We start from the raw sequence: 51,282 nt of genomic DNA on the forward strand, positions 1-51,282 counted from the left end.
AATTAAACTGATTTCTTAATTTTAATTTCTTACTTCTATAAGAAATAAAATTTATTTTTAAAGTTTTTATTCAATTTATTTAAACTTGATTATGTATATGCAAACTTGGTGAACTTTTCATTAGTTCTAATAGTCCTGTAGTATATGCCATAGAATTTTTTATATACTAGATCTTATCAGTTTGAAAATACAGTTTTCCTTATTCATTTCAAATTCAGATTTTTTTAATTTTTTAAGATTTTATTTATTAATTCGTGAGAGACACAGAGAGAGGCAGAGACATAGGCAGAGAGAGGAGAAGCAGGCTCCATGCAAGGAGCCTGAGGTGGGACTTGATCCCAGAACTCCAGGATCATACCCTTAGCTGAAAGCAGACACTCAACCACTGAGCCACCCAGGCATCCCTCAAATTCAGATTTTTTAAAACTTAATTTTTTGCCTAATTGCTCTGGTTGGAACATTTGATACAATGTTGAATAAAATGGTGAGAAGACAGGTCAGAATGGCTAAAATTAACAGGGCAGGAAATAGCAAAGGCTGGCAAGGATGCAGAGAAAGGGGAACTCTCTTATACTGTTAGTGGGAATACAAGCTGGTACCAGCCACTCTGGAAAATGGTATGGACGTTCCTCAAGAAATTAAAAATAGAACTACCTTATGACCCAGCAGTTGCACTACTAGGTATTTACCTCCAAGATACAAATGTAATAATCAGAAGAGGCACCTGCATCCCAATATTCATAGCAGCAATGTCCACAATAGCCAAACTGTAGGAAGAGCCAAGATGTGCATCAACAGATGAATGGATAAAGAAGATGTGGTATATGTATATATGCAATGGAAATCAGCCATCAGAAAAGATGAGTAGTTACCATTTACATCAGCATGGATGAAACTGAAGGGTATTAGGCTGAACAAAATAACTCAATGAGAGAAAGAGAATTATATGGTTTTACTCATGTGGAATATAAGAAACAGCACAGAAGATCATAGGGGGAACGTATGAAAAACTGAATGGGAAGTCATCAGAGAGGGAGAAAAACCACAAACTGAGGGTTAGTGGAGGGTAGATGGGTGAGGGGATGGGGTAATTGGGTGATGTGCATTAGGAGGGCACATGATGTGATGAGCACTGGGTGTTATATGCAACTGATAATATTGAACATTACATCTGAAAATAATGATGCACTATATATTGGGTAATTGAATTTAATTAAAAAAGAAAAAAAAAGAAATGGTGAGAAGAGTTATCATTGTCTTGTCTCTGAACTTAGGAAAGCTTTCAGTCTTTGCCATTAAGTTTAACAGTAGATGTGGATTTTCTGTATACACCCTTTAGCAGGTTGAGAAAGTTCCCTTCGATTCTTTGCTTGATGAAGGGTTTTATCATGAAAGAGTTGTATTTTGTCAAATGCTTTTTCTGTGACTATTTAATCATGTGGGTTCTATCCTTTATTCTATTAATATGGTTTATCACATGAAATAATTTTCATGTTGAACTAACCTTGAATTCCTGGGATAAATTTCACATGCTATGGTTCATATTTTTTTACATGTTGCTGGAGTTGGTTTGTTAGCACTTTGCTGAAAATGTTTGCATTTATATTCATAAGGGATGTTCGGCTATAGTTTTCTTATTATGTCTTTATTTGGTTTTAGTGTCAAAGTAATACTGGCCTCATGATGCTCTCCCCTTTATCTTTTGGAAGAGTTTGTGAAGGATTATTGTCAATTCTTCTTTATACATTTGGCAGAATTCAATAGCATGGCCATATAGGACTGGGATTTTTCTTGGGGGAAGTTTTAAAATAATTAATCAATACCTTGTACTTGTTATAGGTCTATTCAGATATCCGATTTTTCTTTAGTCATTTTTAATTTGTGTCTTTCTAGGAATTTGTCCATTTCATTTAGGTTTTCTAATTTGTTGCCATAAAATTGTTTAGTATTACCATTATTATGTTGTTTTTATTTCTATAAGGGAGGTAGCAATGTCCTTTCTTGCATTCCTTGTTCTGGTAATTTGTCTTGTCTCTGTGTTGCTTGATCAGCCTAGCTACAGATACATCATTTTGTTGATTTTTTAAAAATATTTTATTTTTGGGGGGCAGCCCCGGTGGCGCAGCGGTTTAGCGCTGCCTGCAGCCCAGGGCGTGATCCTGGAGACCCTGGATCGAGTCCCGTCCCGCGTCAGGCTCTCTGTTTGATGCCTGCTTCTCCCTCTGCCTGTGTCTCTGCCTCTGTCTCTATGAATAAATAAATAAAATCTTTTAAAAAAAGATTTTATTTAGTTGAGAAAGAAAGAAAGAGAGAGAACAAGTGAGAGAGAGAATGAGCGAGTACATGAGTGGCAGGGAGGGGCAGAGGGAGAGGGAGAAGCAGACTCCCCACTGATCAGGGAACCAGATACATGGCTAAGATCCAAGACCCTGAGATCATGACCTGAGCCAAAGGTAGATGCTTAACCAACTGAGCCACCCAGGTGCCTGAATTTTGTTGAACTTTCTAAAGAACTAACTTTTGAGTTGGTTGATATTGCCTATGTTTTTTCTATTTGCCATTTCACTTATTTACTCTCTGGTCTTTATTTTTCCTCTTTCTGTTTGTTTTGAGTTTAGTTTGCTTTTTTTTTTTTTTCTGAAGTTCTTAAAGTAGTTTGGGTTACTAATTGAGATATTTCTTCTTTTTAAAGTAGATATTTATAGCTATATATTTCTTTGTAGCACTGCTTTAGCTGCATCCCATATGTATTTTGTTTTTTCAATTTTATTCATTTGAAAGTATTTTCTAACTTATTTTGTGATTTCTTCTTTCATCCATTGGTTATTTGGGAGTATGATACTTGATGTCCACATAGTTGTGAATTTCCCAAATTTCCTTCTATTATTGATTTATAATTTCATTGTGTTGTGGTCAGAGAATATATTATGTATGCTTGATGCCTTTAAATGTATTGTTTGATGTCTAAAATATTATCTCCATTGGACAATGCTCCCTGTGCGCTTGAGAAGATTAAGTATTCTGCTATGGCCAGATGGAATGTGTAAGTGTCTGTTAGGTCTAGTTGATTAATAGTGTTAATCAAGTTTTCTAGATCCTTGATTTTCTGAATACTTGTTCTATTATTGAAAATAGATTATTGAAGGTTTAACTATTATTGTTAATTGTGTATTTCTCCTTTCATTTTGACAATTTTTGCTTCATGAATTTTGTGCTTCCTTTGTTAAATGCATATATATTTATTATTATTATTATATCTTCTTGATGGACTACCCAGTTTATCATTATGAAATTTCCCTCTTTGTATCTAGAGACAAATTTTTTAAAGTCTATTTTGTCTGATATTAGTATATCCACTCAGCTCTCTTTTGGTTACTGTTTCCATGATATATCTTTTTTTGCATTCTTATCTTAATGTATGTATTCCTTTAAATCTAAAGGTATTTCTTGTAAACAGTATATCATACCCTAGACTATACTGATTTCGTCAATTTTTCCCTTCTATTTATTATGTCTACCATTTCACTATTTATTTTCTAAATGTTTTATGTCTTTTATGTTCTATTCCTCCATTACTGCCTTTGTTTATGCTAAATATTTTTCAGTGTATCATTTCTATTTCATTTTTGTTTCTTTCATTATATTTTTAGGGTTTTTTTCAACAAAAAGATTACCCTGTGGATTACAATTAACAGAATCTCAGAAAATAGTCTTCGCAGATGCAATTAGTTAAGTTAAGATGTTAAGTTAAGATGACATCAGACTAGATTGGGATGGGCTGTAAATTCAGTGACTGGTGTCTTTTTAAGAAGAGAGGACCCACAGAGACAGACATAGGGAAGAAGACCATGCAATGACAGAGACAGGGATTGAAGTGACCATGCAATGACAGAGACAGGGATTGAAGTGATGCAGCCAGAGCCAAGAAATTCCAAGGATTGTCAGAAGTCACCAAAAGCTATAATGAAGCAAAGGAAGCATTCTCTAGAGCCTCCAAGAAAGGCTGGAATCCCTGCCACTTTGATTTTAGACTTTTAGACTGAAGAACTAGGAGAGAATAAATTCCTACGTTCTTCAGCTACTAAATTAGTGGTAATTTGATGTGAAAACCCTAGGAAACTAATACATCATAATTTATAACAATATAGTTCACGTTAATACCATCTTAGTATCAAAAGCATCAACAATTATGCTCCTATATATCTCTTTTCCTTCCCCTTCTATTGTGCTGTTATTTTATATAAATTATATATTTATATGTTATATGCCCATGTATACAGATTTATAATTATTATAGAACTATCTTTTAAGATGAAAAAACTTACAAGTAAGAACTGCATTTATATTGACTTTTATATTTACCTGCACAGTTACTTTTACTAGCGCTCTTTATTTCCTCATGTGGTTTTGATCTACTGTCTAGGTTCTTTCTCAGAAGTCCACTCTTTCCCAAAGGTCTCCACATGGGGGTGGGACATGATTTCAATTTTCAGCCTTCTACGTAAAGCCTCGAAGTCAGTCACAGGTAGGGGCTTATGGCCTTCTTAGGTCTTTATGGAATATGCATACAGCCCTACGTGTGCTCATAGACTTAGAGATTACCAACAAAACCCTCCATGAACATGGCATTCCTCAGCCTTTCCTTTTAAATGTTTTCATTAAACTATGTTTGCCCCAGCTATTATCACCACCTCACATAGCTACAGAGTTTAACTATCACTGGTTATTTCCAATAAATGCCCCTAGATAAAGGCTGTTCACATTGGGTGATCTCTCATTCAGGTCAAATAAAGATATGCATTACAAGTGGAATTTGCAAAGAAACTTCCAGATAGTTTAAATAATTACATTTCTCTAAAAATGGGACTTTGAAATACCTCCAAACCCATTCTGACTCCTCCCGTTGCTGCTAGGCTGCCAGTCTTCACCATAATTATAAGTTGTTGGTTGTCAAGATTTCCGTGGAGCTTAGGAGAGGAAGATGGGATTGGCGTAGGTCAAAATGCCACAAAGCTTGTTGTTCTTACTGAGATTCAGCCATTTTCCTTGAATAAATGTTCCCTGGATTGTTGCAAATCTTTGGTTAATTTCCTAAATTCTGAAAAAAGTTTATTTTCACTATATTTGCCAGTATTTTCATTACTCTTATGTAGAAGAGGACATTTGAGGTCCATACTCTGATATTCTCAATAATGTCACTCTCATATTTTGAAATTTTAAATAATGAAATAAATTTATGACCTAATAGTACATATTACATAATTTATAAATGAAAAGTTCCCTTGTTTTTCTTCTGCTCGTCAATTGTACATTTCATTTCTCATGTGTACCTCCCCTAGAAAGAGGGAAAAGAAAAGCAAAGGATATAAAACTTTATCTTTCACTTTCCCTGTGTTGCTGTGGCAAAGAATTTCATAAAGATAGAGTTGAGTCTGATGACTAAATGAGAGATTTGAATTATCTTTATGTGTAATTTTTATGTTAATTATATCCTTTGTCATATTTTTAAAGTATTAGAGGTATCACACATATAATATCTGCTAAGATATAGGTTAGTCAAAAATGGTTAACTCAACTTTCAATTTTCAAGTAATACAAGGAATGCAGGAAAAAGCTAAATGAGGAAGTAATCAGGCAAAGGCATGAAATGATTCTCACAGAAATCTGGTCCATATTTTTCAATAAGTCAGTGTCATTAAAAAAGGGATTGTGCCAGTTTAAAAAGACATTTAAAATATATAGCAACCAGATGTAATATGTGGGTTTAGATTAGATACTGCATTGGACAAACCAACTATAAAGAACATTTTGTAGAATTAGGTATTATTGAATATAACATGGGTATAGGTAGGACAAAAATTTACTGAAAAAGAAAATAGAAATCACTAATTGGGAAAAATAACTCACAAAATGATATTTACAGTATAGTATCAATTAAGTAAAAAATATGCTTAAAAAATCTAGAAATATAAAAACTAAAGTAGTTAAGTATGATTATTGTTGGGTGATAGAAATTTGATGTTAGGGGCAGCCCAGGTGGCTCAGCGGTTTAGTGCCGCCTTCAGCCCAGGGCCTGATCCTGGAGACCCGGGATCGAGTCCCACATCGGGCTCCCTGCATGGAGCCTGCTTCTCCCTCTGCCTATGTCTGTGCCTCTCTCTCTCTCTCTCTCTCTCTCTCTCTCCTCTCTGTGCTTCTCATGAATAAATAAATAAAATCTTCTAAAAAAAGAAATTTGATGTTAATAGTTCTCATTTTTACCTATATAACCTACATCCCTATATTTTACATGTACTATTTTTAACACTTTAAAACATCTTTCTTAGAATAGCAGATTTATCTCATGTTCTCACATGAACAACATGCATTTTACGATGTTCACTTCCAAAAATTCCCACAAATATACCTACATTATGCAAGACATACCTTCTCCACATGAGTGAGACTCTTCATAAATCCCATTATGCTTTTGGTAGTATAATCTGTATGGATTTTAAGGCAATATTACAAATAACATCAGGCATCTTTGTTACTAGCTAAAGAATTCACTTAATTTGTGGGGTGCCTGGGTGTCTCTGTCAGTTAAGTCTCTGCCTTATGCTCAGGTCATGATCCTGGGGTCCCGAGGTCCTGGGATCCAGCCAGGTCTCAGCAAGACATCTGGTCTGCTTCTCCTTTACCCTCTGCCTCTCTCCTTGGCTTTTGCTTGCTTTTTCTCTCTCTGAAATAAATAGATAAATAAAAATCTTTTTTTAAAAAAAGAATTCACTTAATTTGTAAGAAGTTTTGGCCTCCTTTGCCCACATCACAAAATATTTCATTTAAAGGATGCCCCTCAAAAAAAAAAAGGATGCCCCTCAAGTGTTTCTATCACATTCAACCAAAGATGCACACAGTGTCCTTTACTTGAGAGCCATAGACACAACTATCAAAACAGCTATTTTTTTTTCTTCAAGTTTTTATTTAAATTCCAGTAATTTAACCAACAGTGTGATATCAGTTTCAGGAGTAGAATTTAGTGCTCATCACAAGTGCCCTCCTAACACCCAGCACCCATCTAGCCCATCCCCTAGGCCACCTCCCCTCCAGCAGCCCTCAGTGTGTTCTCTATAGTTAAGAGTCTGTTTTCTGGTTTTCCTCTCTTTTTTTTTCTCCCTATGTTCATCTGTTTTGCTTCTTAAATTTCACATATGAGCAAAGTCATATGGTATTTGTCCTTCTCTGACTGACTTACTTCACTTAGCATCATACATTCTAGCTATATGAGCAGCTGGGCGGCTCAGTTAGTTAAGCATCTAACTCTTGATTTTGGCTCAGGTCATGATCTCAGGGTTGTGAGATCGAGCCCCAAATCGGTCTCTGCACTTTCCCTTTCCCTTTGCCCTTCCTCCTACTCTTTCTCTCTCAAATAAATCCATCCATCCATCCATCCATCCATCCATTTATCTTTAAAAAAAAAATACACTCTAGCTCCATCCACACAACAGCTGTTCTTAACAAAAGCCTCATTAAATGTTAATGCCCTGTTACCCATCTTCTGAGGAGTTACTAATGAATTGAGTTATAGATTAGTTTCCTACTTGGACAATGGGGATGATAGTTTCACTTATTCAGTACAAAACACTTGAAGTTATCCTTGATCTCTCCTTTTCTCTTATACTTCATTAAAGCCACTGCTAACATCCTGGCCCAAATCATCCCCTTCCTTTGCCTGGATTACAATAGGCTGCAAACAGGTTTCCAGCTTCTATTCCTTGCTCCACCATAACCTAGACTCAGTACAGCAGCCAGGATGATCCCTTTAAGAGGACCTCAGCATGGAGTAAGTCAGACTCAAAGCCTCATAATGACTCCTCACTTCACATAAAAGGCAAAGGCTCACAAAAACCTTCAAGCCTCTTGATCTCGTGTCCCATTACCTCTTCCTCTGTCTCTCCTGCTATTTCCCCCAGCACCTCCTCAGCCACACTGATTTTTCTTGCCATTCCTTGAAAATATTTAGCACACTGCTCTCAGGGGCATCTGTACGTGCCACTGCAGCCTGGCTGGAATGCTCTTCCTCTAGATAGCCACTCTAACTTTTGCAAGTCTTTGCTCAAATGTCTTCTTAAGGAGGCTTACTCCGATCACTTTTTTAAATTGCAAGCTGCCTCTCACCCCCTCCTTCCTGATTCCTCTTTCTCCTATTTTTATTTATTTTCCATAGTGTTTCCTTTCCATGGCCTTTTACCAGAGATCAGTCATAATGTTTCACAAAGACAAAGGGGTCAATTTATCAAGAAGGAATAATAATAATAATAATAATAATAATAATAATAATAATAATAAAGTATACGCTGTTACAAGCTTCCAAATTCCTGAAGCAAAAACTGACAGAACTGAAAACATATAAATCCACGATCACAGTTGGAGATTTAAACACCTCTCTCTCAATCATTGACAGAGCAAGTGCAAAGAAATCAGTAAAAGAAAATAGAACATCTGCATGATGCTTACCCAATGCTACAGCCCAAGCTGCAGAATTCATATTCTGTCCCATCTGGTGCACATGGGTTGCCATCAACATTGGCCGTGTGCTGGGTAGTAAAATGAAAGTCACAATTGGGGCAGCCCGGGTGGCTCAGTGGTTTAGCACCATCTTCGGCCCAGGACATGATCCTGGAGTCCTGGGATGGAGTCCCATGTCGGGGTCCCTGCATGGTCCCTGCATGGAGCCTGCTTCTCTCTCTGCCTGTGTCTCATCCTCTGTGTGTCTCTCATGACTAAATAAATAAAATCTTTAAAAATTTTTTAAAAATAAATAAGTCACAATAAATTTCGAAAGTTTGAAAAATCTGAACACAATGGAATTAGAAATCATTAACTGCTATCTATAAAATTCCTCCCATTTGGAAAGTTAATAGCATACTTCTAAATAAATAAAAGAAGGAATCGTAGAAGTCAAAAAGTATTTTTGAAATAAATAATGAAATAATATCAAAATTTGTGGGATGAAAATGAAGCAGTGGTTTAAGGGAATTTTTATCTTTTGATGCATATATTAGAAAAGAAAAAAAGGCTTAAAATCATTTATCTAAATTTCCACCAATAAGAAGCTGGTAAATAAAGAGCAAATTGGGGGCACCCAGGAGGCTCAGTGGTTGAGCGCCTGCCTTTGGCTCAGGGCTGATTCCCAGGTTCTAGGATGGGGTCCTGCATCAGGCTCCCCACGGAAGCCTGCTTCTCCCGCTGCCTATGTCTCTGCTTCTCTGTGTGTCTCTCCTAAATAAATAAATAAAATCTTTTAAAAAATAAAATAAAATAAAGAGCAAATTAGGGGCACCTTGGGTGGCTCAGTCAGATAAGAGACGGACTCTCAGTTTTGGCTCAGGTTATAATATCAGGTTCCTGGGGGCCAGTAAGTCCCAAATCAGGCTCCACATTCAGCAGGGAGTCTGCTTGAAGATTCTTTCCTGCTGCCCCACCCACTACTCGCATGTTCACGCACGTGCTCTCTCAAATAAATAAAAAAACTTTGTTTTAAAAGAGCAAAAAGAGCAAATTACACACAAGGTAGAAACAAAGAAAATAAAGAGAAGAGGCAAGAGTCAGTGTCATGTAACAAACAAGGGAGAAAGGCAAAGTTGGTTCTTGGAAAAATTTAATAAATTCATAATCCCCTATCATAAGTGATAAAGAAAAACAAACAAAAAAAAGGGTTACACAAATTACTAATATTAGTCATGAGAGATAGGCCATGAATACAGATCCTGTAAACCCAAGTATAAGGAGTCCCTTTCCTGGCACCATGCTCCCTCTGCTGCTGCTCCTCTGCCCTGGGCAGTTTGCCCCTGCTCCTAAAACAATGTTCGCCTACCATTGGCAGCTGTGAATGCAACCCTCAGGAATGTCCCCCGAGCCCCAGACTGCACTGCTACTCAGAATTAGCTCCACACATGAATTTTGGTCATAAAATTTCTCCGCTCATATTTCTGAAGCCTACTAATTTATCAACATTATATCTTCAGGGCTATTATTCTAATTTTGTGAACTGAACGTAATTGGTGTCCTATGTGGCTCAGTCATTACACTGAGTTACATTCAAGGAAGCATGATTCATAAGTCAAAGAGGTTTTAGAATAAGAATTCCAAGCTTTATTTGTCTCTGCCAAAGAACATCAAAAAAAATATTCCACAACATAAGCTGTATTAATATTTTTCAAAACAACCTTTTCTCTCTGGTACCCTGGATCCCAAAGTTTCCCAAACTTTTCTCCATGTTCCAGCTCTGGTACCTTTGCTCCATAACTTGTATGTTTACCCTGTACTACCCCAGCATCCTTGATAGAAAATCTTGCCACTAATTGAATTTAAATTCACAAAAAAATAAAAAATAAAAAGTCTTGCTATTTCTGCATCACACTGGACCAGTAAGAGTAAACAATAGGATTTGATAACTTCCTGGTCCTCCCTTGAGCAGAAAGGAGTGAAACATGGAGGACTTTCAAGAATGTGATTCTTTTATTCTGACTCCATCTCAAGAAATACTGAAGATTTTCTGAAGAACAAAATTCAATACTTTCTTATCCTCTCCAGTTGGCAAAAAACAAAGAAGATAATTTTGATTTTTTAATTGTCCCTAATTTAAAATATTCAAAGGTTTTTATAAGAAAAATCTAAAGAGGGAAGGAGGGACTTCCAGATTTGGGAGTTCCCTAAGCATTTGTAGTAGACTTAAGTGGGCACGATTCTCCCCATTCCCATATAGATACACACTCATTTGCAATAGGACTTTGCTGCTTCTCCCATTGAAGTAGTCTGTCCCTATCCTTTGAATCTGGGCTTGGATATGTAACTGCTTTGGAAAATGGGACATTAACAAATATGGCAAACCATGACTTAGAGTGGGTTTGCACATTGGGACTTTCTCTCTTGCTGTTCTTGCTACTCTCACGTAAATAAGCTTGGGCTAGCCTGATGGATGATGATGAGGGACATATAGCCTAATCATTCCCATGACCCCTGCCAAAGACTGCCAACTGCCAGACATGTCAGAAAGGCTGTTTTAGATCATCTAACCTCCAGCTGACCCATCAGCTGACCATGGATGTGTGAGCCAACCAGACAGAGATCAGCCAAGTTAAGCCACATCAGAATAGCCCAACCAACTAATCATGAGCTAATTAAACATGTTTCAAGCCATGAAGTTTTGGGGTGGCATGTTATGCAGCAAAAGCTAACTGAAACAGCACTGAAAATTATTCACTCATTTTTCATGATTAGTTCAACAGGTATCTATGTGTGTAAAGCCCTCTGCTAAGCTCAGGAATCCAAAGTCAAGTAAGACATGGTTTCTTTTTTTTTTTTTTTTTTAATATTTTTTAATTTATGATAGTCACAGAGAGAGAGGCAGAGACACAGGCAGAGGAAGAAGCAGGCTCCATGCACCGGGAGCCCGACATGGGATTTGATCCCGGGTCTCCAGGATCGCGCCCTGGGCCAAAGGCAGGCGCTAAACCGCTGCGCCACCCAGGGATCCCAAGACATGGTTTCTACCTAGAGTGACCCACAAGTGTACAGATACCAGCAAATAGATAAGAGCAGTACAGTGTGATAAATACTGAAAAGAGGTACAAGTGAAAAAGGGGGGGGGGAGGCGGAGATTATAGACAAGAGTGATTCAAGGGCTTGGGAGGATCTAGAAAAAAACAAGTGACATCAGAAATGGATCCTCACCAATGAACCAAGGTTTTACCAAACAAAGAAGTTGGGGGAGGGCATTCTAGACAAAGGAAAGGTATAAGTAAAGGCTGAGAGACCCGAAAGCATATTCTGTGTTTGGGAAATGGTGCAGGAATGTAGCCTACAAGGAGATGGAATAAGAAGTGATGATTAAGGAAATATGGTCAAATGATGTATTTGGTAATTATAATATCATAAAATTAACAAGAAACCATTAAGTGAAAAATCACAACAAAGCTATTACAGTAGAAGTTATTGCAATTATTTTCCTTCTTCTGATTCTCTTTGACTTCAGACCCTGTTGCAGTGGGTAAAGCTACTGCACTGCAAGTCTCCTCATCTACTGTTTATTCTGATCCTTTAGTTCACACCATCAACCTCATTCAGTTAATTGATAAAGTTGGGGTTTTTTTTAAGATTTATTTATTATTTGAGAGAGAATCTCTGCCTAAAGCATTTCCTTCTCTGGAACTTCTCCATTTGTCCATGTGTCTGGCATAGTTACTAGATTTTATGAGAAGGGCAGGAGGAGAAGGAGGGGAAGTAGGCATTCCCTGTGTAGCCTCAGTCACAACCTTCCAGAATCAAGCCTCCACTATGCCTGGCATGAGTGCTCAATAAATGCTTGTTGAATGAACAAAGTGACAAATTCAGCTTTCATTTCTCCAAATATCAAATGAGACCCTAAACAATCATTAAAGTATCAATCCCAAGATTCAAATGTTTCTCCCACAAGATAATACAAAAGAATACAAAATGTATACAATGGTTCAATTTATTAATTTAAGTCTTATGTAATACATCACTGTATTTGCTCTTTAAAAGAAACACAAAGTATAAAACTATAAAAAATGATCCTGAAAATTATACAAATTGTTTTCAAAGCATGATTTTAAAAACAGACCTTTAAAAAATGTGATTGAAATGTTCCCCAAAGAATCATAAGAAAAGGTAAAAGGTGAAAGATGAACATTGACACTGAAGCCAATTGCTCAGTTCAAATTGTATTAATTAATTGTGATGAATTACAACTTTATTTCTGCTGCCGTTAGCAGTATTTCTGTGATGGGATTCATGAATTTCATTAGGACTTTAAACTGAATAAATTTGTCACATTACTAATGCTGTAAATTAATTCATAACTTGAGCATTTCCCAAAACTTGAGAGCAAGGTGCTTTTTGGCTTTGGTAATAACTGCAAATTACTCGCGCTTTGTAATTGTGGTTAAATACATACAACATAAAACTTACCATTTTAAGGTGTACAATTCAGCGGCATATTTAGTCATTCACAATGTTGTATAATCAACACTATCTTGTTCTAAAATATTTTCATCACTAAAACAAAAGCAGTTCCCATTAGCAATCACCTCCCACTATCCCCACTCCTCCCCGCCTGCCCTTAGCAACCATTAATCTGATTCCTGTCTCAATGGATTTACTTATTCTGGATATTTCACATAAATGGAATCACAATTTGTAGCCTTTTATATTTAGTTTCTTTTACTTCGCAAATTTTTCAAGAACTACCATACCCTTTAGCATTTCAGGAAAAACCAACCATAAATGTAAATCATGGGAAGAAAAGATATATTGGAATCTAAATGACATCTGAGGGAAGTGAATGAGTCAGTACAATTACCTTTCAGAATGCATTCAAGTTTTTAGAACTGATTGGTGCTTGAACACTGATCAAATGAACAACATTTTATATGCAGCACAAAAATCTTAAGAATTCATTTCCGCTGAATTAGTAACAATTCAAAACAATTTATTTCATATGCCAGAGTTTTTATCACAAAGCTTTTGGAATGTTGTAGGAAATCAATACCATTCTCTATTTCAAATCTCTTCCTAAAATAAGTCATAGTTTTTTTAAGTTATCAATTGATACAAAAGACACCCATGTGACGTAATTAAATATTCACTGGGTAATTCTACTCTTGGACAGATGTTATACTTAAATCATTTCCATTTCCATGGTTTGACTTCTTATAATCAAATAATGTAGTTAAATCTGAATGCTGACTTGTTTTTTATAGCTACAAATTTGTAAGCTGAGACTTTAAAAGAAGCTGAATGTGTTAATCAAATCTAAACTTACCAAAACTACTAGACATAATGCTGATTAGAACAAGTTTTTAAAAACTCTACGTACTTCATCTCGGTTATTTTGATCAACAGGTCAGAAAGCTGAAGTTGTAGCATAAAAAAAGCAGTAATGACAATTAACATGGAAAAAAAGGATTTCACTGAAAAGAGAATTCCAGGAGGACAGCAAAGAGCAGGATCTCCTATCTTCAACTTCAATCTTTTAAGCAATAACACATTATCGCTACTGTTTTTATATTATTAGATCAATGAATAGTGTAACAATTAATGTTACTCTTTGACTGAAAAGGGGTGTGGAAAGCTATCATGTGTCAGTTTCTTTGCCATAGAATGAACCAAGGCTTACATCAATCTATTTATCTGTTTCAGGATCTTGTCTGAGAAAAAAAGAATTCTAGCACCTTATATTAGAAGAACATAAAAATTAAACCTGATGAACTTGCTTTTCCTGGGAAAGGATAATTTGACTTGATGAGTTGGTTAGTCTTAAAGAGTTCAACAGAAATGTAGTTTTATTACTTTCAAACACACTATATTATCACTACTAGAACTACCTATGTATTGAAGAACCATTTCCTATCACAATACTTGCATGCAAATAGATTAATAAAATGATTTGGGGGATGCTTAAAATCCCTGGTGTTAGTGAAAAGAAAAAAACTTAAGTTGTCATTTTGCTTCAGAAATGCTTTTCTTTATAGTAAACAATACTCAGACCAACATGTCAAAGAGAAAAAAAATCATAAAACAGTAGATTCATATCAATGACTTTTTACTACATAGAGCACATTCATGAAGCATCCTGATAACCATTTCTTTGTAACTATTGAATTAATGAAAATTCACTCCCCAAATAACACATTTGAATGTCAGGCATTCTGAACACAAAAAGTGCCAGTTTTGAATTTTTCTAAGGAGGGCAGCCCTGGTGGCTCAGCGGTTTAGTGCCGCCTTCGGCCCAGGGTGTGATCCTGGGGACCCGGGATCAGGTCCCACGTCGGGCTCCCTGCACGAAGCCGGCTTCTCCCTCTGCCTGTGTCTCTGCCTCTCTCTCTCTCTCTCTCTCTCTCTCTCTGTATCTCTTGTGAATAAATAAAATCTTAAAAAAAATGTTCTAAGGTAAAAAAGGAAAAAAACACCTCAAGATGTATCTGTTAATATATCTCAAGATCTATTAAAATCCTCTTGGTCAATTTATGGAGATTATACATGCAAATAAATACTTGTAAAAACTCAGCAGAAGACCTAGTTTTTGCAAAGGATTTTCAGAACAACACCCGTACTTTGTTTATTTCTACTTTTTTCCCTCTTGGTATTACCCAATATAACTTTCCAAAACAGATATTAGGAATCAAGTATGGTAGGCAACAGTATTTTCCAAAGTAATTTCCTTGTATCTAAGTGTCCCTTCTCTTTCTGCATTTGTAAAGTAGAAAAGTAAACCATGTCAGGACACATTTCTCTAAAGTATCCCCAGAAAGTCATCAGTACTCAACTCTGAGTACCTCAGTTTTTTCATCATTAAAATAGAAACTTGGAAAGATTTATCTTTTGAACTTACTTTGATCTTTTAAATCAAAGAAAAGAAAATAATTACATAAAAGGTGACATTAGAAGGAAGCCATCCTTCCTCTTCTCTTATTTAGAAAGAAGTTTACTAAAGTCGGCCTTCATTTACACACCTCAAAACTTTTTTTTGGAAATCAGATTTAGGTCAAATCCTAACAAAACCCATCACTGAATTACATTAAATACAGTTGATGAGTCATTGATGAGTTGATTTTCTTTAAAGGGATGACAAATATTCTCTTACTTTCTAGGCCTCATGAGTGTGTTAAATAAAACTACATAGAGCAATATTTAGACAACCAGCCAAAACACCTATTAGTGAAATTCCTTCCATCAAGACTTTGTCCAGTCTACTGAGAGAATGAGGGCCAATTGCTTTCTTCTATTACAATTCCGAACATTCACCCCTGGAGGTCCCAATCCATCACCTTCTGATATGATGTATCATGCAGGAAACACATTTTTTAATGTTTGCATAACTATCCCTTAGAAAATTTTTTAAATTAATAAATTCTAGGTCTTTTTAGATTGGGATGCAACATGTAAAGAAATCTATTTTACTTCTAAATGCCAAAAACTACATTCAGATTGCCAGAGGTTAACCATATGCTATCAATATAGTAACATAAGCTACCATATGTTCAAGGGATAAGGAAGTTTTGCTGAAAACCATATTATCTTCAAAGTTACGAAGATCCCAATATCCATGGTCAGGGGATAATTAATAGCAAGTACATTGATGGGATATGTAGCATAGGGTTAAAGAGTAAAACAGATTCTACACTACTAATAAACCAGAAACTCAATCGTTAGTATCTCCTAATGATAGGGTTGAAAGGATTCTCATATTTTTGTAGGATTTAACCCAGTATTTGTCTACTTCTACTCTTATCCTAGAAATCTAGTATGCTCACATGACTGCAACCACTGAACAAGAATGAGAACAAATGATGGCTAAAGGTTAATGCTAATAAACTGTAAGTTGCACTGCAATTTACTTTGAAGAGAAGAAACACAAGTGAAATACTAGTAATAACAGTAAATCTTAAATATTAGTAAATACTAGTTTTTAAAAAAATGTCCAACCACCATAGTACCCAATGTACTTTGTCATATAGCTATAAGATGGAGACAACAAACATCATTTAACTTAACCAAATGGTAACAAATAAATTGCCATTACTCTTAAATTTCAATTATACGTGTATATATACACAAACATACCCACTCCAATACCACATGGTTCAGGAGAACAGCTGGCAAGTCCCAGGCTCCTCTCTAAGTTCTCATACTTAACTGTGAAATCAGAATCCCCTGAAGGCCTTTCTTAAAGCAGACTTACTAGTTTCCACACCAGAGCTTCTGGTTAGGTCTACAGAGAGACCCAAGAATCTGCATTTCTAACAAATTCCCAGGTGATGCTGATGCTACTGGTCCAGGGACATTTTGGGAACCTCTACTGTAAATAATCTGTGAATCTCAATAGACAGAGAGAAAGAGAAGGACAGAGAAAGGGAGATAAGTAGATAAAAGGTGATACTGTAGTTATTAAATTAATGAAAAGAGGGAGAGAAGGAGCGAGCAAGAGTGCATTCTAAAGAGAGAAAGAGAAAGACATGTAGTTCTGGCAAAGGAGGCAGCAGATAAAAGTGAATACAGATATTTTCTTCCATCTTGATACTTGCCCTTTATCTTGCTGATTAGAAAAAACTAAGAAATGAGCAAAGAATGACAATGACATTTAAATGACATACAAACCTTTTCACACTTAAAAGGCTAGATAGATTTGTTCCCATGACAAGTTTTAGAAAAACAGTATTGCCAGAAACTCTTCAGCCTTTCAATACTCTTAGATGGGACTACTTTCAGGAGGACACTGAAAGGGCACAGAAAGTTAATTGAGTTTTTCATATTAAAAAAAAAATTCTCACCAGTAAAACATGGGTGAGCAATGATAACAAACAACTCCTACAATATGCGGAAAATCTACTTAGAAACACTGCATTTGGAATCTTTCAAACAAGTATTAAAATTTTATTTAAACAAAAGTTTTTCCTTTTAAGTTACTGAGCCACATAAAGGAAAAATATTAATTTTATTAGAATTTGAACAAATGTTGCACAAAGAAAACATTTTAACAAAATCATATGGTGGCATAACAAACAAAAAAGAAAACAGCCAAAAATGTGTAAAAGAAATATAAGGTGGAAGACTGTTAAATATCTCATGATCCAGTGTAGAAACAAGGAATCTAAACTTAAAAACCAAACAAGCACAACCATAAAACAAAACATTAATGTTTGTGCTATCCTAACCAGACACATTCTTCAGCAAAACTTGGAAAGGCAGTTCTATCTTAGAGTTTTTTATCTTATTTCTGACTTTTTCAGAAATAGACAATTTATATAATTCAATCTCACAGTTGAAAGTTTAAGTACTGAGAAATATTCTAACTGAAAATGATAGGTGAGACAAAGCAATTGATTAGTCTTTAATGCTATATTTTCAACTGTAATAAGGGCTTGATCCAACTAAAAGGAGTCTTAAGCAGTTCAGAGTCCTTCTCTAATGCCCAAGGAACACATCTGCCCAGTTTAACTGCCATAGTGTTGTTACCCTAGTAACAATAGAGCACTCTCAGGGACTAATGTAGCAAGAGAAGACACAATATAAGTTTGATATTGTATAACAAGATAACTTGTCATCCATTTTAGACTACCAAATACTGAAAGTTAATTGAAACAAATTATTTAAGTATTCCCCAATCTTTGAAATTTATTTCTAAATATTGATATATTCATTTTTTTAACTGACCACATTAGGTTAATAATAGTGTAAATCAATTTGAAAACTATAATACAATATACTTCAAAAATAGGACTCTGAATATTTTTCTGTTATACCTTAATCTTCACACAAAGATGCAATTCTTACATTTTGGTAGAGAAGTAAATGGGAAATAAATCTGGAAATGGTTTAAGGAAACTGTCAACAGAGACATATTTTTCCATTTCATGATTGTCACTTTACAAAGACCCCAAATTTCACAATGTTAAATGTCTTAAAATAGTATCAGTTGTGACTTTTATAAACATAAAAAGGCAAAAATTCTAAATGCTTAGGAAATAAAGTTAAGCCCTTTGCATTCTGATTATTTGAAATTTATTCATACAATATGTCCAATCTGAACTTTAAATGAGGTATATTTTTTTCTTTCCAATATCAAAAACCTAGCAAATATATCATACCATGAACAGTTTCAAATTTAAATAAGTTCATGCTTTTTGTTGGCTTTCATTTTATAAAACACATTGCTAAGAGTCTTTGGATGTGGTGTCTTAGAAAAAAAGGAAGTCGCATGTGGTCACTCTCTGTATAAGAGCTGCAAATACATAAGATGAAAACACTTTTGTGGGTATTTTTAAAACATAAATGCATTACCAAACATTAGTCATGATTTTAAATATTACATAAATATATATTAAAGATCATCAATGTATCAACAATTGTATAAGGGGAGCACTAAAATAAAAATCTTTTGATTTATGGCAGTCCTTAAACAATTGAATGTCTTTATCTGAAAAACTTATGCTGCAAAAATTTGAATCAAAGTTTTGCTTTCTGAATGCATGGGTTATAACCCACAAAAAACATGAGGGACAAATTGGTCAGGATCTTGTTAGTTTAAGAAACAAAAAATTTAAAAACCAAAATATGCACACCATTAAAAATACTAATTCTGAAAATTATGCAGCTAAAAATTAAATCACCCTGTCCAGCAAGTTCCAAAAATTTCACACATTTCAAACATTAAGGCAACTTTTTCCGAACTAAACAGTACTTTATAAAAATATATGTCACTTCAAAACATTATATACATAGTGGCAATAAATTTAGCTAGTTGTAATCTTTAATACATTAATAAAGTGTCACATATTACAAAGAAATTATACTAGGTGCTTGCATGTGTGTGCAAGTAGAATTACAGTTTTTAAAGTACAGGTTTTAAAACTGAGCGGAGTGAACGGCCCTCTTTAGTGAGTTCTCGTGTCACACACATACATGGCAATGGGATGGCTTCTTCCCGTTTCTCTACAATATTGTAACTGCATTTCTTCAAGTGGTCAGCCATGCTTAGGATGTCAGCAAATTTCCATTCATTAACAGAACAAAATGCAGTGCTGAATCGCCACACCTAAAAGAAAATTCTACTTCAGATTTAAACAAGTCAATTTACAAAAATCAAAATACACTTCTTACTCCACCTGCAAACATTTCTACTGTTAGAGAAATACCCTATAAAGTTCCAAGTAGTTAGCTACAAAACTGAAAAGGAGTAAATCCATTTGGAGACAAATCTGTTTATCAAATAACTATAGAATAAATCACTCCTATGATATTTTAACTTCGATAAGTGCAGTAACCAAAAATAAATAAATAAAAAGCAAAAATCGACATTAAATACTACATCCAACTTGGCTTATTAAGTAATTTTTTAAGAGATTTTGAGAGAGAAAGGAGGGAAGAAAGGAGAGAGAGGACCCAAGTGGAGAGAGGGACAGAGAGAATCTCAAGCTGACTCCCCATTGAGCATGCTGAGCCAGAAAAAGGGCTCAATCTCATGACGTGAGCCATGCACCAAGCCACCCAGGTGCCCCTAAGCAATTTTTAAAAAATCATAACCTTGTAAATTCAGAGGTACTTCCTAAAATAATATATTACACACTCTTCTTTTATTCTATCCAATTGGCCATATAGAATTACTCAGAGTCTGGAGATATTGATGATACATGTATTATTTTTTTTCTGAAGTTTTTCTTCCATTCCTATTATACTATATGAAGTATACTAAAAAATACACTAATATGGGGTGCCTTGTGGCTCAGTTAGGTGTCTGCCTTTGGCTGAGGTCATGATCCCAGGATCCTGGGATCAACCCCACAATGGGCTCCCTTCTCAGCAATGAAGTCTACTTCTCCCTCTCCTTCTGCCCCTTCCCATGCTCATGCACTTGTGCATGTTCCAATAAATAAATAAAACCTTTAAAAAATACACTAATATTTTGCCAAAGTGCCTTATCATTCCACTATTTATAAGCACTAAAGGTACTTAGTAATATTCATGAGTACAGGTATTTCAATTTATTCAACACGTTTCTGAAAATTTATATAAAACGCTTTTGTAAAATGAATCTTACTTTATTCCAAATAATTGTAAAATGCCATTTCTAGACAAAAATTCATTGCCAAATTCATTCATTGCCCTATTCATGTGTCTATTGGTAAAAATATGAGCTACTTCCCCTTTAGCCAGCTCAGCAACTCTAAGCGTTGAAACAATGTCATCTTATTAGTCCAGCAATGACAGTTGTGGCCTCTTCTCATCTTTACAATTCTAAATATAAAGCTACCCAAACACAGGTAATAAGCACAAATGGAGGACAGACCCAGGTACAAGCATGAATGGGACAGATGAGGCCTAGGCATCCTAGCTAAGCTCATCACCAGGCAAATGTTAGTGCACACTGAATGCCCAGTAAACAGCAGATATTCTAAGAAAGCAGCCACGGATTTGAAGAAAGCCTTCAGCACTCATTAGACCGTCTCATGAAAGGAAGGTAATGCCTTCCAAGGTGGCCAGATACCTTCAACTTCTTTGGGAACACTTATTTTTCAGCTGGCAACAGAAATCACCACTGTTCAGCATAAAAGGTACTTACTCCCAGTATTCCTTAGGGTTATTATATTGATTATGCCTACTGTAGGGTTCTTTCCCAGGAGTCCATGAAGGCCTAGAGAGTAGCTACCAATAGACATTACAGATATCACTAGCCTCCCTTACAATTCCCCATACCTAAGAAACCATAGGAAGAATTAGGAGTTTTGTTAAGCCTCAGCAGAACAAATTCATGAAAGATTCAATCATGGCAGACAGCTTCCCCACTTCTACAGGATCTGGTGAAACACTAAGAAAAAAATGGATGATTCCCATCTCCTGATGACATGGTTTCTTAATAATGGGCCAATTTTTCATCCAGAAGTATTCCTCAAGTACTTACTTAGTGCCCACTACATGGCAATGAGGTTCTAGGCAGTAGATATTTGGTTCCCAGAGAGTCTCACTTCTCAAGGACCTTACAGTCCAATGAAACCAGCAATTCATCAGTGAATTATGAAACAGCATACAGAGTGCTCTAGTAGGGGTATGCAGAGTAGAAGAATATATTGGAGTACAGAGCAGTACACCTCCCTGAAAGCTTCAGGGTAGGGTTCCAGAAGGCTTTCCTAAAGAAGTAAGATCTGTAAAATGAGCAGATGATGAACACCACAAACTCCAGAGACAGGTTTCCTAGATGTGAATCCATCAATTGGTTGGACAAGTTACTTCAGCTCTCTAAACTTCAATTTCTTCATCCATAAAATAGAGACAGAGTAAATAGGTTAACAGAAGTCTAGGATATTACAAGTGTTCAGATGTAGGTATTGTGTTAGGGAGCACATCTGAAGGCCCTAAGGCAAGAAGTGAAGAAAGAAAACATCAGGAAACTAAGGAAATCAACATAGCTGGAATATGAAATGACAAGAAGAAACTGAAGAAGTAAGTAAGAACAAGATTATTAAGTCTTAAATGGTTCATTAAGGAGTCTTTCTCTGTCCCAGAGCAATGAACAAACCTAAAAAGTATAAAAACTTAAAAACTATTAAAAACTATAGTGTAAGAACTGTATTTATGAAAATATTTATCACTCTAGTCCTTATATAGAGTATGTTGGGAAGTGACCCAGTTAGGAATAGAAACCCAGTCAGGAGACAGAACATGAGAGACTCCTAACTCTGGGAAACAAACAAGGGGTAGTAGAAAGGGAGGTGGGCGGGGGGTGGGGGTGACTGGGTGACCAAGCACTGAGGGGGGCACTTGATGGGATGAGCACTGGTGTTTTTCTGGATGTTGGCAAATTGAACACCAATAAAAAATAAATTAAAAAAAAAAAAGAAAGAAAGAAACCCAGTCAGGCTATTGTGGAGAGAGAGTTGAAGAGGACAGAACTAGGCAGTGGGAACAGTAAAGCAAACCTGAGGGGTATGAAGAAGGAAGCCTCAGGAGGGTTTTATGATTACCTAGATATGGAAATAAAGGGGAAAAAAAGAAGTCAACCCTTACTCCCAAATTCCTAGTTTAGGCAATCTGATAAATAATAATGCCACTCGCTGAGATTAAGAGGGACAGAGGGGCACCTGGGTGGCTCAGTGGGTTGAACATCTGACTCTTGGTTTCAGTTCAGTTCATGATCTCAGGGTGGTGAGATTGAGCCCCACAGTGGGTTCTGTGCTCAGTAGGGAATCTACTTGACATTCTCTCTCTCCTGCTCCTCCCCAATGTGCACAAAACTCTCTAAAATAAAATAAATCTTTTTTTTTTTTTTTTAAAGAGGAATAAAGATGCGGAGTAGTTTGGACATGCTGCTTTTGATGAACCTGTGAGATAATCAAGTGAAGACACTTGCATATAACACTGTGGCGGCGTTCAGGAGAAAGTGGCCAGGATATGGATGTATGAGTAATCTGTATAAATGATGATAATTTAAACTCCAAGAGTACGTAAGATTTTCTTGCAGGAATAGAATCCCTAGAAAATATTTCATCTCATAGGTTAATATTAGTGGGCAAGGACAAAAAGAGATCATGCTCAAAGTACCCCATCTCAAATGATAGAAAGATACCAACTTATCTGTATGTGTATACACACATATACACAGCAAGTATAAAACTTTCTGCCATCAAAATTCCCATTTGGGGAAAAACATAATAAAATAAATAGTATATTCAAATTGTTGGCCAAAGCCTCAGAAGAACACAGATGATGATGTAGAATTCTGAAAAACGGAGCAATGAGTAAAAGTCTGAGAAAAACTAAGGGTGGTAAAAACAAAGCCAGAAATTTGAACTCTGCAACCAAAGTGAAATTTGCCAAACTTTGCCTACTTTATAAAATGCAAAATGTTTATATTCTAAAATGAAAAACTCCTGCAATAAAATATATTTATAATGACTTCTAGTTTCTATTATTGCCTCAAACAGAAAGTAGACAAAAGTAGGGATGCCTTTCTGGCTCAGTCAGTAAAGCATATTGACTCTTGATCTCAGTGTTGTGAATTTGAGCCCCATGTTGGGTGTAGAGATTACTTTAAAATATAATAATAAATAAAAATAAACAAAATAAAATAAAGGTGGGCTAAAATGGATTTTCACAAGAGAAAAATGGTGGACCCAGGACTTGCTCCCAGATCTGCTACATCTACAGGTCAAGCCTCCAATATGCAACACTCTCTTGTACTCTACTAAACCCAGAGTCCCTACCAATATCAAATCTAACTACCCTACTCTTACCTCACTTCGACCTAACACTTTTCCACATCCATCATGTTTTCTAGCCCCCAAATACTCCATTGGTCACTTACTAGTAGTAGCAGCTATAACTCTTCTCATTTCCCTCTTTTTAAGTTCTACCTGAAATACTAAGTTCTAAGAAAGAAGTTGCTAGGAATGGAAAGAAACTGCCAATTATAAGCAGCAGAAAACCTCTTCTTGCTTCTTCCATTGTCCTACAGTGAAAATGTTTCAGATGGAACTCAAATTAAAAGGCAGTTAACACAGACTCAAAAGGAGTTGTTACAGAAGAACGGAGTATAGAACTGCTCAACTGAAGTAACAGAAGTGGCCTTCGTCATATTAAATTAGAACCTAGTACTAGGATGGCTGTAGTAAACATGCGATTATGACAAAAATTCTAGTTTTTCATTAGTTATCATTATTTTTAAAAAGTCTGTTGAATTAAAGTATAAGTTTTAAAGGACGGTCAATTTTTCAACAAGATTTTAACTTTATTAATTCTGCAACATTAAGTATCTACTGTATGTCGAATAAGGGGATGATATAGTTAAGATTCAACTAACCTTTTCTTTTATTTGCCATGACGAATTTCCTTCTGGATACTTCCTTTTCCCCCACTGCAGTATGACCATTCCACGAGACTGAAGCAGGCTGCCACATACATCCCTCATTAACCTGGATACACAGGAGAGCTGGCATAAACTGAAGCCATCAAGAAAGCCTGCAATATGTTGTAGGACCTCAAAAGGAAGACTACTTAGATGGTCACTATGTAATCCCAATACACAGTTTCTAGCAGGCTCTACTAATACTGTAGATACACATGGTTGAACTCCAAATGACCTCAAATGGCGGTCGTGTATAACCTTTGCTCCTTGTGTTGATGGACAAAATCTACGCTGAGAATAGGTACAACCATAATATGCTAAAGGACACCTCTGTTCCATCCAGCCATTGAGTCCAGCATGAATGTCACCATGCACATTCTTAAAATGGGAAGAAAATTCTTTTCTCCTAAATAACTGTCCACAAACAAATGTAAACATTGAACGCTGCTTGGGTTGGTACCTAGCAACACATTCCAATACTAAATCCAGCCCAAGTGTCTGAAAAGGACTTGGATTTGAAAGCTGTGGGTTGGCATGATCACAAGCTGAAGCTGAAGCTATTTCTCCAACCATTGTATTTGTAGCTAATATTGCAGATGGAAGTGAAAAAGTCTGAGTCCCAAAGTCAATGTGATAAACATCAACCATGCGACTATCAGATATACCCCTCCCACCTGGAGAATCTCCTAGACAAAAGAGCAATGCTGCTGTAATTAGATCTATTCCTTGGAGGCCCATTGGATCTTCTGCAACCTCCAAATCTGATGTATCTACTGCTTTATCCTCTTTTGGTTTAGACCAACAGGAGTTAGAAAGAAATTTGAATGGAGGATGACCTAAAGATAAGACATCAACATTCCTCAAGTCTCCTAAATCTACTTTTCTCCAACACAAAGCTCCTTCATCCCCATCATCTGGCATGAGGATATGCTGAACTGTGCCATTAGGCAGAGCACTAGATGGTAGTGCTTCCCTAAGTTGTGCTGCTACTGAAAGTGAACTGGAAGGTGGTGAGGTGCCATCTGATGCTATACATTCTCCATTTGTTAAGGTACTTTGTTTTGAATCACCATGTAATTTCTGATTTTGGTCCATGGCCTGTGTACATAGATTTTCCAAAGAAAAACCATTACAAAGAGCAGAAGTGCCATAAGAACTGGTATTCGAGTCACACAATAAATCACTGGAACCATTTTGTTCACACTGGACATCCAGACTTGCGTTGTTATGGTCAATTCCACCTACTGCTCCTATCTCATCCTCATAAAGATGGTCCTGGTCTTTCAAGTGTCTATTCTGCAAGCTTCCCCTGGCATTTTGCTCTTCATTCATTTCACTTGGGGAAGCACAAAGACTTGTACTTAACATGCCAATGTCTCTTGTGGCAGTATTCAGGATATCTAAAGCAGCTGCCAAACTTCTGGTTGTTTCTACAGTAGCTTGATAAAGTGCACCGTAAGATTCTTCATCAACAGACACCAAACCATTAGCATGTGGTATTTCTGGGACACTTGATTTAACTGAGATTTGTTCTCTAGGTTCTGATACTTTATCAGTCGCTTTTGACATCATGGTGGCTACTTTGAGAGACTCTAAAAGCATCCTTTGGTCTTGAAGGGCCAAGGCCATATCTAATTGTGCCACTTCATCAACATCTCTGCTTAGATTTTCATATGATTTCCGATCTGCATAACTAACTGGCCATCGGTTCCACTCCATAGTACAGCACACCACACTTGCAGGACACATCTCTAGATGTTCAGCAACTTTATTTCGAGCCATTGTAAATGGACATCCGAAGTCACTATTTAAGCAAGGCACTCGTTCATATGGACATAAAAGTCGATGCTCATCAGCTTTACAAGAATGGAAAACTGCTCCACACACCAATGGACAACCAATCAAGTCGCAGGAAATCCCAGGTTCTGGTCTGGTCATACACCGTCTACTGACACAATTCACACAGTGTGAATGCTGCAGCTCCTCCTCCATAATGGCCAGTCCAACTCTAGTTGTTGAGATGGAAAAAAGAAATTAGGCAAAAAGTGGTTAATTTTTAAAAACTGCTGAATAACATAAATCAAGTCATAAAGGTATAGTGACTTATCTTACGATGAAATATATAAAATAAGCATACTGAACAAGTTTATTTTACATATAATCAATTTATCTTGAAACAACTTGAGTACTTCATATCAAGTAACAATGCAAAAATTCATTTCTATATACCATATAACAACATGCCTAAGAGGCCAAATGTTTCAAAATACAATGCTTATTACAATTCTAGTATACTGTGTAGTATATAAATTGATGCCAAAAACAAATTTATGCATATTTGACTTTTAGATTTTTTTTTTTTAAAGGGGGAAGCTATTCTTTTTTTTTTTTTTTTTAAGCTTTTTATTTATTAATGAAAGATACACACAGAGAGAGGCAGAGACACAGGCAGAGGGAGAAAGCAGGCTCCATGCAGGGAGCCTGACGTGGGACTCGATCCCGAGTCTCCAGGATCATGCCCTGGGCTGAAGGCGGCACTAAACCGCTGAGCCACCCAGGCTGCCCTGACTTTTAGATTTCAAAGAATGCTTTAGCTTTCACTTTTTCAGTTTCAAATAAACTGATTCTGAAGCACTCCATAGTACACTGACCTCATCATATTCCTAAGAGAGAATGATCTGAATTTCACGAATATATTTAACTAAAACTACTAGAAGTTTTCTTTTTATTCCCCTAAATACAGGAATTCATTTAAGATTTCATCTATTGATCACTCCTACGTATGCCTTAATACATTCTACACCAAATCACCACAGTAAGCCTTAATTGAAACAAACAGGGAATTTACAAAATACAAGTTCCAGCTCCAGTTCCTGCCTATGCGCAAATCACTTACTTCTGAGGGCCACAGTTTCCATTCATTCATTCAACACCTATTTATTGTTTAACTACTATGCACTGTGTTTGGTTTGGCAATATAATGATTAGTCAGACATGGTACCTCCTCTCAAGGAGCTAGAGCAGGAGGTCAGAGATACAACAGTAAAAGTCATGTCATGTTATTATGTGATCAATCTGACAAAAGTAAAATCGGATTAACACAGAGAAGATAATTATCACTAAGTGTAGGGGCTTGAGAAGAATTCACAGTAGTCTTCAAAGATGGGAAATCTTAAGCATGGAAGGAGAGCATTGGCAAGGAAGGGAAGTATTCAATGCTGAAGCAACAGCATATGTAAATGGAGAAAAACAAGTAGCAAAACATGATCAGGAAACCACAAATTTCCTAGCATTGCTGGATCACAAGGTGTAATGCTAGGTAGCTGTGAGAGATAGGGCAGGATGATAGAAATAAAGCAAATCATGAAGACTGTGCTATATGTTGCTCTAAGGAGTTCAGACTTTAGGTAACAGGAAATCACTGTGCAGTATATCAGCACATATACTGATTTAAATATAAGTACTAATCCTATTCAATGTGTTTTTGTCTATAATCTTCAACTTCTTTATTGGCTTGTTCCTACGAGCAGTAAAAACTTAAAAAACTATTTCATTTTTTAACCTAAATAATAAAACAGTATCTCCCTCTACTATTGTTTTTCCTTTTCAAGATTCCAGAATAAAACCAAAAACCAATTAAAACAACAACAAAAACCCTTCATACCTCCCATAAGCTCTACAGTCCTCTAATCTGGCTTTCTTTTGACTGCCAGTCATTAAAACTTCCCTGAGATCCTCCGAGCTAAATCCAAAGGGCATTTTTTTTTTTTTTACAGACTTCATTATGACATCCATTATGACTATTCCCTCTTTTTTGAACAATTTGTCTTTCCTTAGGATGTTTTATTTCCCTGGTTTTCTCCCTACCTTTTTCGTTATTCCTTAATCTCTTCTTCTAAAATGTTCCTCTTCAGGAATCATGTCATTTCTTGTTCATTCTATACATCCTCCCTGGGTGCTCTCAATTTCTCAAAAGCTTCAATTACCACCCGTATGCTGAAAACTTCTCTATAACCCTTGCCCAGATCCCTCTCCCAAACTTCAGATCTCTACAGCCAAATGAGACAGGCAACTCATCTCAATATCCCCCAAAATAAAATTACACTGTAATAGACAACAATTTGCTGGGTAAATAATTCTTAGCCTGTTTTCATCACTTCAATGCATACAAGATTCCTAATTCTCTGACATATTTTTCCACAAGTGCTATCTGGGTTCCAGTTGGCTAATGTAAAATAATTACTCCTGAAATTGCTATTTATTTTTGTCCAGTCCAGGGTTGATTTTCCTCAAACAAAAACAAAATAACAAAAGTCTACCTCATATTGTTAGAGCTCTACTGATTAAGTAGAGAAGTTCTGAGTTGATATTATGGCACTTACTGATAATAGGGGTTGGGTGGGGAGGCATGCATTTAAAAACAAAATTATATTTTTAAATTGTGTTTAAAAATTACAAATTATGAATCAAATACTTCTGAATGTTTATAGGTTAAGACAGAACCCATAAGTTAAACACAGACAAGCTAAAGAGTCACAGTAGAAGAAATGACAGCCTAATGACGACAAACATTTGTAAATTAAACAGATGTTAAAAAAGAAACATTAGTAAGAATTAAGGCGAATTTTACCAAGTGATTAGATTATGAAAGCAGCTGTAGTGTTCTTATTTTGCAACAACTAGATGGAGTTCATCTCACATGCTGAGGGTTATAAGCCTGTTACTAAGAGAGAACCTAAAAATACAAGCAGTTCCGCAGAAGTGACCACTGCTCTCGCAACTTGTAGGAACACTTTATGTTATGTGCACATCATATGACCACACTAGGCCGAACACATCTCAGAAATATCACTTAATTCAAAAGTGTTTAAAATAGCAACTGCTATAGACAACTAAGTTCAATGTAAAACAGCAACAAGTTTGAAAGGAAGACATAGAGGGCTCTCAAGCCTCAAAGTAAATAGTTAATTCCACACTACTCCCTTCAGAATAAGAAAACTGTTTTAAGGGCAGCCCGAGGGGCTCAGCAGTTTAGCGCCGCCTTCAGCCCAGGGCCTGATCCTGGAGACCCGTGATGAGTGCCAGTCGGGCTCCCTGCATGGAGCCTGCTTCTCTCTCTGTGTCTCTCATGAATAAATAAGTGAAATATTTTTTAAAAAAAGAAAGAAAACTGTTTTTAAAAAATAAAAATATCCACAGCAACGAGTGCACAATATCTCTTTACTGAAGCAGACTTACTGAGCAGACTCTTTACTGAAGCAGAAGGAAAAAAGAACACTAATTTGTACCAGTTTTCTCCTGTCTCCAATTTTCTCACTTAATGTTCCTTAATCCTCATAACAACCAAGAGCAAACTGAGGTTCAGAGAGGCTGAAAGGACTTGTCCAGGGTCATCCCCTGGTAAGTGGCAGAACTAGGATTTCAATCTGGATCTGGATCAATGCACATGGACAACAACAGATACATTTACTCATAAAAGTTTAAGAAAACAGGCAGCACTTCAGTAACTGGTGATCCAATTTTAAGACGTTATTTGAGGAATGGAGGTTACACAATTTTGCTTGTAGTTTATTCCAACACTTAATCACCCCTGTGGTCAAGAAAGTCTTTTTGGCTCTCTGTGATTACAATAGCACATAGCTTTGCTTTGAATATCAGTTTTAAAGACTATTCTTAAAATAACTTGCATTTGAAATAGTAAAATTTGCAGAAAAATATAAATTTCGCCATTTTCAAGACAGCTAGCTATACAAAGAATCAAGTGTAATTCATTTTACAAGTAAATATATTAAGAAATAAGTTAAGAAATGGACTAGATAATAACCAAAGAGTATTCTGGGAATAAAACCCTCCGCTTCAGAAATTAAAACTCCCAGATCCATCCTTTTTCTTTTTTTTTCTTTTTTTTTTTTGATCCATCCTTTTTCTAATCAAGATCATTACCAGATTAAATAGGCCTCCATAAAGTATCTTGCAATTGCTCATGAATTCTGTGAAACGAGTTTAAAACACCCGTCCCTGATATATCAGTTGAACAGTGACACAGCAGGCCCATCAGAAAACATGTTGCTAAAACTGAAGTTTCAAGTTCAACATAACCTTAATTTAAAACTCCTCAATATTAAGTTTTCTTAAACTCTCTTGAAAACGAATCTTAACATTTCAAGTAATATCTCTATAATTTACACTTAAATTTGAACAACTGGAAGAAGTCTCATTAGATTAGAAAATATTTGTAAAGAAAGTAAAAAAAAAAAAGAAAGAAAGAAAATATTTGTAAATGATTAAATGTTTTACAATAGTTTCAATTTTTTCAAACAGAAATTCTTGGCCAATTCATACTCTGTGACTGACAAGCAATCCATAAAAATAGTTTTAAGACATGGCATTGTCCCATACAGTGAAAGGAGGCCTTGTTATTTAAAGCTATTTCTATACATAAAATAATTGCCTTCAGAAAACCATTTCTTTATTTTTCCAGATTTGTTAAAATAATTAAGGAGATAAATAAAGCATTGCAAGTTAGTGTGATTTTAAAATATGCTAAGTCAAGTCACTCAAAGCACTCAACACAGCTTGCTGCTATGTGTACCTCTGTCAACAAGACACATGCAAAGATGGGCGGCGCCCTCCCACCCCATAACTGCTGCCTCAAATCTTTAATCTCAGCCCGTATGTTACTTTCCAAATACCAAAGACAAAGGTATGGATCTCATATGATGCTGTGTGCTCATTACACATTGTATTTTTCCTTGGTTATACTAGTCACAACTAGTCATTATCCTTTAATATCTACCTCCACAGGAAAACTATAAGCTCCATGAAGGTGGCAGAACCATCTCGTTCTCATCCATTCCTATGTTTCCTATATTCCAGACTGTGCCTAATTGGAGCTTCACTTATTTTAGAAAAATGAATAAATGAAAGAGTTATACTATAATAAACAGGCAAATGGATTCCAAAACGAGATTCTTGATTTCATGGAAAACTACATATACTTCATCAAAAAATACAATTTTACAAACCTAGTATTACACAATCAAATTAAGTCAAAATTACCTTATTGTACCAGCTATAAAAAGTCTATAGTGCTCAAACATTTACTGAGTTCCTAAGTCATACATTCCAAGCATTATATATAGAGAGTAAGATAAACCGTCTATTAAAAAAAGCAAGTCAAAGGGACAAGGAAATCAAAGAAAGTTCATTTCAACTTTCCATTATTTTAAAATCTTACAAAATAGTCATAAAAGGCACAGAAGTAAACATTTACTAGTATATTTTTCCACTATTTTAACTCCCTAATCAACTGTGTGCTCTGGTTACTGGTTACTTGGATATAGAGGCATCAGTTTCAACAAGAAAAGCAGAGGTTGAGGTGTCCACACATACGCACGTGCCTGAGTAGGTACAGGGCTAAGAAAAGCAGCTCAGAAAAGGAAGTGGCATCAGCCAACTGTTTAATATTGCAGCTAATATGGTACTAGATGAAACAATTCTATTCTATGTTGCTTCAATGTGAGGCTGAAATAGAACTAGACAGACCTGTTAATTAGTTAACACAAGTCTGTGACTGAAATTTTACATTTAGCAATCAGTTATAAGCTCCTCTGAGTAAGAAGTCTCATCCTTCTTGTATAGTACTAGAGTAATACAATTAGTTGTACAATTAATATTAAATACAAACACCTGCTGGGTGATTTGCTGACCAAATGCAGTTTTAAAGACCACAGCAAATCTATAACCTCAGCTGGACATCTTATTTCACTGGTTTAAAAGGGGTGTGTGTGTGTGGGGGGGGGGGGTGCGGTGACTAGGCAAGATTAAAAATCCACTACCTTAAACTCCAAACTCAAAGCACTTGCACTCCTGATGAGTCCAAAATGGCTAAGTGGGTTACACTGTATTCATTCCTTTTATCAAATTTTAGCTCTTTTTATTTATAGAATGACGACCTAATTATATGGAAAATTGTCAAATGTTTCACCCTTCCAGTTATGATATAATCAAAACATATACCTTCTGTGTCTAAATATGGTCATGAGTAGCTAATTCCAAAGTGATAGTTCTAACTACTTGCAATGTTCTCCACTAAATAAGCAAATGAAATTATTACAGACTTACGTCAGAACTTAAAATAATATTAATATTTAACGCTTTGGACTAGAACCTGTTTGCGTCGATCCTCAGATAAAAATAATACACCTAAATGGTGGCACTCAGCTTATTAAAATGGGCAGCATGGCACAGGGGAAGGGGTTTCCAAGGGATCTCAGCTTTGTGACCTTGAGGCAATTACTCTACTGTGAAAACAATTTAGAACTCTACAGAGATTGGTTATGTGTATATCCAACAGGATACAGTCTAATACTCAGAAAAGGGATATACTCACTTTACACAACAGCCATGTTTATGTGGGCAAAGCTTTCTGTAAAACTACTTTTTATATCAGGTCATTTCTACTTGCAGACCTTATAAAAAGCAACTGTATGAGAAAATAACCTATGTTAGTTAACATTTTCCAATGAAAAGATGTACCTTTTTTGTAAAGGATTTTCAGAGACTGGATTTTAATTGAGGTATGCTTATCTGTATTTAACTATCTAGCTACCTACAATGTAAAAACCATGAGCCCAATGCCAATCTCACATATTTCATCAACCTGAATTTGAAATTAAATATTTTACATAGTCTATGATTGAAGACTGTCAAAGAAGCCAAATGCGTCCTTTGAATGAAACAAACAATCCTAGGAACTCAGTTAAAAGAGTATCCAAAAAAAAAAAAAAGGAAAAAAAAAAAAAGATGTATCCAAAATCATACAAAGTAGCATAGGACTTATCCCATTAAAAGCCACATTTCGGTAATACAGTGTATCAAATAGTAAACACACATTAACCACACCCACGTGGTGACCTCAGAGTACCTGCCTAACTATATGTGTTATTTCAAAGTGTTATTGTCCTTTAATAGGTATTTTATTATGACACTTTGTATTTTTTTAAAAGTGTCCAGCGCTAGAGATGGAGAAATACTGGATTGAAATAAAATACCCAGCACACCCAGAGCGCATAAAAGTTTGCCTGTATCAGAAACTTCAGTTCTCTGAGAACATTTACAAAACCCCACGGAATATTTCCAGAATCACACACACACACACACACACACACACAGAAACCTTATGTCACTGCATTAAAGTATTAGATAAAAACGAACTGGCAACTTCCAAGTTACCAAAACACCATGTTATCCCCGATTAAGCTTCTGGAGTAAGAAACTGTGACTAAGCATAAAGAACAGTGATTCAGCGGAAACTGTATACTGAAAAACTGAGCCCTTAGAAAAATTCTTAATATAAATAAATAATTTTCTTAAAAAAAAAAAAAAAAAAAAAAAAGGAAGTGAGAGCACCTAGGTGGCCCGGTCGGTTAAGCGTCTGCCTTTGGCCCAGCTCAGGATCCCGGGGAGGACCCCACACGGGGCTCCCTGCGGCGCCGGGACCTGCTCGTCCCCCTCCTCTGCCTGCCGCTCCGGGTTTGTGCTCTCTCTGTCAAGTAAAAAAAAAAAATCTTTAAAAAAAAAAAAAAAAAGAAAAGAAAAGAAAAAAAAAGAAAGGAAAAGAAAAGAAAAGAGAAAAGAAAAGAAAAGAAAAGAAATCACACACAACACACACACAACCACACACAAAAACCTTATGTCACTGCATTAAAGTATATAGTAAAAACTGGACTAACTTCCAAGTTACCAAAACACCATGTTATCCCGATTAAGCTTCTGGAGTAAGAAACTGTGACTAAGCTAAAGAACAGTGATTCAGCGAAACTGTTACTGAAACTGAGCCCTTAGAAAAATTCTTAATATAAATAAATAATTTTCTTAAAAAAAAAAAAAAAAAAAAAAGGAAGTGAGAGCACCTAGGTGGCCCGGTCGGTTAAGCGTCTGCCTTTGGCCCAGCTCAGGATCCCGGGAGGACCCCACACGGGGCTCCCTGCGGCGCCGGGACCTGCTCGTCCCCCTCCTCTGCCTGCCGCTCCGGGTTTGTGCTCTCTCTGTCAAGTAAAAAAAAAAAATCTTTAAAAAAAAAAAAAAAAAGAAAAGAAAAGAAAAAAAAAGAAAGGAAAAGAAAAGAAAAGAGAAAAAAAGAAAAAAGAAAAGAAAAAAAAAGAAAAAAGAAAAGAAAAGAGAAGAAAAAAGAAAAGAAAAGAAAAAAAGAAAGAAAGGAAAAATCCTAAACATACATTTTTATGCTATTCTTTTCCCTTTGCTGCGCTGAAAACCGGAGTGCTTTCTAAAACCTTAATAAATACGGGCAAATGCACCATCTGTTCCTAGAGCTTCTTAGGTCTCTAAGGACACACAACGCGGTACCGCAACGCAGCACACGCACACGCACACGCACACGCACACGCAGTCCAGAGAGTCTGGGAAGTTTGTATTCATCTAAAGTTCTAAGCCTTCCTCTACACTGGCACCAGAATGCCCATAAATAGCGTCATCTTGGACCAGAGTCAACAAAGCAGTTATGGAATAAAAGGTCGATTCCTTCCCAACCATCCTCTATGTGGGACTCACGACGCGGCTCAGAAAGAAACGAGGACGCGAACGCGGGGCGGGAAGCGCGGTCCGGCCTCGCAGCTCCCGCGGCCCGAAACCGACTCCGACGAGCGGGCTCGGACCCAACGTGCACCCCACGGCCCCCTCCGCGCAAGGGGCCGCAAGCAACGTAGAAGGGGCCACAGCCCCCGGGCCGAGAAACGAGGAAGTTTCCCTTTAACAGGGGCTGAGGCTAGGACGGGAGCCGCTCGCTGCCGTGAATGGCAAAGTTACCGACCTGACCCGTCCCGGAGGGCGGCGGGCGGCGGGCGGCGCGGCCCCGTCTCACTCGCGCCGTCCGCCCCAGTCACCCAAGCTTCCCGACGCCGGTTCTCGAGGTCCCGGGGGCCCCCGCCCCCAGACAGGCCAGCTGACACGGGGGTCGGTCCCCGGCCTCGGGTCGCCATTTGCCGTCCCTCCTCGGCGGCCCAGGCGGGACCAAGCCGGGACCCGCAGCGCCGGCGCGGGCGGCTCTGTTCGCTCGGCGCAGGCCCGGCCCTCGGGACCGACCCACGGCCGCGGGCCTCGCACCGCCCGGCCTCCCCCGCCGGCCTCCCCCGCCGGCCTCCCGACACTCACCGCCCCGCGCGGCCGAACCGCGGCCCAGGCCCTGCCTGCCGAGGCCGCCGTGCTCGGCTGCTCCGCGCGGTCCCGGCCGCTCCGCGCCCCGCAGCCCCGTGCGGTCCGCCTCCTCCGCCGGGCCTCTCAGCCCCGCCGGGCCGCCGCCTTTTCTCCTCCCGGCCGGCGCCTCTGCCACCTCCCCCGGCGGCCGCCCCCCTCAGGCGGCCCCGCCCCGCTCGGCCCCGCCCCGCTCGGCCCCGCCCCCCAGACGCGCCCGGCCGGGCCACGGCGGCGGCTGCAACCCCGCGGGGACGCGCACGCTGAGCCCCCGCGGAGACGCGCACGCTGAGCCCCCCGCGGAGACGCGCACGCTGAGCCCCCGCGGAGACGCGCACGCTGAGCCCCCGCGGAGACGCGCACGCTGAGCCCCCGCGGAGACGCGCACGCTGAGCCCCCGCGGAGACGCGCACGCTGAGCCCCCGCGGAGACGCGCACGCTGAGCCCCCGCGGAGACGCGCACGCTGAGCCCCGCGGGGACGCGCATGCTGAGCCCCGCGGGGACGCGCACTCCGCCCACGGATGCTCGCCCGGAAGCTGCAGGGTGGGGTCTCGAGAGTCTGGGGCTTCGCGCGTCTGGCGGGTGGGGGGTGCTTTCCCGCGCCAACACTGCTACCAAGTCCTGTTGGACTTTGGGATCTCGTATTCCTAGAAGGAGTCGTAGACCCGGAGTTCGGGAATTGAGGAACCAGGCCCATGTGGACTGGCGTGTTTAGCTCCCTAAATTGTAGGACAGGCAGCCAGATCCCTTAATTCTCGGTGCGGTGCTCTTCCCATTAGGTCATATTGAGGAGGAAGCGGGGCAGCTTTCTTTGCAGGTCGCTGCCACGGGCCTTCCTGCCTGCTAACCCAATGCACCTGAGTCCTGCAGCTCAGTGTCCCTTGCAGGTTCTACCTATCCCGGGACTGAGCTCAGACCAGGACTGAGGCGTCGCGGAGCCTTACTGGGACCCAGGCAGGATAGCCCAGCAAGGTCTAGTTCCGTAAGGGCCTGAGGCTTTCTGCACCAAGGCGCTCTGCATGGAAAGGTGCCTTGATGCCACTTTTGCAGAAGACTTTACAAATGACTGAGGATTAAAGAAGTATCACATGGCCATGCCAAAGAATTGGGGTCCATATTGGGGCTCATTGCTGGGCCGCTAGTACCAGCAAGCCTTGGTCTAAGGTCAAGAATCAGATTCAGAATCGTGGGGGGGGGGGGGGGGGGGGGGGGCATCTCTCATCCCCTCCCCATAGACCAGTGTCCATCCCCAGGGCTCCTGCCCAGTACCAGCAAGAGACCTATTTTTGATAGAGAGAAAATTACTAATCCTGGCCTTGCGGGTGGAAGCAGAGACAGGAAAACACTGTTCTGTAATCTTTTCTATGGCTACTATTTACCGCCCCGCCCCCCCCGACCGGTATGGCTTGGAAAAGATCACACATAATCTGCCATCCTGCAGAGAAGTGACTCTCGGATATTTAGAGTTTCAAGACCAGTATAAAAATAAAAATCCCAAACTGAAGAAAGAACTTAAATTATTCGCTCTTATTGTGCTAAGAAAAACGGTAAAAAATGGCACTACTGATATTAATGCTTCATTTCATACGTGAAAGGAGATTTTAACACCATTAGCCAGTACATAATCACAGAATAAAGGTCAGTTCTTTAAATGAATAAATTTAGCTTTTTGAGAAATTCAGTCTATTTTTCTTATTTTGTCAAATTTGTCTGCGAGTCCAGAGTTTGAGAGACAGAGAATGATGCAGAAAGGACAGTGAAGCAGGCAGGATGACGTGGTGGGAGAATACATGGGGTCTTGCCTCCCTCCCTTGCTCACTATCCTGGATTGAGTCACATATCTGCCCTTTGCCTCAGTTGCTCTCCTACAAGATGAAGTGCCGGAATAAATAATCCCTAGAGCCCTCTCTAGCTTTAAAACCTCATGATTCCATGATTGTACTTACTGAAATCTGGGGCTTTTCCCTTTACTGCATCACCGAGCTGATACTAGGTCACCCCCTCAGGCTGAGTCACTCAGGCTGTAAACTTCAATCCTCTTTACCCTTTCTATCTCAGTACTTTTCCATGCCCAGCAATCCAAAACAAAACAAAACACAAAACACACACACACACTCACACACAAAAACCCCCTTTCTTCCTGTCTTTCACATTTATTCCTAGTTACCATCCTAGGCACATTTGGATTTCTGCTGTTCCCTACCAGTCATTCCTCATCCAGTGTTTCCCCCCTCAAACCCACCCTGACGCAGTTCTTCCTAAGACATCCTTTTCATAATGTTATGTGTCTATTCAGATATCTATAAGGCCAGGGCCCATTGGTAAAGTCTCAACACCTGCCTTCAGTGGCTCAAAGAACATCTTTCATTCTAGCCTGAATAGTTTCCTTTTTTTCTGCATCAAACACCATGCACAGTACAGTTCCAGGTCACTGGTGCCCATGTGAGGAAGGTCAGGCACTTCCTCCTTCTTAATCTCCAACCCCATGTCCTCTGTGAAAGACTGCTATAGCACATACTATTGATTGTCAGCACTTGGACCTGTGCCTCGTGGCGGTGTTACCAGTCTTACAAATGTATGTCAGCTTACAGAGGATCTCAAATCCCTGGAGGTGTGTATTGCATTGATTTTGTATCTCCCCTCAGTATCTAGTATCCTACCGTGCATACTATAGATACTTAAGGAACACTTGCTGCTTCATAAACGAAATATATACTCTTCTCCTTTCATCTTATCCCCATTTTCATTTTCTGTCCTATGTTCTAACTCCTTGGATAAACTTCTCTTAGTGCCCTTTCTAAGGGAAATGTATCAAAAACATCAGTGGCAATCAGAGAGAATGCCACAAGTCACAGGTTTCCTCAAATATTCTCTCTTCTCTAGTATATACGCAGTTGACATGGACTTCTAGAACAAAGCTATCATCTGTGTGGCTTAATCTCCCAGAGGAGTGAAAGGAATCCTGGAAATTTAAAGTAAAAAAAGAGGTCTTGCTACAGTACATTGTTAACATTGTCAATCGTGTGCGTTCTAATGTTTCACACCTGAGTTTCATGATAAGGAGTAGGTAGGACCTACTGCCTCAAAAAAAAAAAAAAAAAAAAAAGGAGGACCTTACAACTCCTCCAAACACACTCTGCAGGCTGTCTTGCACTGGTTTAGATGGAGGCATAACTCCTAGTGTTTTTTTTTTTTTTCTAGAGGCCATTCTTAAGATGGGGAAGATAATGAGAACCATAAGAGTATAATAACATCACAAAGAGAAGTACAAAGCTTGGGATCCCTGGGTGGCGCAGCGGTTTAGCGCCTGCCTTGGGCCCAGGGCGCGATCCTGGAGACCTGGGATCGAATCCCACGTCGGGCTCCCGGTGCATGGAGCCTGCTTCTCCCTCTGCCTATGTCTCTGTGTGACTATCATAAATAAATAAAAATTAAAAAAAGAGAGAGAGAAGTACAAAGCCTAAGCACCAGACTAGACTGTAAGAGAGAGAAGTTGCCAGAGAATGCAAATTCTGTTGATAAGGCAAATTCAACAATCAGACAAATTGTTCTTCCTTTTGTTCAATGTCAGGAAAATAACATAAACATACAAGAAGGTTTTCTTTCTCAGACGAGCCTACGCTCAGGTAGCCCAGGGACCAAGGCAACAGATAAGTCTGGACTGAAGTTTAAGTCATGTACTAATTAAGGAAAGCATCCTTGGCCAGAGACAAGTGTGAGAGGGTGGGGGATGATTTCAGCTGTGAAATCATGGGACAATTGGAATTCCCAGCTGGGACTGCGGTAGGAAATATCATTCCTCTTTTGTGATATGCTTGTAAGGAATTACAAAAAAGAGCCACTTTGAATCACCTAATTGCCGGAGTTTAGAGTCTAATAGCTATAATTATATTTTCTATAGAAGTTTCTTTGAGGTATGTAGAATATGACAATTAGCATAAATTATATGGTGATTTAGAAAGAACCTACCAACGATAATATTCATAACCCCAAATCAACCTTGCAGCTGTAGGCAAATAGAGGAATTTGAGCCAAGGAGCCATGGAATGTTGGAAAAAGTAAAAAATCCAGGTACTGTTTTTTTTTTTTAAGATTTTATTTATTTACTCATGAGAGACACAGAGAGAAAGAGAGGCTGAGACACAGGCAGAGGGAGAAGCAGGCTCCATGTAGGGAGCCCGACGTGGGACTCGATCCCAGATCTCCAGGATCACACCCTGGGCTGAAAGCAGCACTAAACCGCTGAGCCACTGGGGCTGCCTGGTACTGTTCTTATATAGCACAGACTCACCCTACAACATTGTTGAAATTATGTGCATTTAAATGTTTCATAATTTCAGTTATTATAATAAGACATTAATATAATTCCTACCACACAAAATATATATCCATTGACCAAATAAACACACAAATACTTTTGTCCCCAGAAAGGCTGTTGAGTACCTGCACGGCGTTGTGTTTACATTTCAGGTAGCCACCACTAGGTTGAACCAAATGGTGCAGGAGCCATAAGCAGGCAGCCTTCTCCCAGGTGGGGGTAATAAAGAAGTAGTCTCAATCAGTTGTCTACAAATATAAATGTAACTTTAAATATTACCCCACTCCCAAATGTGCTCTTAGGTTAACAAAGTTAATTTCAATGTATCAATTTCACATTATTCACAGAAATTGTATATAGGTTAGGTATCTGGGAAAAACCACTTTTAATTTATCCTGGAAATGAGCTCACTGTTCAGTGCTCATACCCTCATCTCTGTTCAGTTGCAGAGGAAGCAAGTTGCCAGCCTGCAGCTCCCTGGCCTGCTAGTAACAGGAAGTGGGAGGAAGGCAGTTGTTGGGATCAGAGAAGCACATTGTTACAAAGTTACTTAGTTCTAGCCCAGAGCTACTGCTGCCTGAAAATGGAGCAGGGAGTGTTACCCTATCTTCTGATTATTTTTGTAAAAGCTCCTGGAGATTTAGATAATTGTGTCAAAACCACCTCATATTGTTAATTTTTTTTTTTTGTAAACCTGTGTGGGGGAAGACGATCAACCTCAAAAAAGCCTACATCATCAGCAACTCTTGTTTTCTTAACTCACCTGAAAGGTGACACAATAGAAGTCCAGACTTACTTCTGTGGGCAGCCAATCCTCAAGCTATTTGAGTCTCATTTCCCTCTGGAGCTAGATTGTCTGCTCAGATGCTGGCTTTTCTATTAGTGGCTTATCCTGGGGCAAGTGCTATAGAGTGAGTGTTTATGTCCCTACCTAAAATTCATATGTTGCAGCCTTAATCTTCAAGGTGATAGTATTAACAGGCGGGGGCCGTTAGGAAGCGGTTAGCTGATGAGGGGGGAGCCTTCATGAATGAGATTAGTGTTTATAAGAGAGACCCCAGGGAGCTCCCTGGCCATTTCTGCCACGTGAGATTATAGTGAAGTGGGCCCTCACCAGACACTAAATCTGCCAGTGTCATGATCTTGCACTTCTCAGCCTCTAGAACTGTGAAAAAAGAAGAAAAAAAAAAGTCTGTTGTTTATAAACCATTCAGTCTGTGGTGTTTTGTTACAATAGCCCAAAAGGGTTAAAACTAGGTAATTTGGGGCGCCTGGGTGGCTCAGTGGTTGAGCATCAGGCTTTGGCTCAGGTCATGATCCCAGGATCCTGGGATCAAGTCCTACATTGGGCTCCCTGCAGGGAGCTTCTCCCTCTGCCTATGTCTCTGCCTCTCTCTGTGTGTCTCTCATGAATAAATAAAATCCTTAAAAAAAAAAAAAAAACTAGGTATATTACTTAACCTCTACCTGTGTGCCACACAGACTCTGAGATGGTCCCAAATGATCTATGTCTCCTAGTAGGCACACTTTTGTATAATCTTCTCCACCTTGAGTATGGGCAGGATCTGTGACTTGCTTCTAAGCAGAATATGTCAAAGGCTTTGGGTTATCGTTTACAAAAGATTATGACTTTTGTCTCCCTGGTGGGTTCTCCCCTTACTGGCTTTAACGAAACAGGTCACCATGCTGGGGAGACCCACGTGACACGAAAGTGAGGGCATCTGCTGGACAACAGCCAGCTAGGAACTGAGACCCTCAATTCAGTGTTCCAAAGGAACTGAATCTTGCCAACAGCCCCGTGCATGAGATTGGAAACAGAGCCTTTCCCAGTCAGTCTTCCAGCTGAGACCTGAGCCCTAGCCAACACCTTGACTGCACTCTTGTGAGACACCTTAAGAAGAGGCCTCATTACGCCATGCTCTGACCCATAGAAAATGTGATATAGTAAGTGTTTGTTGTTTTAAGCCACTATGTTTGTGGTGTATGTTTTCTGTTGTGTAGCAACAGAAAACTAATATATCACACCTTACCTTTCTCATCTCTAAAATGGGAAAGATAATAGCACTGCCTGCCTGCACCCAACATAGGCTTTTGTGCAGCTTAAATGAGTTCATTTAAGCTTGAGCCTAAGTGAAATACTTAGAACAGCGCCTAGTGCATATGAGCACTCAGTAGTGTTGTTTGTCTTTTCTTCAGGTAGATCCTGGAAGTAAAGTCAGGCATCCTACCAAGGAAGGTATAGCAGACAAAAGCTGAGAGAGCTGTTTCAGTGCTGCTTCAAACCCATGTGACAAATTATGACATCGTGTTGGACAGAGGGAAATTCATTTCCACTTGTGTACTGTCAAGGGCAACTTTGCTGCAGAGCTGGAGAGAGCTGCAGGGCTACCCGTGGAAGCCAGGGGAGCCATGTCCTCACAGAGGGCAGAGACTCAGCCTCTCTCTCAAGCCGATGGGCAATGAGGAAGAACCTAGGCAGAAAATCATCAGCGGGTTTATTTTTGAGCACATGTGACAAACCCCCTGTGAAAACCCAGAAACCACTAAGCTGGCCTGTGAGATCACCCTCTGAAGAGTAAAATATGCCCTACCAATTGAGATTTGTAGCTGAATCCTTCCATTAAGGCTTGTTGTGTCAGTCAGGTAACCCCAAATGACCTAGAAGCAGGGTCTGTTGTCTATCTTATGTATTCCTGTATCCCCAGAATCCAGGGGAAGATGATATAGTTTATGAAAAATAAATATTTACTAAGTGACATTTGTCTTACCCCAATATTTATACATTGTTATCACTTCCTACTTTGAAATGACAGTACCTGGGATCCCTGGGTGGCGCAGCGGTTTGGCGCCTGCCTTTGGCCCAGGGCGCGATCCTGGAGACCCGGGATCGAGTCCCACGTCGGGCTCCCGGTGCATGGAGCCTGCTTCTCCCTCTGCCTGTGTCTCTGCGCTTCTCTCTCTCTCTCTCTCTGTGACTATCATAAATAGATTAAAAAAAAAAAAATTTATAAAAAAAAAAAAAAATGAAATGACAGTACCATTTTCACAGATCTTTCTGACCTTACACTTGACAGTGAAGGAAAGAGAATGCATAATACTGGGCCAGAACCTCACCTGCCCACAGCTACTATGGTACATTTCCAGGAGCAATGGCAAGCTGATCTTGAAGGTGTGTGCTTCCCACTCCAGGGAAATACCTGAGGTGGCAAACTAAGTTAGTTTATCTTGCTAAGACAGATAATTTCCTAAATAAATAAACCAACATTATTTTCATTTCTCTTTAGTTATATAAACAATTCAGAATGTATTCAGAGTATGGAAGATGGGGCTGGAGAAAAAAAAGTGTGTAAGCAAATCAGTAATTATGAGTTGATACTAATGATTACTCAAGGTGGATCAAGTCACTGCCCCAGGAAAAACTCTATCACATAAGTCTTAAAAATAAAAATGCAAACTTTAGATAGTTTTCTCATTAGAAGAAGAATTACATGTCTTTTAGAGCATGGATGAGAGAACAGAAAGACCCAGAAAGCAAGAGTGGGCCTTTCTAATTCTCTTTCCAGTATTCAAAGGATTGAAGCGTAAGAGTATTGTCCATTTCTAAAGGTCGATAAAGCTGAAGCTAATATCTGGTAAATAGCCTGCTGGTTTCTCTCTGGACTGACTCTCCCTTGAGGGAAACAAAACCTGGGAAGATTTTTACATGTCTTGTCCTCTTCCTTAAGATTGGTAAGTCTGAGGTGTACGCAGCTGTGTAAAAGTCAAGTGGGACACAAAATTACCCGTGTGTTCCTTTGGTGATTATGATGTCTTCTAGAATAACTTAATAAAAGACAGATAACCCTGGAATGGGTAGTATTTTATCAGGGATTATGGACATTTGGTGGCAGCAGCAGATCTGAAGTGTGGGAATGGTGGATTCTCAGTGACTCAGGATGGTGACAAGGACCAAATGGGGAGATGCAGGCTTCCAAATTTAGCTCTGAAATTTCACCTCCTCTTCATTCCACCTATGAACTTAGGTGAGAAACTAAATCTTCCACCCAACCACCCTAAATCCATATCTGTTTCTTTCTTTCTTTCTTTTTTCTTTTCATCTGAACTGTACATTAATTCCAGTATAATCAGAACTGGCATAGGATAAAATTCTGACATCACCCTGCCAGATTTGCCTGGACCTTCCTGGACAAATTTTGTTCTATGTAGATGTTTTATTGAGTTTCTTGTACACAAAGGAAGAACCAAAGTTAATTGCCCCTGATATCCTTCTCACAGAATTCCTGGAGCTAGCTTCACTGGCATTTTATGTTCCCCCAAGGCATTATGACTGTTCATATCACCCATATTTTGTAAGTAGGAAGGACAGTAAAATCAATTTCTGAGCCAGGGCCTGAGTCTAGGACCTGGCTCCCACACACTGTGATTTAATTAACAAGACATTGAAAACAAACACAACTCACACAAAAACTAAATTATCCCTAAATTGACTTAAAGATCACTTATCAGATGCTTAATTTCATTTCCAATGTGATTTGGAAAGATCTAATGCAAGCCTGTGTAGGCCATTCATTAAAACTGATGTCACTACACAAATGCCTCCTCATCTTTTTTGGGTATTGAATCAGTACCCACATCTCTCTCAGATATTCCAGAGTCCAATGAGCTGGCCACGTCCTAATCTGCTCCTCCAGAATCTCTCTGCTTATTGTACTCAGAGAAACACTATAAACAAACAGCATATGCTTCTGTTCCTTCCCTCCCTTAGTGAAATCACATAATAATGTTCTTCGGAGAAATAGAAGTGACTGAAGCCTCAGCATCAGAATAACTCTCAGCTGCTTCCCACATTTGGGTAAAAGCCTTTAATGTTTATTAAAGAAGATAAACAATTGTGAAAGAGGAGAAAGCACACTTCAGAAAGAGACAGAAGACAACTAGTACTATTCAGGGCTGGCCTTAAAACAAAGTACATCAAATTAAATGCTCCTGATAGTTGTACAAACTCGAAGCTAAGACAGCCCTGACTTGACATTATGTGAACAGCAGCATCAGAGCATCCTTAAAAAAAAAAATCCTGAGTTGACCTAAGATGTTTGAGAAGATATAGACCTCAGGATCAGGGATGGGGGGGGGGGGGGCGGTAAAAAGAATTCACTGAGATGAGGAGCTGCTCAAGAATGTCCTCTTTATTCCTTAAGAGCCCCCAAGGCACATGCAAACCTAGATTATCCACAGTAGCTTCCAGCCTCAGCCAGACTTTGCTTTAGTAGAGGCAGGTACCCTGAGCCAGAAAGGATGAGACAGGTGCACACACTAGGTCAGGAAAAATATTGTCTGTTTCCATCCTCTGTTCTTGGCTCAGCTCGTGAAGTCCTGGGTTGGACACCATTGTTCTGTTTGGCTATTTTCACTAGCAAAGGCAAGGTCTTCTGCCCCAAAAGTCAGATGAGTCTATCTTGATAAGTACCATTGCTCTAAGCTAAGTTTAGGTGAAGAGCCCCTTACATTCTTATAATACATTTTAAATTATTTAAACCATTATAATCCAATTATTATAACTTTGCTATCACTTTTGTGAGTTACTCAAGATATCTCTCCTTAGCATTTGGGGAAATAGGGAGCATTTAAGCAGGCTCTACCTCCTGGTCTTTCAACACAGAGCTGGAAATAGAACTGGGATTTCCTGATTCTCTATTTGCCCTCTTGTAGGAACAAGATGAGCAAATAAGTTGGACCTTAGTGATGATTAACCCATCATTTTATAAAAGAAGACACAAAATGCAGATACTAAGTGCTGTCCAAGGCCAGTGTTAATCATTGCAGTCAGAACAGCTGAGACTCAGCAAACCTGTCTTGACACTCATGTCACTTTGAGCAGCACCTTGTATTGAAAAGAGCAACACAGGGGGGCCTGGGTGGCTCAGTTGGTTAAGCATCTGACTCTTGATTTCAGCTCAAGTCACGATCTCAGGGTCATGAGATTGAGACCCACATTGGGCTCTGCACTGGACGTGAATCCTGCTTGGGATTTTTTGTCTCCCTGGGACCTGCCCTCTCCCCTTGGCTCTCTCTCTAGAAATAAGGGAGGGGGGGCAGCACTGCTGTGGGGAACTGATACCTCCTTTGTCAGAGTGTTTCCAAGTCTTGCTTTCCAGAGTGGTGAAGCTCACAACCACCAATTCTGAAAGAGGACCTATTTCTGCATAATCTCTACATGTTACATACAGGCTAGTGAGAGAACAAGTTTCCTTGCTTGAAAGTGAAATCATACTTGTCAGGATGGCAAGGAAATTATTTAAAACTTTGGATGTCTGTGTACATGGAGAGAAGAAGAAAGGGGATAGGTAATTGAGGAGGATTTGGGTGATGAAAATATTAGGAATTAGATCCTGAACCCATCCTATAGGCAGCAGGGTTTCATGGGTAAAGGGCAAAGGTGTTCAGTGGGATAGGAGAGGAACCTATGGGGATAAGTAGATCCCAGAAAGGAAAACAAACACTTCACTTATTCATAACTTTACAGAGCTGCTCAGATTGAAGTGGATTAAAAAGATAGTTTTGTTTCTAACATTAGTTCGAAAGGCACTTCAAAAAGTCATCTATATTGTAATACAATTTTGCTGTATTTGTGACATAGAAAATAATGGCTTTGTGTCTTATTTCATTCACAAATCCGTTTAAATAATAAAGCATGCTATAAAAGGGTTGTACTCTACAAGGGTTGTACTATACATGGGTTCTACTATAAACCACACAGGAAAGAAACATTACTTACTATTTTTTTAATACACAAAAAAAGTCTTTGAGATTATGTTTGGAAATAAGGCATTTACTTAAAAAAATAATCCTACATTTCTCATAGAAGTCAGTCAGGCCAAATTGTTTATTGATTGTGTTTCTCCAATTTGCCCTGATTGACATGGGTTCAATATATGACTAATACTAACTTTAGACTCAGAATGAGCTGCTGAAGCCCCAACACAAAGGAATTTACTGTCATTCAGAAGCACTGGAGGTGGGGAGGGAAAAGCAATGTAATTGGAATCAGCACCTGAGATACAACCACTTGAAGAATGCCTGGTCACAGGGAAAGGCAGGGCCAGGGCCGAGCCTTCTGTCCTGAGAACTCTGATAGGCTACACTCTGCTTTGACCTCCCCTGACCTGGCTGCCTCTGGCTGCATGACCCAGGCTTCCTTGCCAGCTCTTTCTGGCATGGCTGCTGTTGGCTACCTCCTGCTCTGGCTTGAGCCAGGCTGGTCCTGGCCTGTGAGTGTGCTGTCCCTCTGTCTCTGGCCCTGGCTATCTCACTCAGCCTCTTGTCTTCCCTGACTCCCTTGGGAATGAAAAAGCAGAGGCATACTAAAAGCCTAGAGGTTTTTTTTTTTTTTTCTTACAAATATACACTGGAAAGAGTTCTTTTTTAAAATTAATAAAGGGTCCTCATAAAGGACCTTGTAACATAAAATTATTAAGTGTTCCATACTAAGATCCTATATACATGTCTACTATTTTCCCTTATGAAAATTTGCATTTTCCAGAGTTTGAAGCAAGATTACATGAAATAAAATCTAATAGGTATAGTCCTGCTAAAGAGAAGGAGATCTAAACCCAGGAGGCAATGAACATTTCTAATAACAGACCAACAAATGGCGGAAACTTAAAGAGAGGTCTGTGGTTTCTACAAAACATGTTAACTTTTTAAGGTTAATTTAAGACTCTGTGGTGATTCTGTGTTAATAATAGCTCAGAAGCTCAGGACTCCATATCTTACTATCAGGCTAGAACTAGCTTAGTGGTGAAACAAGTGTCTGGAAGCACAAACTGATGCCAGACACGATGGATTTCCAATTAAGATGTGAGCCAGTGTGCTCAAAGCCATCTGGGAATTTAAAAAAGCAACTCATGCTAAGTTTCCATATTTACCCTGGTTTCTCTGACAAAGATTTATTTTTCTGCTTTTTTTTTCATTTTTTTTCCATAGAACTAGTAGGTTCTATTTTTTTAAAAAGTCCCTGTATTTTTTTTTTAAGTTTCACTATGTTAGATATCTCATGTAAGTGGAATCATGCAATATTTGTTCCGACAATCGGTTTATTTCATTTAGCACAATGCCCTCCAGGTTCATCCATGTTGTTGCAAATGGCAGGATTTCCTACTTTTTTGAGGCTGAATAATATTCTATTTTATGTATCTACTACATTTTCTTTATCCATTCATTCATCAGTGGACATTTAGATTGTTTCCATCTCTTGGCTATTATGAATAATGATGTAATGAACATGAGAGGGTAGATATCTCTTTTAAATCCTGATTTTTGGGATGCCTGGGTGGCTTAGTGGTTGAGTATTTGCCTCTAGCTCAGGGCTTGATCCCAGAGTTCTGGGATCGAGTCCCACATTGGGGTCTCCTTCAGTGAGCTGGTTTCTCCCTCTGCCTATGTCTCTGCCCCTCTTATCTCTCATGAATAAATAAATGTTAAAAGCCTAAAAAAGTCCTGATTTCTATTCTTTTGGATATATAACCAAAAGTGGTTGCCAGGTGCTAGGGAAGGGGGCAGAGGGAGCTGCTTATAGGTATGCAAGATGAATAAATTCTAAAGATCTGCTCTGCAACATTGTGCCTACAGTTGATAGTTCTTTTCAGACAGGAAAAATAAAAATTAAAAGAAAAATCTGTCTCGGCAACTACATATTTTAATCAGTGCTGAGGACAATGCTGTAACTGGTGTCTACAATAACATTTTGTAGCACATAAGAAAAAGTAGATGTGTTCAGGAGATTCTGTTTAGAAAAACAGAAACCTGTGTATTTATCAAAATTTCTATTTTAAATGGTTAAAACAAAACAAAAAGTACCGCCAAATAATTTTCCAGCTGAAGAGAGTAACACTTAGCGACTTTTATTCCTTGGCTTTTTAGAATATTTAGTTCCCAGAGATTTCTGGATAGTCAAGTTTTCATTAGAAACTTATAATAGAATTTTCTCTAAACAGAACTAACAATACTACTTAGAGCATTTGACTAATCAGCTTAGATAGACACAGATCCCTAGAGCTACTCACAATTTAAAGTCAGGATCACCTGAATTAACTCACCTCAATTTCTGCACTAAGAGCTAAAAAATAGTCTATCTATTTACAAAAAGGAAACCCTCTGTCTTCTTTAAATGATAGAGTCATCTGCTCAGTGGAGTTCATTTAACAGACATTTGCTGAGTGCATCATATATGCCAGACTATGACTATTCCTTTATAAAAAATAGACAAGCATTAGGTAAACAATTTTTTAAAAGATTTTATTTATTTATTAGATGCAGAGAGAAGCACAAGCAGAGGGAGTGGCAGGCAGGTGGAGAGGGAGAATCAGGCTTCCCACTGAGCAGAGAACCTGACACAGGGCTCAAGCCCAGGACCCTGGGATCATAACCTGAGCCAAAGGCAGACACTTAACCAACTGAGCCACCCCAGCATCCTAAGCATTAGGTAAGATACTCTTTTTCACATATCTGACAAGAAATAAAAGTTCAGAATTTTTGCATCATTTCTGATTTATTGTCATCTTTTGATTTAATAGATCTTATAGGCTAAACTTAATCATTTTAATATAAATAGCAGGTTTTCCATGTGGATGTAGAGAATTTATCATAAAACTACATGCACAAATAATAGTGGAAAGGAACTGATAGGTTAATTTCATTACAAAATGGAGTCAGTAAACCAGCGCAATTAATAAACTGGCATATTAATAAGTTTCATGCTATCCTGACAAAGAAAATTATAAGGGATATATCCTCAGACATTACATGAATGATTTCATAAATCAACTTAATCTATTGGCTGATGACAGTAAAATTAACAATAATAATATCCTTAGATCAGTATCAATGATACCCAAACCCAAACTGCCATTTTGGTGTATAGTCAATCCTGTATAACTCCACATTGTGATGAGAGAATTTAACATTAGCAACCCACTGAGTTCTCTGGGATACTTCTTTTGTGGCTGTTTCAGGGAAGCCACTGAATCAGGATACAGTGTACTCAAAAAGGAACTACCCCATAGGCCTGCATATAGATCTTTGGAAACTACTTTAATAGATATGCATAATACAGTTTTGTAAATCGTAGTGTAGGGTCTATAATGGGCAGTTTGTTTTATTAACTATTGCCTCTTCAAAAAAAACAAACAAAAGGAAAACTACTTCAAAGTTATTTTTGGTTGATAATTCTGTCTTTAAACTATTATTAGGAATCAATGTAGCATGATATCTTGTCTACTGATGTGACAAGGAATCTCTTTTGGAGGCTAGACCACACAGCAGTTCAAAACTTGGTGTTCCTGACTTATCACAGGAATCTTACAATGTTGGGATCAGCGTTCAGATACACAGATGTATAATTTTTGTCAACTAAAATAATTGTCAAGTTATCTGGAAGAGAAATTTGAGGCTTTTTAACAGTTATTATTTTCTAAGAATGATCTTGGTTGGGCCTATGGCTTTCACCTCCTAGAGAAGTGGAATGGCTCCAGGAAAATGTCTTCACATTCTTTGTTTTCTTACAAGTTATCCATTCTAACCTTAGCTCTTCCCCTCAGGAGCCATATGAATGTGTCCTTAATTGGTGACAGAGAAGTTGTTAGCTACTTGCCAGAGATACATTCTTGAATTCTTTGTTACTCAAGTGTCTATTAAAAGCTCCATTAAGAGAAACAATGTCCATGGATGATTTTGGAAGGATACACATTTCATTCATTCCTTTATGTTTTGTTCTTACTGTATTCCAAACATCTATGTCAGTCAAGGGGTAGGTATTTCACAATATTTGTTAATTGAATGAATGCATGAAATTTACCACTGGATTTAGCCTCTTAAGAGCTAAGAGATGAAAAGTATAAAATAAAATGAAAAGAGCAACAAGGTGTATTTCCAGGGGATCCCTGGGTGGCTCAGCAGTTTAGCGCCTGCCTTCGGCCCAGGGTGTGATCTTGGAATCCCCAGATCGAGTCCCACAGTGGGCTTCCTGCATGGAGCCTGCTTCTCCCTCTGCCTGTGTCTCTGCCTCTCTCTCTCTCTCTCTCTCTCTCTCTGTGTGTGTGTGTGTGTCCCTCATGAATAAATAAATAAAATATTTAAAAAAGATGTATTTCCAGAATATATTGTTTTATTCCCTCTAAAATTGTTCCTGAATTGTATTTGGTATGATGCCCTGGGATTGTACTGAGAATGTCTTTATCAATCCTCCTGTGGAACTCATGTTATTAGAATCCATACTCTTTACTTCAAGAAACATCTTAGAGGGACACCTGGGTGGCTCAGCAGTTGGGTGCCTGCCTTCAGCTTGGGTCCTGATCC

The 51,282-nt window shown here is 38.6% G+C and overlaps 1 protein-coding gene across 1 annotated transcript; it reads right to left on the bottom strand.

Moving 5' to 3' along the window:
- Positions 1–12,465: 12,465 nt before the first annotated feature.
- FBXO30 (F-box protein 30) lies at positions 12,466–35,742 on the bottom strand. The gene is made up of 3 exons (XM_041744515.1): positions 35,573–35,742; positions 24,356–26,408; positions 12,466–19,597 (listed from the first exon to the last, which is right to left on the bottom strand). The coding sequence occupies exons 2-3, from the start codon at positions 26,390–26,392 to the stop codon at positions 19,394–19,396; spliced, it is 2,241 nt and encodes a 746-aa protein (XP_041600449.1). The 5' UTR covers positions 26,393–26,408; positions 35,573–35,742; the 3' UTR covers positions 12,466–19,393.
- Between the last annotated feature and the right edge of the window lie 15,540 nt (positions 35,743–51,282).

Source organism: Vulpes lagopus, chromosome 2 (assembly GCF_018345385.1).
Source record: "Vulpes lagopus strain Blue_001 chromosome 2, ASM1834538v1, whole genome shotgun sequence".
Taxonomy (NCBI): Eukaryota; Metazoa; Chordata; class Mammalia; order Carnivora; family Canidae; genus Vulpes; species Vulpes lagopus.

Excerpts from the sequence above, each read along its gene's own strand:
- FBXO30 (XM_041744515.1), bottom strand. The coding sequence starts at position 26,392 with ATGGAGGAGGAGCTGCAGCATTCACACTGTGTGAATTGTGTCAGTAGA. Across the intron at positions 19,598-24,355 it reads CATGGCAAATAAAAGAAAAG|GTGTGGCGATTCAGCACTGC; the intron begins GTTAGTTGAATC and ends ATTTTCTTTTAG.